The sequence below is a fragment of the Juglans microcarpa x Juglans regia genome, chromosome 4S, assembly GCF_004785595.1.
Source record: "Juglans microcarpa x Juglans regia isolate MS1-56 chromosome 4S, Jm3101_v1.0, whole genome shotgun sequence".
Classification (NCBI taxonomy): domain Eukaryota; kingdom Viridiplantae; phylum Streptophyta; class Magnoliopsida; order Fagales; family Juglandaceae; genus Juglans; species Juglans microcarpa x Juglans regia.
The window spans coordinates 8,006,261-8,067,282 of NC_054601.1; the positions used below are offsets into that span (position 1 = coordinate 8,006,261).

The 61,022-nt window shown below is 36.3% G+C and overlaps 4 protein-coding genes across 6 annotated transcripts; all 4 read left to right on the forward strand.

Moving 5' to 3' along the window:
- Positions 1 to 251: 251 nt before the first annotated feature.
- On the forward strand, positions 252 to 6,301 carry LOC121261981 (MLO-like protein 9). Its single transcript, XM_041164433.1, is given in 16 exon segments — positions 252 to 553; positions 1,412 to 1,469; positions 1,613 to 1,822; positions 1,825 to 1,850; positions 2,889 to 3,005; positions 3,301 to 3,358; positions 3,510 to 3,598; positions 3,989 to 4,063; positions 4,150 to 4,238; positions 4,380 to 4,429; positions 4,530 to 4,570; positions 4,643 to 4,816; positions 5,021 to 5,056; positions 5,137 to 5,204; positions 5,376 to 5,436; positions 5,734 to 6,301. Coding segments are annotated over 16 exon segments (1,608 nt in total). The 5' UTR covers positions 252 to 412; the 3' UTR covers positions 6,049 to 6,301.
- Positions 6,302 to 12,213: 5,912 nt separating this feature from the next.
- Positions 12,214 to 14,648, forward strand: LOC121261835 (peptidyl-prolyl cis-trans isomerase FKBP18, chloroplastic-like). 2 transcript variants are annotated; one of them, XM_041164227.1, is made up of 6 exons: positions 12,214 to 12,521; positions 13,007 to 13,077; positions 13,166 to 13,252; positions 13,373 to 13,522; positions 13,660 to 13,688; positions 14,458 to 14,648. In XM_041164227.1, exons 1-6 carry the CDS (start codon positions 12,278 to 12,280, stop codon positions 14,477 to 14,479), a joined length of 603 nt encoding a protein of 200 aa, XP_041020161.1. In that variant the 5' UTR covers positions 12,214 to 12,277; the 3' UTR covers positions 14,480 to 14,648. The 2 variants fall into 2 exon arrangements, with proteins under 2 accessions (XP_041020161.1, XP_041020160.1); XM_041164226.1 differs by having other exon boundaries at positions 12,215 to 12,521; positions 13,660 to 13,719.
- An 8,322-nt stretch (positions 14,649 to 22,970) lies between these two features.
- Positions 22,971 to 36,471, forward strand: LOC121263450 (dolichyl-diphosphooligosaccharide--protein glycosyltransferase subunit 1A-like). 2 transcript variants are annotated; one of them, XM_041166347.1, is made up of 10 exons: positions 22,971 to 23,156; positions 24,206 to 24,250; positions 24,507 to 25,141; positions 25,231 to 25,378; positions 25,459 to 25,635; positions 33,322 to 33,390; positions 33,523 to 33,612; positions 35,210 to 35,368; positions 35,506 to 35,730; positions 36,069 to 36,471. In XM_041166347.1, exons 1-10 carry the CDS (start codon positions 23,064 to 23,066, stop codon positions 36,258 to 36,260), a joined length of 1,833 nt encoding a protein of 610 aa, XP_041022281.1. In that variant the 5' UTR covers positions 22,971 to 23,063; the 3' UTR covers positions 36,261 to 36,471. The 2 variants fall into 2 exon arrangements, with proteins under 2 accessions (XP_041022281.1, XP_041022282.1); XM_041166348.1 differs by lacking the exon at positions 22,971 to 23,156 and adding an exon at positions 23,490 to 23,554.
- Positions 36,472 to 39,372: 2,901 nt separating this feature from the next.
- LOC121263794 (RING-H2 finger protein ATL80-like) lies at positions 39,373 to 40,401 on the forward strand. Its single transcript, XM_041166867.1, has one exon. It carries the CDS (start codon positions 39,522 to 39,524, stop codon positions 40,170 to 40,172), a length of 651 nt encoding a protein of 216 aa, XP_041022801.1. The 5' UTR covers positions 39,373 to 39,521; the 3' UTR covers positions 40,173 to 40,401.
- The last annotated feature ends 20,621 nt before the right edge of the window (positions 40,402 to 61,022 follow it).

Consider the following 61,022-nt stretch of genomic DNA (forward strand, 5'->3'; position numbering starts at 1 on the left):
TGAATTTCAAACAGACTTGATTGTTTGTGACCGTGAATTGGCCTCAATTTTAGGTGAAAATCCCTTACTCTTCGTTCTCGCTAGTCAGGTTTAACCAATGGCAAACACGAAATTAACTCCCACAGGAATGGGCAATCTCCAATCAATCCCAACCGTCACTCTCTCCTCTCCGTACATTCCCGGTTGGATACCGTTAAGTAATAGAAATGAAGAGACAAACCGCCCTCAGACAGTGCTAAGCAAATATAGATTTCCCTCAACGGCGTTGCCGGCACACTGATCCTTTTGCCCTCGGTCTTGAACAGATTGACAATGAATGTGCCATTGGTTGTATAGGAGAAGATGCCTTATTTTCAGGAATATCGTTGTTCTTGAAGCTCATAATTTCTAAGGGATAGCTTGGGAGTTGGGAATGGCAGGAGGTGGAGGCGGTGAAGGTATCAATCATGCAAGGGAGCTCGATCAGACTCCCACATGGGCTGTCGCTGTAGTTTGTGCTGTTATCATTTTGATTTCTATAATTTTGGAGAAAGTTCTTCATATGATTGGAGAGGTAACAATTAAGAAAGTTGATGCATGCATAAAAATATTTTCTATCTGTTTAGTCCTCCGAATTTAGGTTTTGTTTAGTAATATTGATCTGTATTTAAAGAATCTTGCCTGACATTTAATCTCTTTGGGGGTTGAAAAGACGTGCCAAGGAATTCGATCTTTCGGGATTTGTGAGAGAATGCCTTTGTGTAATTTCTCGTTTTCATTTTCTGAAGAGTCAAATATACATCAAGTTTTCTCAGTTCTTAAGATAGTTGTAAATTAATTTGTACAACAACAACAACAAAAAGAAACATATTTTTTTAGTAGCGGTTTAAAAGATTGTCGTTAGACCTAGTAATGGATGCATTGAAACAGTCAAAACTGCTATTATGAATCGTAGTTTTAGACTAATTGTAGTTTTGGCAACTGCTGGTGTAATTAAACTTATATCAAAGTTCATATTGCAGTTTAGAAATTAGAAATGTTTAAGTTGGGTTGTGTAATTAAGTTTTTTGCAATGTCAGATTCTGTGATTTGATCTTTCAGTTTCTGTCATTGGATGACCTTATATTATCTTTCTCCCTTGGAATATATTTTTTGAATTGTTCTGGTTAGTGCATAGGTGTGCTTAGACGCAGAAGACCCAATTGAGACCATGAGGTGGTGTTAAATTCGTTAGGTTTGAACATTGAATTCTTAAAGAAGATACACATAATTGCATGCTTGTCGATCAGTATCTAATTTGCTTCCCTATAACTTTTTAGTATTAAAATTCCACAAGCTACCATGCTTAATTATTTTGTTTTCTGCTTTTATTTATATTTTTGTCTGTAAGTAGCTTTTCTGAAAACATAATCTGTCCTTTTCCTTATCTCAGTGGTTTCAAGAGAGAAAAAAGAAAGCTTTGTTTGAAGCTCTCGAGAAAATTAAAGGCGGTAAAGCATCAAACCTGTTCGTTAATGTTGCTTTGTTATTTATATCTATTTCTATTGGCTTTGGTTTATGCAAATTGACCAAGGAAATTTATGTGGTTTAATTCCTAGTGACGAAGATTTATTTTCCTGTTTAATTTTTGCAGAGCTTATGGTTTTAGGATTTATTTCCTTACTCTTGACATTCGGGCAAAGCTTCATCACTAGAATGTGTATTCCCATGAAGTTTGCAGATACAATGTTACCTTGCCCCATAAGAAGAGGGAGTGACCATCAAGAACCTCACGAGGAGCCTAAGATGGGCAAGGGAGAACATCATCGCAAGCTCCTATGGTACGAGCGTAGATTTCTAGCTGCTGGGGTGCTGGACCAGCTTGCAAGCTGGTAAGTATATTATATTGAATTATGGTTAGGCAGGTTTCATTTGACATTCAATTACAAAGTATTATGCTAGTAAATACAATTATATGTTATTTTCCAGAAAAAGTTGCATTCTTTATCTTGTATTATGGTCTTCACAAGCTTAGAAAAAAAAATATATATGTATATGTATTAGGGTCTTCATTTTCCTCGTGTGCAGGGTTAGTAATTCATTAATCCATACGTTTAATGCATTGTTACAGTGTAGTCAAGACTTTGAATCGGCATTCTGTACAATTATCCATTTAGTACTGTTGAGACAAAATTGAAGAGTATCAGGGGTTTTTCTATTACCGTCAAAGGAAATGGGACCCATCTTTTTCTGTACATCTAATGATGGATGGATGAAGTGTATATGTGCATTGATTAGATATGATCACAAGTTGAAAGAGGAATTTCACCTATCAACACAATAAGGCTAAAGTAAACATGTTCTACAGAGCAGAAAGTTGGCAGTTATAAATGTACAAAACAACATAGGAGGTTTATTTACGACAGAGAAGTGATAGGGAAATATAATGTCATCTCAATGCAGTTGGGGAAAACTATGTTTGTTCCTAAAGGGTAAAATAAGAGGAGAGTTTGATGTGATTGCATTGTTTCAGTCATTTTTATTGAAAGAGCATAATCAACTAGGAATGTGGGAAGCACGCAAGCTGGAGGTGAAAGAAGTTGAATTTAAAAGATCTATGATCTTGTGCTCTGCTGGTTTTCTACATGCCAATATGTGGAGCAGAACTTCTGTTGGCCCAAATAGTTGGCAAATGATGACTCTAGGCATATAAGTATGTCATGAACATATACATTGATTTTCATTTGGGTCTGCAGGAATGCAGAGAGATAAGTATTTATATAGAATGAAACCAGAACTACAGCTGACTTTGACAGTTTTTACATGTAAAATCTTTGTTTCACAACGTAAGTTGTTGAAAGAGATGTACTCACAGCATGACTGCATTTTGTTATAATGACTAATGCAATTCATAATCTTTCATGATGTAGGGGCACGTGCCACTTATATCTGTGAATGGTTTACATCAGTTACACATCTTCATATTCTTTTTAGCAGTCTTCCATGTGATCTACAGTTGCATAACAATGATGCTTGGAAGACTAAAGGTGGGGTACACATTTTGGTTTGCCTATAATCATTAATTGTAATTCTTTCATATAACGAGTACCTGGAAACAAGTGTCATAAGGGCATTCAGTTCAGGGAGGAAAGTATTGTCTGAAAAAAAAACTAATAATATTATCTCCCCCAATTTGTGGCTGGGATGGCATCATGCTTTTCAAGAGATCGAGATCTCTGGATTCATTAGAACCTTCTGTTTCAGAGCGAGACCCTCCAGGAGAATTTTATTTAGATGATGTCAACATTAACCTAATTGATTAACTACTGTTGATTTTTGTAGATTCGTGGCTGGAAGGAATGGGAACGGGATAGTATTCATGACCAGGAATTTCTAAATGGTATACTAGTGAGAATTATGACAACTGCTTGACTGTTTGTTCCATCGGAATTTCATAGATTATGTACTGCCAGTGTTAAGAGTCTAATATATTAAATTGTTGGGTGCACTTATTTATTTAGTGATGAATTGGTTGCATGATTGTTGTTCAGATCCTAAAAGATTCAGGCTTACTCATGAGACATCATTCGTAAAGGATCACACCAGTTTCTGGACTAGATCACCGTTCTCCTTCTATTTTGTAAGAAATATGTCATTGACTCTTGGTTTTCAATTACGTTCAAGATGGAATTGGAGTTGATGATATACTAGTGCAATTTTCTATCAAGTATGTTTGCACGTTCCCTTCAAATTTCTTCTTCCTTTTTTTTTTTTTGAGAAGAGGGGTAGGACCTCCAATTTTATTGATAACCCTCACTTATGGCGAAGGGACATGCAGTTCAAAATTTCTAAGCATGAGATTTGTGTATTTCATGTTGTACTTTTGAGTAAAAACTCAAAGTTAAACCTGAAAGAAAAAAGAAAGAATTGAGTCAAGGTCTTCTAAATTTGCGAAACTGATAAAGTTTTTGTGAGATAGTTTTGAAACCTGTAAATGTTGATGCAATGCTTGGATGTTCCAATCTTTCAGGTCTGCTTCTTTCGACAATTTTTCAGGTCTGTTCGCAAGGCTGACTACTTGACAATGCGACATGGATTTGTTAGTGTGAGTTTCTTCATTGTAATTAAAGAATCCCATCATGATCATCTTCATATATAACTGTTGGTAAAACAATTGTTTCCTTCTTACAGGTTCATTTAGCACCTGGAAGTAAGTTTGACTTTCAAAAATATATAAAGAGATCATTAGAAGATGACTTCAAGGTAGTTGTAGGAATCAGGTAAAGTTCCAACACTTCCTAAGATTTAGTTATTAGCTAGAAATTTACCTTCCTGGAATTGAGATTGCATGAGGATAATCCTTGCCACATGTCCCCATTTCCTTCAGTATTTTTTTGACTGTTATCTTTTGCTTCTGGCAGTCCACTATTATGGGCATCTGTGGTCTTCTTTCTGCTTATTAATGTTAGTGGTTAGTCTTTCTTCTTACTTTTTTTTTTTCAATTTTGTCAATAGAGCTGATTTATAATGTTCGTAACAAAGATATTATAATTGATCTTTTCTCTTTTCAGGATGGGATGCTATGGCTTGGGTTTCAATACTTCCTCTAGTTGTAAGAAACTTGTCATAAAACCATCTGAATATGTGCTTAAAATTCAAGGACTAATGAGTGGGTGGTTTAAAGGTGATATTAGCTGTTGGGGCAAAGCTTCAAGCAATAATAACACAAATGGCCCTCGAAATCACAGAGAGACATGCCGTAATCCAAGGAATACCTCTTGTACAAGTCTCGGACAATAATTTTTGGTTTGGTTGGCCTAAGCTAGTTCTTCATCTCATCCATTTCGTCTTGTTCCAGGTACTGATTAGTTTCCTTCTGTTCTTTTTGCATGTATTCTAGGTAACTGTATGAGGTAGAATTGCAAAAATTCCAGCTGAGTAGAATCAGAGCAAAAGCCAACAGTTTCTGAACGCAAATGAAGTTTTTTTTTTAGGAACTGCACTAGTTTTTCATAGTAAGATTTATGAAGATTTTCTAACATGCTGATTCTTACTTATCCAGAATGCCTTTGAGATAACATATTTCCTTTGGATATGGGTAATAAATGCTCTACTTTATCTTCCTCAAATTCTTTCTATATTCACTGCTGGAATTCTAAATGTTCGTTCTTGGTACAGTATGAGTTTGGACTGAGATCTTGTTTTCATGAGAGTTTCACTCTTATAATTTTAAGAGTTGTTCTCGGGTAAGTCCTACTTTAGTACAATTATTACGTCTGATATAAAAGTTTGAAAGTCTTACATTGTAATATATCTTAGATACCATTCTTCCTTCTCTAAGATTATTTCATGGATATCCGCATTCCTATGATTAACATTAGAACTTCTAACTAGTTATGGAACTTTTAATTTGACAGTGTAGAAGTCCAATTTATGTGCAGCTACATCACACTTCCTCTGTATGCCCTTGTTACTCAGGTAAGCTCTTCTACTAATTGCTCCTACGATATATTAATCCATGCTGAGATTTAAGAGTAGCAACTTACAGGCTGAAGGGATCTTTGAGGAGTTATGAATGTGGTCCAGTTTTGGAAAACCATAACTGAGCTAATCTTCCTTTATACTTCTTTCACCTAATATGCATGCTTGCAACTAGTAATCAATGCCCTAGAAAAACTAGTAATCAAAACTTTAAACACACTTTTCAAACTGTCTCCATTTATAATTATGAATTGGTGATGAACACGGTCTTACTTTTTCTTTGGGGACTTTTAGATGGGATCAACCATGAAGAGGTCAATCTTCGATGAACATACTTCCAAGGCACTAAAGCAGTGGCATAAAAAAGCTGTAAAGAAAAAGAATGATGAGAGGGGATCATCTCCACCTCGGACTTTGGGTGGAAGCCCCTCCAACTCAGTTGTGCAATCCCCACCACATCCACATCAACATCCTCACAACCAGTTTTATGGTGTGGAAGCAGACAAATCTTCTCCTAAGCAAACAGAAAACATTATGGCGAGCATGGACCTTCCAAGGGAACAAAAACCGACTAAGAATGATGACTTCGGCGACCTACTAAGTGGATGAAACTGGGAGTTGAGTTCTGGAACTCTTAGGCTAGGAACCATCTTCGGTTGATTGGCTTGACGTTGCCCAACCGTATGCAGCCAAAAGTCCATTTTTTCCTACTGCATAACGTTGTTCTTCATCAACTTTGTGTACAAGTAGACTTGTAGCCTTTTGTTGTCCATCTTCTCGATTAGTGTCAGCCTTGAAGTGTCAATTTTACCATGTTTGATGGGAAATAATACTCGCAAGTAAATGCTCACAGTTGCCTACATTATTTTTCCTTCTCTTTTATGCTATGTTGGAATATTTGGCCGTGGAGGTTTGTGCCAACATCATCAAGCTGCACATGACTCTTTCATTAGACGCAATAGGAACCTGTGGCACATTACATGCATAAGCTGTTATAAAAAGGCAGATAGCTCTGAAGACTGTAAAACAATGTAAGGTGAAGGCTTATTATTACTATTATTATTATTATTATTATTATTATTTATAGAAAAACTTCCATTAATCAGAGACAAAGCACAGCCAAGACATCAGTTCTGGCACACTCAGGTACCTCTTCAATGTCAATAATAAGCTAAATAAGGTGAAGTTGGTGGTTCTACATTTTACCAATAGTAAGATAGTATTTTGTGTCATGAAGCATATATAAGAAATGAATAATATTAGATACAGTCATGGGTTGTGCAAGCGCTACGCACTCTTTTTGAAAAAGATAGGAGTCTACTATTAAAAATTTAATTTTTTCATGTAAATCTCCTATTTACTTAGTTGAAAAATTCTACTCATTATTTTCACACCACACACTACGCATAATTTTTTATTTTTTTCTCTTATCAAATATGTGGTAAATGGATTAACTCAATTAGTTTAGAAAAAATAAACAAAAAAAAAAATGTGATATATGATGTGTGAGAATGATGAGTAGCAAAACTCTTACTTTCTTCAAAAGGAGTACATAGTGTTTATGCACTCTATGACTATATTTAACATTACTTGTATCAATCTGATTATAAAAAAACTACGAAGTATCTTAATCATCCCATTTAAACAGATACAATAACGGTATTAAGTATAGAGAGCTGCTACAGGGAAGCCTATTTTGCTACACGAAACGCACGAACTTGCTGACATGGATAAGTAAAGAAAAAATAAAATAAAAAATATAACAAAATAACAAAAAGTCAAATCAGAAACTTCTTTTTACTTTGGCCTTTTCTCCTTCCTTCGTATAGCCTTTCATTCTCCCGGCCAGTTCATGAAACGTCGAAAACAAGAAAATAGTTTTCTCCTGCACTGACGAATCATTCATCCTCCGCAACATTTCAAGCGTCCAAGAGAAGGTAATCACCTCTCTCTCTCTCTGGTCTGTGTAATATGTGTGTAAGGGAAGGAATTTGTAAATATATTTTTCTGGGTAAAATACGTGTAATGATCTGTAAATTTTTGGACAATCTGAGATTACTCTCTTTACATTTTATCTTTATTAGTACGTGTACTTAGTGATTTTTAACTAAATTGATAGGATTCATTTTATCTTTATTTGTATGTGTATACTTTAGGCCTTCTACAGCTTAAAAAATCTGAAAAAAAAAAAATGAAGGCAGCTATGACCAACATTTACAGTTTTTTTTTTTTTTTTAAGAAATCATTTTTATGTACATCCTCAAATTTTAAAGTTGACTTGATGGTTTCTAGTTGTGTGGATTTGATGTGAAATTGGAAGGAAAGGTAAAAACCAGATCTTAGACCAATAGATTAGATAAAAACATATATGATTTTAGTTTGATTTTTGATAGCGAAAATGTGTTTTATGGATTGGCTCTGACTTGTAGCATTGTTGGTTATCGAATTGTATGAAATAAATTACTAGAGTAGTGAAGAGGAGTATTTTTGGTTGAACAGCTTGATGGGCGAAGAGGATGACCTGTCAAATATACCCTTGACGGCTTGTTCAAGCTCTATGAAGGTGATGGTTTAGTTTAGATTTATTTAATGAACCTTATTTTTGCTATTGTTAGAAAACTGAAACTAATTCTTTTTCTTGTACTTTTTATTTAGGCTTATTATGATGTTATGTCAACACAATTTGTTCCACCATTTGTTAGGACACAATCTCCATATGCTCCACCAACCCCTAATGCCCATCCAAATCCCTATCCTTCCCCTCCATGTGCTACTCCTACAAAGCATAATGGTCCTTCCATAAGCACACTTTACCCCTATATATGGGGTTGTCAGGTGAATATAATACCTTCTTTTATATCATACATTATGTATATAGTTAATTAACTTATTATAATACCTTCTTTTATATCCGCCCATTTTGTAGCCTCCAACTATCCAACCATTTGGGTCATATAGCACGGGTACATCAAGAGAAGTTGATGAAATTACTAAAAGTGAGCATGATGAGACTTCAAAAACAATTAATGAAAGTGTGACTGTGGAGCTCCCTGCAAATAAAGAATGTACAAGTTTGCACTCAAACGAGTATGATATTGAGCAAGTGGATTGTACTATTCAAATTGGTGAGTTAAATGTAAGAATTTAGATTTTAAAAACTGTGGATTGAATGTTTGGTTGTTTAACTATATATGACTGTTATGTAATGACAGAAGAAGATTGTGAGATGAAGGCTAAGAGGGGTATTGATGATGATGGTAGTGCGATAAATCATGAATCTGCGCCTGTTGATGAACCCAAGTATGGGATGACTTTCAAGGATGAAGCCGCACTAAATGCATATTACAAGTAATATGCAAAACAAGAGGGATTTGGAGTGAGGACACAAAGGACTAAACGAGAGTCAAACTGGACAGTGAAGTATATTACACTTGGTTGCTCAAAGGGTGGAAAGCATACAAGTAGTAGTAGTAATGTATCGAAGCCACGTCCAACAAAGACAGAATGTATGGCTAAAATCAATACTCGGTTCGATAATGGTGAGTGGTGTCTAACTAGTGTAGAACTTACCCATAATCATGGATTGAACCCACTGGTGTCTAGATATTTTAGATGCCATTGGAACATAGACTCGCTAAATGGAAGCTAGAATTGAATGACAGAGCTGGGATAAGGATGAATAAGAACTATTATTCATTTGTTGTTGAAGCGGGAGGCTTTGACAACCTACAGTTCACAGAAAAAGATTGCAGAAATTTCATTGACAAGGCAAGACACCTTCGCCTTGGAAAAGGAGGTGACGTGGCACTCTTAAAATATTTTGAGAGGATGTGTGATATGAATCATGACTTTTTCTCCACTATGGACTTGGATGAGGAGGAATCTAGATTAAGAAATGTATTTTGGGCTGATGCACGTAGTAGAGCATCGTACCTATATTTTGGGGATATCATTACATTTGATACGACTTATTTGACTAATAGGTACGGGATGCCATTTGCACCTTTTGTCGGTGTAAATCATTATGGTCAATCCATACTTCTAGGTATAGGGTTGATATCTAGTGAAGACACACATACGTTTGTATGTTTGTTTCGAGCGTGGTTAAAGTGTATGGATGGCCGAGCACCAGTTGCAATCATAACAGATCAGGACCGTGCAATGAAGAGTGCGATTGCAATTGTCTTCCCAGAAACAAGACATAGATATTGTCTATGGCACATACTAAAAAATCTTCCAGAAAAGCTTGGCTCACATTCGATGTACAATTGTGGTCTAAAATCCTCCATTCTGGGGTGTGTGTATGATTCTCAAATATGTATTCAATTTGAGGAAAGTTGGGGGAGGCTATTGGATGCATACCAACTTCATGATAATGCATGGCTGAGTGGATTATATGAGGAGCGTACATTTTGGGTGCCAGTTTATTTGAAAGATGTATTTTGAGTTGGGATGAGCACTACCCAACGGAGCGAAAGCATGAACGCTTTCTTTGATGGGTTCGTACATTCGGATACCACACTTAAAGAGTTTGTTGATCAATTCGACAATGCCCTTAGGAAAAAAGTTGAGAATGAGCAATCTGCCGACTTTAACTCCTTTAATGCCACAATACCATGTGTTTCAATTTGCAAAATAAAGAAGCAGTTCCAAAGTGTGTACACTAATGAGAAATTCAAGGAGGTGCAAAGGGAGATAATGGGAATGATTTGTTGTAACTGCTCACTTATAAAAAAAATGAGGGTGCAATCTCAACCTATGAGGTATCTGACACTGTGCAAATTGAAAACTTCACCAAAGACGTAAAGGTTTGTGTTTATTTCAATATTGAGGAGTTTGAGCTGAAATGTACTTGTGCTTTGTTCAAGACTCGAGGCATTTTATGTAGGCATGCATTTTCTGTGTTTAGAGCCCAATGCGGTGACACATCATTACCGTCTAAGTATATCTTAGACCGTTGAAGGAAGGACTTGGCATGCAATTACACACTTATTAAGAGTAGTTATGACAATTTACGTGCCAATCCTGATACACAGAGGCATGATCATCTTATGAGTTTGTTTTCTGAGGTAGCAAAACTTATATCAAGAAATGAGGAGCGTTACTCGAACATGGTGGACCATTTACTCGATGTCAAAGACCAATGTAGTGACTTAATGTGTGAACCAAGGCCATCAGAGCAAATAGTTCCCACTAATAGAAGTGCAAAAAAGGGTAAAATAGTCCTTAGTCCGAATGTTGTGAGAGGTAAAGGAAGGCCGCCGACACGACGGAAAGTTTCCACGGTTGAAAAGTCTATAAAACATAAGGAAAAGAACAGTAAAAAACAAAAGGTCTGAAGCTCTCTTTATAGTTTTTAATTCACTTTGCTACTAGTGTATATATTTTGTTAGATTGACACTTTTAATTTCTACCAGCCCATCCAATTAAGTGGATCAAATGAAATAGAACCAACCCTTCCAACTCAAGTTAGCACAGTTTATACGGTATGATTTTCTATTATGTTTTTCTATGTTTCTGTAATCCTTACTAATAAATTTTTTCCTTCAACTGTGCAGGAAGAATGTTCAACACCCACTGGTGCCTAGTGGAGTAGGTTCTATATTTTTTTTTTGTTCTATATTTTTTCCTTCAATTAGTAGAAAATGCTTATTTTTCACAAGTTGTGCTGGATTTTGAGTTCATAAACTGAGCACAGAATTACATGGATTCTTCTACATTGTTGACTTGAAAGAAATTTTTTTTTTTTTTAGGTTGTGCCTACCTCTAAGGGTCAAGTTCTTGCTAATGAGTATGGCATCAAGTTTTTGAAATTGTATGTGGGCAACAGGCTATCAAGACATGCAGAAGGTTTTCTTCTCAATAGCAAGGGATATTTTTTCCATCACTTGGATGGTTTTTGGTTGTCCCATTGGAATTTCTATTGAACAATAAAAAACTTGTTATTTGATGTGTTTTAAGAACTGAAATTTATATTGAACAATTATTTTAAGCTTGACACTAATTGTTATTTGATGCCCCCAAATAGCGCACGTTGTGACCCCAGCAGACGCTGTGACAAAGACCCCAGATGGGGAGTGACATTTTTTCAACTGCTTGATAATATGCTTAACCAATTCTATTTTTCCGGTCCTTGCCGAGCCCGTGATGAACACAGAACTACCAGCAGAAATTGCAGATATGGGTTTGTTTTTACTCCTGTACCAACTTTGAGCAGATTTTGTGTTTTTCCCAAAACTTTTGGTGCTAAAGTTTCTGTAAGCAGCTATTGAAGTGGCGATAAACGTCTTCACACCCATAGTTCTTATTCGTTTCTCACAATTCCCGTTCTGGATCTACTAAATTTTGCCAAACTAAGATTCTTTCTCAAGATTAGTGACAGTAACAATCATGAAATGCAGCCCATTGAGCATCGAAAATGAAGTTTCAAAACTTGGCACTAAATTGGGATTATTCCGTATAGGAGCAGAGCGAGGCACAACAAGAGCAATGAATGTAAAGTAACTAAAGAAGCAGGAGGTCCTCTTCCAAATGAAAAACGAGCTGACCAAAGGTTTTGTTTTAAAGAATGATAAATTGGACATTTTCTATTTCGTGCCTTTCGTGTTTTACAATTGTCGTGCGATATAGCATTTTTGTTAAGTATAACAGCCAAATCTAGGAACAAAAACTACCAACGACATGTCGATCGCTCGTCACCATATCAACGACATGTATCCAACGAATTGGTGTATAAGGATGGATATAAACGTAAGATTCGTCGAGGCGAACGAGATAGGGATATAGAAGCATTGGGCGGTTTATAACCTTCGGCTTCGGCCATTGTATTTCAACGGCCATGGCCTCTGTTAGGAGCTTGGACGAACGGACCGTTAATCATCTTCTTCAAATCTGTGCAAAACCCACCCGAAACCAGGCACAGCTTTCAAAGCAATTCGTTCTTCCAATACCGATTTCGAGAAGGTCCGCGATTCTGATTTCTTCGCTGCCTTTCAGCCTTCTCATTTCACACTCTCCACCGTCAGAGGCCAGAGAGCGACGGAACAAGAAGAACATCCCTCCTGAAGACTACCTCACTAGCCGTTATTTACTTATCTTTGTCTCTGTTTAATGTTTTGCGTTTGTTATGTGCACGTGGTTCTTCTTGGGTTGCTTAACTGTGAGTACATTTTGGTGTTTTACAGAGCTTTTTGTGTCATGGTGGGATTTATTGCTTAAAAATTAGAAATTGAAATAGGGTTTTAGTAATAACGTTGCAATCCTATACTAGTAATCACTTGTGAAATAACAATTTCTGGGAACAAAGCATATACTGATCGACGCACGTCAGTCTGCTTAATTAATGTCCTGATAGCAGGCAAACAAAAAAGAAAAAAAAAAAATGGGGAACGAGCAGTTGGTAGGATTCTTCAGTAGCATTTGAAAGCATATGTTGATTTGAACACATTAATGTGCATGCTTGATGTGATAATGGCTGCAATGAATTACGGGAAGCAGCAGTTGTGCGAGCATTTTTAATTAGCATTGAACTTTTTGTCTTTTTGCTTTTCTGTTACCTTCGAAGCAGCTGAGGGATTAAAGTACTATGATCTGTTTGAGGGAAAGGGCCCAATAGCTGAAAAAGGATCAACAGTTCAGGTTTGGTTTTTATGTAAGCTGAAGAAATTCTTTTTTTCATATGTATATGGACAGAGATATTACTTCGTATTGGCTTGTACTTTCACAGGTGCACTTTGACTGCATATACCGTAATATTACAGCTGTGTCGAGTCGAGAATCCAAACTCTTAGCTGGAAATCGTAGTATTGCCCAGGTTCTCGACTATGCCTTTGTGTTTGTGTGTGGTCAATGAGAGAGAGAGAGAGCTCAGCTTCTTCTAGTAAAAAACCAATAGCTGAAATTACTAATGCAAGTTTCCTTGTCTTTAATTTAGCCATACGAGTTCAAAGTTGGAGCTCCTCCAGGGAAAGAAAGGAAGCGTGAATTTGTTGACAACCCAAATGGTCTGTTTTCTGCGCAGGCTGCACCAAAACCCCCATCGGCTATGTACTCCATAATTGAAGGGATGAAAGTAGGGGGAAAGGTGATACCATCCTCCCTTTTTCACCAATATATGATCTCTTTGGAAAGCAGCAATTTTTCTTTTAGTTTCTTATCATCTTTGTAACTGCTAAGCTTATTACCTCTGTTTGCCTTCTTCAAAATTATCTCTTATTGCAGCGAACTGTGATTGTTCCTCCAGAGGCTGGGTATGGCCAAAAGGGAATGAACGAGATCCCTGTGAGCTCTTCAATTGATTTCTTTAGTCTCGATATCTTTTACCCATATACTCTATCTGGCATCAATGCATGCTTTTCTCATATACTGTCACTGCTTTTGTACCTCTGTGACAGCTTTTATTCATCTTCTACTACCATGTTCGATCTCATCATTTAATGGTAGAAAGTAAAATTGAGGAAATTAGCAGACGTCATGACCCTCGTTTCAACCATTGTGAATAGCATAGTTCTTGAACATTTCTAATATTTGGACAAAACAGGCTACTTACTGGAACTTGGGCATGGTTTCTGTCATTGCACAATTTGTTCTTCACTGTGTTAAGAGATGGTGAGTTTGGCAGTGAAGTAAAAAATAATTTTCCTATTCAGAGGAGAAACAAAATGTGATTGCCTTTAGCATTGCCGCATAAATTGGAGGTTTTGCATGGCTTTATAAGGTTAATTAAATCTCAATGCCAGTTCACCTGCCAACTTAAATTAGCATCATGGACCACCACCACCACTTAAATTAAGAAATCAAAGGCATACACCCAAGCAAAATGGAACCAATGTTCTCAAGGGATCAAAACCTCTCTGTCCACTTCAGAACCACCTGACCATGATATTGCAAAGTTTTGAGTATTTCTAATGTTATATCCATGATTACTCTTATAGTATATGTGTTCTTCTTTTACAGTGTATACCTGAGAAAATATTGGGGTTATGACTTGCTCCCTAAACTTATTGTGGACTTTTGCAGCCCGGAGCTACATTTGAACTAAATGTTGAGCTTTTGCAAGTATTACTGCCTGAATGAAGTGAGCTTAATTTGTGTTGTGAGAAGCTCGTGGTAATTAGATTCCTCATCATGACCTTTTTCTGTCCAATTTTGATTGGGAAAAAGCCTTTCTGTTGGCAATGGTAATTGTTTCAGCTAATGATTATATTGGATGAAGAACCTACCAAGGGCCCATCTTATCTATATGAAACCCGGGTTCCGGTCCGGGTATACCCAGGTTCCCGGGTTGTACCCGGTTTTTTTTTTTTTTTAACGTACAAAAGTTTAGAAACATATATATATATATTTTTTTTGAAAAAAGCCTATAATTAAAATGTTGAAAAGCTTAATTCTTCTTTATTTATTAAAAAAAATTTGAAAGTGTTAAAAATCATAATTTTTTATAAAAGCATATATTTATGAAAAGCTTTTCTGAGTCATCATTTGTAAAAGGCATAATACTAACATTTTTCAGAATAATAAAAATATATAAAACTGAAAACTAAAATGCAATCCACTACATATTACATTATTTTGTTATTTACACATTACATTACATTGCAAAATACAAAATTACAAGATATGAATTGCAAAATAATTCCGGCAAGTAGCAGCTTCAAGTGATCTAACTGAGGGAGATCCTACACATTCAGTAAGCAAAAAAGGTCAGTATAAAATTATTAGACAAGGGGCTAATACAGAAAAAAGAAAAATACTAAAATGTGCAATGCAATTACAAAATCACAAAATTAGTACAAAATTAAACAACTGTGTATAACTTTAATTATCACCATATTGAACAGAAATTAGCATCTATAGATTTCTGGGAATACCTTTATAAGTTGGATTCTGTAAAACATCTATGCTTTAAACATCTATAAAATTGGCTATTCTCAGTACACATAGCGCGCTGCTGGTTCCCAAGTCCCACATAAAATGCATTTGGATTTAAAGTGCTAGTTACTAGTGTGTGCATATATATATATAGATATATTCAGGAACAAAGGTGCTTTGGGATGGCTAATATTAAATGCTTATCAAATGCTTATCATACATATATATATATTATATATGCTATATGCAATAATCTGAGTCTTGATCACCCTTATATTATGTTCAATATGGTGATAATTATGAAGATAGAAACAACAACAACATCAACTACTACTACTACTACTAGGAGTACTCCTGTTGCAATATATAAGAGAAGAAAATAATACATATTGATTCAATAAGAATGATGTATTATTCAAAACTAATGGAATCCATGACTCAATTAATGCAATAGCTAGCGAGTACAAAACCTCCTATTTTCTCAGCCATAATTTTATTTCTTGTTTTAATTGAGATTGTGTCCAATATATTGCAAGACAGCAAACAAAAGCTTTATGAAAGATTAACCTAGCTCAAAATGATGTCCAATATATATCTAAACCATCAGCAGAGCAACAAAGTACATGTGAAGATTCGCAGCAAAACAAAAATTAGCATATGTAAAATCCACAGAAACAATACATACAACATAAATATGGAAAATGCTAGGTTATAACGTTCTGCTTCCAATGCTCTGGCAGATGCGAAAAAAAGGCATGAGCCAATAAAATTTCATTTGAAAAAAAAAACCCAACCACAACAATAACAATAACGTTATACACCAAAAGTCTCAGAACACAAATTGCAATGCGATGCTGCAAACACCTCGAAGAAAAAACTCAAAAAACGAAACAAAGCCCATCAAAATCTTTCAAATACCGAGACTTTTGGTGTAACTTTCTCAAACACCCAGCAAACCTACCCACCACTCAAAGATAGTGTAACTTTCTCGAACACCCAGCAAAATCTCAAAGAACCTAGAGATAGACTTGCCGAGAAAAGTCTCTCTCTGTCTCTCACTGAGACTCCACATGCCCACAGATCACAATGTTAAAAGTCACTCATTACCATAAATGAAGTCAACCAAAATAGAAAGAAAGACCAGATCTACTTACATGAGAGACGACGACCAAAGCTTGAAATAGAGAGACACAACGGCTAGAAATGGACTCCTTTCTTCTGTCGAGTCCTCGCGTGAGAGAAAAAATAGCAAATCTAACAAAATAGAGAGAGAGAGAGAGAGAGAGACAGAGAAAATAATAGATCTAGCAAAATATAGCATATACTTTATACCCACAAGAGATTTGTTCAAAGGCATGGATCACAGATCAAGATTGATCGAGAGAGAGAGAGAGAGGGTTACCGAAGTACCGAAGAGAGTGAGAGAGAGAGATGGCAGCAAAACTTGAAGGAGACCTCAGAAGGCTAGGGTTTCATGGCTCGAGGGGGAGACGGAGGAGAGCAAAGTGTGCAGAGAGATGAGATTCAAACACGAGTGGGGCTTAAAGTGAGGCGTAGTGTTTTTTTTTTTTTTTTTTTTTAGTATTAAAATCGAGTACCGGGGTTAAAATCCGGTACCCAGGTGTAATACCGTAACCGGCCCGGATTGGGCCGATTAGGGGTGATGCGGGTTCCGACCCGGATATTGTCGGGGCCGAAACCCGTAACCGGAACCCGGATAACCGTTATCCGGGTTTCGGACTGGCCCGATTTTTTCCGGCCCAGATGAATAGTCTTAGTTGGGATAACTATTTTTGTTTACCATCTGTAACCGTATAAGTTATTATTGAGGTTAATATTGTTAACATTAATCTGATGATTATTTGCTTATCTAAGGGTCACATATAACTCTACTAAGGTAGAGTTGCTAGGATTGTTGGATATAGATTTGGTTAAACTTTTAACCTTTAAGATCATAAGTCGTGTTATTTCAACCCAGTTTATAGATCACCCGTTCTGCAATTCAAACTCATGACATTGTTTTGTTTTGATATCAATTGTTAGCCAAAAGCCTACAACTGTTGGATACGGATTAGTTAAGCTTTTAACCATTAGGATTATAAGAGTTCAATCCTTTGATTTTCTCCATATTTGCTTAAGTTTTTAGTAGTGCTGCCATGCCCACAAGTCTGCAACAGCCTTCATTCTCCATAGGTGGATTGGGAATCTCTTTCATTTCTTTCACAAGATATAAGGAACCTCCAATAGCATAAAATCATGTATCAGTGCAAGTTTGAACCCCCACCCCATAATCCTCACTTATCTAAGAAGTATCAATTACTTAATAAGGCAGACCGTTGTCAGTTGATACTTGGACAAGGAAATAAATACATAATTCTTTACACATTACAAGATCTTCTTTGGATTGGGAAACGAGGATAAATTGTAGTTCAGAAAGAGTTGCGTGAGAGTGCATGATACTCCATGCCTCCATGTCAAATGTCAAATGTCAAATCACTTCTTTCACTCCATTTTTAAATTTCTTTAACAGAACCCTTAAATTTTCCAATACAAAAAAATATGTTGCCTTTTTCAATCTAAAGGTGAATTCTTCTAACAACCCAAACTTTTCTTTAATCATGGCTGAAATAACTGAACAAGGTAGGCAATCTCTTGATTGAAAGTAGTTTAAACCTGTTTGTGTTTATCTAAAAATTAATTTAAAGCCTTGTTTGGCAATAGAGATGAGATGATTTCAAAACTTCTCACAAGTTCTTTTTCAAACATCATTCAAACACAAAATACTTTTCAATTTCAAATCTTTAACTTTTTCATTTAATCATTACCTAATCATTATTCAAACACAAAACCTTATACAATTTTCCTAAACTTCCAAAATAAACACAAAAAAACAATACAATTTTTTTAAACTTCAAAATAAAAATAATATTAAAAAATAATATTCAAACAATTTTTTAACTTTGTAATATTTTTATTCAACTTTTTTTTTCTCCTTCCTCAAAACCCAATAAAATATCTCAACTCAAATTATTTAACTACTATTCATAAATCATTTCACTACTATTCAAAAATTCTCATAATTTCTCATCTCATCTCATTATCTTTTTTTTTTTTTTTTTACTAAATAAGAGGTAGATTTTATTGATACGAATGAAATAGGCATAGTTCGCATACACATGAGGTATACAAACAAAACACCTAAATACATTCTAGGATCGATAAATTAAAGACAATAAGTCATGAGTATTGTTTCCATTAAGCACAATAGCTTCAAACCAAAGAAATAATGTGTGTACAAAAAAGTTTTGAATCTCCGCCATTGTGCACTCCCTATCTTCAAAGTACCGCTTATTCTTTTCTAATCAAGTACATCATATAATGCACAACGAAATCATCTTCCACACTGCCGCCACTTGAGGACAATCTTGAATCTCCTTCCAACAAGCCAATAAATCAACCACCTTCAATGGCATTACCCAAGCGACATCAACTCTTCTAAAGATCTCATCCCACAACACCTTTGTCACCTCACAATGAAATAATAAGAGATCCACTGATTCTCCATACTTTTTACACAAATAGCACCAATCCATCACAATGAGCCCCCTCTTCCTCAAGTTGTCCATGGTCAAAATCTTCCCAAGAGCAGTAGTTCATATGAAAATAACTACTTTAGAAGGCACACGAGATCTCCAAATATTCTTCCATGGGAAATGAACATTACTTTGTGATGCCAATATTTTTTAATACGCCTTGATTGTACACTTCTTACTACCATTGGACCTCCATTGCATCTTATCCCTTCGTGCCGTAGTGTTTCCCATGGAGTATATCAATCTGAAAAACTTTGAAATGGTGTGCAATTCTCAATCATGAATATCCCTATTAAATAGAACATTTCATTGGTGAGAATAATGAGAAAATACACGCAGATCTGCCACAGAAGCATCTATGTTAACTGTAATACGATAGAGAGTTGGAAAGGCCCCATCAAGAGTGCAATCTCCACACCAAACATTATGCCAAAACCTGATTATGGTACCCTCTCCAGCCACAAAATGGATATGATTTTCGAAACTCTATCATCCTCTCCTAATAAGTTTTCATAAGCCCACGACATACCCCTTTCACTTCATTGGAGCACCCCCCCTCCCCCAAAAGCATTTCTGTGTCTAAAGTCAATAATTTTCTTCCACAGTGAATTACCCTTTAAGTGGTGCCTCCATAACCATTTTCCCAACAGAGCTTTATTGAAAGTTCTCAAATTGCATACTCTCATGCCACCATTTGAAATTGGGGAACAAACTTTATTTTGATTAACAAGATTTATTTCCTCTCCCACTCCCCCAACAAAAAAGCCAGAAATAACTTCTCAAATCTATTCGCCACCCTTGCAGGCAAAGGAAATAGAGATAAAAAATAGGTAGAAATGTTAGATAAAGTGCTCTTAATTCATGTGAGTCAACCCCCCTTCGATAAATACAACCGTTTCTAACCACCCAGCATTTTCTCTACTTTTTCCACAACCCCTTCCCAAATAGCTCTAATCTTAAAAGTCGCCCCCAACGGGAGGGCCAAATATTTCATAGGCAAAGAATACACTTTACAATCCAGAAGGCTCGCCAGGCTGTTGATATTGGGCACCATGCCCACCGCACACATCTCAGACTTACTAAGGTTCACCTTAATCCCCGACACAACATCAAAGCATAACAAAAGAGCTCGTAAAGTTTGAATGTAGCCATGATTTGCTTCACAAAAAAGGAGAGTATCATCTGCAAATAAGAGATGCGAGATTATGATAAAGCCATTAGTACCATTACCCACCGATTTTTTCGGATAGAAATCCTTCTCCAACAGCAGCCTTCACTATCCGATCAAGTACCTCCATAACAATAACAAAAGGAAGAGGAGACACTAGGTCCCCTTACTACAATCCACGAGAACTGTTAAAAAATCCAACAGGGGTGCTATTAACTAGCACCGAGAAGCAAGCGGTAGAAACACAATGTCGTATCCATGAAATCCACCTATCATCAAAGCCATACCTCCCAAGCAAGTATAAAAGAAATTCTCAATTCACATGATCATATGTCTTTTCCATGTCAAGCTTGCATAGAATACTTGAAACTCCCTCCCTCAACCTATGATCGAAGCACTCATTGGCAATGAAAACCGAATCAAGGATTTGTCTCCCCGAACAAATGCATTTCAAAGCTTATAAATAATTTGTTCCAATACCGGGTTTAGCCAATTAGCAAGAACCTTTGAAATGATCTTGTATACTCCACTCACAAGGCTTATGGGGCAGAAATCCTCAACTGCCGTAACCCGATGCTTTTTCGATATGAGAGTAATGAATGTCACATTGAGACATTTTTCAAACTTCTTAAAGGAGTGGAACTCAAGGAAAACCTGCATAACATCACAGTTCACAATATCACAACAATCTTGAAAGAATCTCATCGAAAAGCCATCCGGACCCAGCGCTTTGTCCTTGGTCATACCATGAATGACCTTATAAATCTCATCTTCGTCAAAAGGTCTTTCCAACCAACTTGTACACTATGAATCAATCGACTCAAATAACAAATTATCAAGCTTCAGCCTCCAACAGGCCGGTTCCTTGAGGAAGTTCTCATAATAATGCACAATATGGTATTCTAATTCATAAGGGGAAGAGAGCACTTGAGTACCTAAGTAAAGTGTCTCAATAGTATTGTTGCGCTTATGTGAATTAGCCACTTTATGGAAGAATTTCGTGCATTTGTCACCTTCTTTTAGCCAAAGGGCCCTCTAGATTTTTGCCGCCACGAAATCTCCTCCATCAACAATATCCTCTCCAGCTCAGTCACAACCGAACTCTTCCTCAATAATACCTCATTTAAGATGTCTCTCATCAATACCCTCCTTTCTAACTCCTTTAGCTCCTCCATAAGGGTAGTCTTCTAATTGTCAATGCTGCCAAAAACTTCCAAATTTAACTTCTTTAGATCTTGCTTCAAAGCATTAAGTTTACCTATAAGAATGAAACTGGGAGTGCCTGTGAACTAATAAGAAGACCACTAATGGTTTGGATTCAGAGATGAGTTGAGATGGGTTGAGATGGTTTGTGAATAGTAGAATAAAAGTTGAATTATTTATTATATTTTATGTAGAAATTTGATAAAGTTGTTTTAGGATTTGAAAAAGTTGAATTGTTTATTATATTTTGTGTGGGAATTTAAAAAAATTGTAATGATGTAATGAGATGGGTTAAAGTGGGTTTTGAATGCAAACAAGGCCTAAGAATGCACCTTCTCTACAAAATCGTCAACTACTAACCATATATTTCCAAACTTGAAATACTTGCATCCCCCATGAATATCTCTACAATTTGACAAAATAGAAAAGTGATTCGAGCAAACTCGGGGCAATCGCTTCTAACATAGTTCTAGAAAGTGGGCCTCCCATGAAGGAGAGACGAGTAACCTATCCAATCTTGACCAACCTCGGCTATTTGACTATGTGAAGTCACCCCAACAAGGGTGAGATCCATGAGGTCCAAATATATGAACTCAAAGAACTCCTCCATGGCCAAGGAGTTGCGATAATTTCTCGATCGCTTACTGGGAAAGCAAGTAATATTAAAATCCCCACCTATACACCACGCCACATCCCATAAATAAACTCGCCAACTCCTCTCATAGCCTTCTCCTATCTCTATCCATGTTTGGCCCATATATGCCTATATAAGCCCACTCTCATCCATCTACAACATTTTAAAATAAACTAGCAATCGAGAAATTTCCTACACACTCCCTTACCACCTCCACCACTCTTTTATCTCACATTAAAAGAATGCCGTCTGAAGCTCCCAAATAGGTCAAGTAGGACCAACCTACATACGAACACCCTCACAAACTACAAATGATTCTTCTATCGATGACCCGCAATTTTGTTTCTTAAAAACACACCACATCAACATTTCACATCCGCAATAAGGATTTTATGTGAAGGCGCTTGTTGCAATCATTAAGCCCCTACACATTCTAAGAAAAAAATCTTAGACTTCATGAGTACAAAGAGTACCCCTCCTTTTCAATTTATCCCTTTTGCCACTCCCTTCCTTCGCTTCATAATTAATAGTATATTTGAGCCGTTTGAGTTACCTATCTCGCTTTGTGGCTGACTTCGATTGACCATCTTAATCTGTTCTCCAAAGCCTACACAAGAAACCCCAATACAAGCTTGTATCTCTTCTTCCTACTCCATCACCCATTTGATCACCTACTCCATCACCCACTCCGAGAAACCTTCGTTATCTAAGCATGCTCTTAGGCTTAAAAAACAGTTTTAGGGAGAAAAAAGGAATTCGGCGCCCTTTTTTTTTTTTTTTCAGGAACTAATCAACTTAAAAAGTAATTTTGAAATTAAGTTAAGTAGAAAGTGAAATTTTTATTATATATTTTTGAATCATTAATTCCTTTTTTATTCCTTCTGACGTAATATCAAATAATTAACGAGATAAATGAAAACTAAAACATGTTCTTTTATTATATAATATCATGTCGAAAATATAATAATGAAACAAATGATTAATTATATAATTTCATAAAATCTTTTTTTCTCTGTACGTGTGGTTAAAAAAAGAAGGGAAAAAAATCCATGGTAATTGTGAATTGAAAGGAGAAAGTCCACAACTTCACTCACTCACTCACGGTAGTAGTAGCAGTAGCATTAGCCATACAACTGCGAGTCGTAGTTCCCAAACCATGGGATTTAGGTTCGATCTTCTACTGTTTATGATCGCTCTACTATCTGTTCCAGTTTTATCCGATCGGATCCTGTCCAAGGTCGACCGACGTGTAAGTCGCACGCTCCTCGATCTTTCCTCATTCTTTTTTTTTTTCTTTTGGTAGTTTTATATGGTTTAGGATTTTGAGAGATGTATTTCTTGGTTTAGCTCGATCACGGACCTGTTGGAAGTTTAAATTGCGAATTTAGAAATTAAAGATTGCAATGCAATGTACAGTCTAATGTATTAGACTTGTTCGGAAAGTGATGGCATTTCAAGATCGGCAATAGAATTTGATGGGAATCATTGAATTGTTTGAAAAAGTAGTTTCGTTTCTAATCTTTTGTCGTAATGATGACTCTCGTTATTGATTATTGTTTCAGATGAAATAGAAATTTGCTAATGAAGGCATTTTAGTTTTAAAGAAAACTAAACAGGCCCTCGATGAACGAGATTCACAATACTTCAGTGAAGTGACGCCTTCTCAAACTTGTTATTTAAGCGTTCCTTTTCAGTTTCGCTAATGAGATGGACTATCGTCCCAAATATCTTCTGCATTTAGGAGATAAATAGACACAATATGTGAGCAATATTTAATATTGGCGGTGGGCGGTATGGAAAAGTATTAAATACTGTAGAGTCCATAAGTTGTGTCTCTGTCTCCCTAATTATGAAAAAAAAAATTGGGCGGATAATTGTAAGGGACCTGAACCCAAATGAAATGCCAATGCTTTTGTTCTTTTTTCTTTTTTTTCCTGCGAATTATATCTAATATGATGTACTTGCATGGTTTTGTCCCAAGTCCTTTTGCGCAAAGAGTAGGTACTGTAGGTCCCGAACATAGTTTCTGTAGGCACAATTTGATGTATTATTTTGGCCAGCGGTCTGTTTTTTTTTTTTTTTTTTTTTTTTTTTTTTTTTTTTTTTTCTTTTTAAATTTTCCTTATATCCAGCTTGTCTTCCTCGGCAGATGCAAAACACGACCTGCATAATAACATAATACTCATTCCTTGCTGAGGACTGCTAGCTATATATTGTAGCTCATTTACTTTTATGGTTTTTTTTCCTATTGTCAACCTTTGATACCCTTTATTGACCATATTTGTTTCTTGCTTGCAGATTGATTTGACAACGCAAGCTGTGAGAATCACTTCAACATTGAAGGTGCCATATATGCCCCTTTTCTGTCTCCGTTGTATTGTTCTCTGATACAATTCACGTATGCAAAAGATTGAGTTTACTTCATTTTTTCTGTTATTCTTCTAGTATGGTAATTTGTTAAAGGTTTTCGTATATTTTTCCTTATATTGCTATTGGTAAGAATAGCTGTTTTTTTTTTTTTTTTTAAATAAAAAATAAAAAATAAAAATCTATGTTTGCCTATTCTGGTGATGTTGTAAATTTGATCCCTGCTTTCCAGGTGGAGAATGCAGGAAGTGATCTGGTTTCCGAGGTTTTATTGGCCTTTCCTGATGACCAGGCAAAACACTTAGCATATTTGACGGCAACAAATAATGAAGGGAAAGGAAAAGCTAAAAGTTCTTCTGTCAGCTTCCCTGTTGATGTTGTCCGCCCTAAAGGAATGCCTCCTTCCTTGACTTTCTATTCAGTATCTTTACCCAAGGGGTTGGGCAAGGGCGACAGCTTAACTTTGGAAGTCTTGGCTGTTTTTGCGCATGCATTGCAACCATTTCCCGAGAGAATTACACAGGCTGATATACAACTTGTTGTTTTTTATGAGACTGCACACTATCTCTCTCCTTATGCAGTCAAGGTCCAATCACTCAGTGTAAAACTGCCTGATGCAAGAATTGAGTCTTTTTCAAAAATAGAAAATACTAAGATTCATGGTTCCGAGATTAAGTATGGTCCCTATGAGAATCTTCCGCCCTTCTCTTACTCACCTATAGCTGTTCATTTTGAGGCGAATCAACCCTTTGCAATTGCTCAACAGTTGATAAGGGGGATAGAGATTTCCCACTGGGGCAATGTGCAGGTGACAGAGCATTACAATCTTGTCCATGGAGGTGCTCAGAGCAAGGGGGAGTTCTCTAGGTCTGTTTAATTTTTCTTTATAGGTTTGTATGCTTTCTGCTAATTGCTATGTTAGTGGAAGTTTGAATTTGTGCTATTTTCTCTCGCAGGCTTGATTATCAGGCCAGACCCCATGTAAGAGGTGCATCAGCCATTAGGCATCTTGTTGCAAAATTGCCTCCAAGAGCTCATTTTATTTATTACAGGGATGAAATTGGCAACATTTCAACATCTAAGTTATGGGGTGACCCTAAAAAGGTCCATATTTTAATCAATGTGGAATGATTTTTGGAATTTCTTTGTGAATTTTGACTATAGTTACCACCTCTTTATTGCAGACAGAATTAGTAATTGAACCTAGGTATCCAATGTTTGGTGGTTGGAGAACTGCTTTTACTATTGGATATGGCTTGCCACTTCAGGACTTCTTGTTTCACTCGGAGGGAAAGCGCTGCCTTAATATTTCTTTTGGTTCCCCCATTAATGAGGTGGTCATTGACACTCTCATTGTGAAGGTAAGTTATATGATAATACTTTGGCATTTGATTTTTGACCCTCCATCGTATATTTCTTATTGGTCTAGTAAAAGCAACAGGGAAAGTACGACTTCCTGCTTGGAAAATTTAGTATCTTATAAAGCTAGCATGGAATCAAATAATGCTGGTACAGGATGGGCAACTGAAAAAGGTGGAGGCTAGATTTAGTGAAGTTTCTTGGGAGGCTGCCTTGGGAATTGAATATATCTCTACTGTAAAATACCTTAGCCTCTAAGAATGGAGTAAAATGAGGTTTTGTAATGTACTAAATTGAACATTGCTTTTTCATGCATGGACCTTGTGGGGCAGGGTAGGGTTGGTTGAAGTTAACCTCGTTTGGTTACACATATGAGATGAGATAAAAGTTGAAAGTTAAATAAAATATTGTTATAATATAATTTTTATTTTGGAATTTGAAAAAGTTGAATTGTTTATTATATTTTGTATGGGAGTTTAGAAAAGTTGTAATGATTATATGAGATGAGATGAGATGTCTCAGTAACCAAACCAGGCCTTAGTTTTCCAAGAATGTTCACAACAGTGGAATGTCAGCTTCATTAAGGAGGCTCATGATTGGGAGTTTGATGTTTTCACTGAACTTTTTAATGTGCTATATACTCCTTTGGTACTGATAATGGAGAGGTGAATAAGATTATTTGGATTCCTTCTAGTAAGGGAGATTTTCTGTATGCTCATACTGTAAGGCCCTTGCTACTCAGGATAGCAATCACTTCCCGTGGAAGAGTATTTGTAGGAGTAAGGCACCCCCAAGGATGCCTTTTTTGTTTGGACAGCATCCTCAGGGAGGATTCTGACCATAGGCAACCTAAGGAAACTTGGGTTTATCCTTACTAATTGGTGCAGTATGTGTAAAAAGAGTGGCGAAACAATGGATCATTGACTTCGACATTGTGAGTTTGCCACGGCCCTATGGTATGGTTTTTTCAATAGAATGGGATTAGCATGGGTTTTGGTATCTCTCATATTGCAGATGTGTGGAAGATGGTTCCCATTTTATTACTATGGTGTATTTGGAGGGAAAGGAATTACCGGAACTTTGAGGATCGGGAGCTCTCTTCGGAAGTATTTAAGAGTTTTTTTTTTCTTGAAGACTTTATTTGTGTGGGCCATTGCTATATATTTTAATGGTCTTAGCTTTCACGATTTTCTTGTATATTTCCCTAGTTCCTAGCTAGGTGTACTCTCTTGTATACTTCCTGTGTACTTGGGTTATGCCTGTTTGGGAATTAATAAAAGATATTTTACTTATAAAAACATAAAATAACTTTTCCAAGAATGGAATGAAGAGAGAGAGAAACAGAGAAAGACAGACAGAGAGAATGCATGGATTATCCCCCCTTTTCTTGCTTTTTTTAAAATCATTCCCGTGTTCCATTTAATGTTACTGTTGCATGTAGTTATTTCAAGCTGCTCGTGGATGAGTTTCTATTAATGTGTCTAGGGGATGTTTGGAAAATGAAATGAGATGAGAATTTTATGAATAGTAGTAAAATGGTTTGAGCTAAGATGTTTTATTAGGTTTTGAGAAATGAGAGAGAAAAAGTTGAATAAAAATATTATAAAGTTAGAATTTAATTTTTTTAATATAATTTTTATTTTAGAATTTGAAAAATTTGTATTTTCTTTTGTTTTTTGTTTGAAAGTTTGAGAAAGTTGTAAAGGGATAACTAAGTTCATGTGCCTATATGGGATGACAGCTTTATGGGTTGGTAAGGGGATAGAGGATTGTTTAAAACTCTTCTGTCATGATGGATTCTTCAAGGAGTTAAGGATAGGTAATGGAGTTCTCATCATTCAACATCATATTAATGCAAAGGGCAGTTTTCTGCAACTTTCAGAATTCCGAAATAGGAGGAGGAAATGTTTGTTGGTGATCCCTGAAGGTGCAAATGGCATTGGATGGAAAGGTTTTCTGAATTCCATTTGAAGCGTCAATGGGTCCAAAGCTGTTGTTTTGAAGCCTGCAAACAGATGGGAGTTCGTTGATGGAAAGACAGTGGGAAGGCCTTCCTCGATCAAAGGTGCCTTATACGCCTCAGTGTTGAGGTCACCGGCGGGTAGTTCGGTCGAGAATAGCTTCGCGGCGGAAGGAAATAGTAAGACACTTGTAGGAGACAAAGGTTGTCGAGTGAAATTGGGAGAAGTGGAGGGTATGCACCATGTGGTGCATGGTGGAATGGCTGCCTCGGTCAAGTGTTTGAGTGTGGGAGAAGTGGAGGGGGTCCTGTGGACTGTTAAAGCTCAATCGTCAGGAGTTATGGAGTATGTGAGAGATCTTATGATTAGTGTGGATTAGGAGTTGGACTTGGTCATGGGTTTGGGAGGTGGGTTGAAAACGGACGAAGGGGGGCGGGGGGTAGTTCCTATGGGTTTGAAGGCCTCAAGTGCGCCGGCAAAGGGTACTTCGACACCATCATAGATAGGGTCGTCAGACGCCAGCATCTCGTTCACTAGGGGTGGGCTTTGACTTCGACGGAGTCGGAATGCCCACCTCCGACCTCTGACTCCGATTGGGAGCGGAGGTCAAAACCCCCTCCGACTTCGACTTCGATTGGAATCGGAGTTGGAGCTCTGATCGGAGTAGAAAATGGGCTCGAGCAAACAATCTGTGTGATGGTCGCTCTAGCCACACTTGGGCGAAGGCTCGAGCGAACAATCTGTGTGACATTGGCTCGAGCAAACAATCTATGTGACTTTCGCTCGGGCCACACTCGAACGAACAATCTGTGTGATGTTCGCTCGATCTACACTCGAGCACCACTCGAGCGAACATCACTTGGGGGGAAAAAAAAACCCTGATTTTTATGAAAAAAGTCAGATTTTGGAGCCCACATGGGCTTCGACTCCAACTCCGAACTCCGACTACTGGAGTCGGAGTAACTCCAACTCTGACTCTGAATTCCGCAAACTCCGACTCCATTGGAATCGGAGCCTTGTCGGAACTTGGACGGAGTTCGGAGCTTGAAAATTTTGCCCACCACTACTGTTCACACTGGTTTGCCGTTTGGTTGCCCTCAGTCACCAGTTGTAATTGGGGTTGGTACCTTTTTCCAGGGTTCACTTTCAGTTGAAGATGGGGTCCTTCCAAGGTTTTGAGTACTTTGGAAGAGGCAGACGAGCTTCTTCAGAAGATGAAAATGGGATAACAGAAGTTAGTGTTCCCCCTACCTCTTCTATGCCTCCTGAGGGAGTAGTAGGGTCTGACAAAGTGGCACAGAAAGGGTCGTCTGGGGGTGGAGCACCTACAAGCTATGTTCTCGTTGATGGAATGATGACACCTATGCCGGAGGTAAAGGAACCTCTAGGGGTGGGCTCTGACTTCAAAGGAGTCGGACCTTTGACTCCGATTGGGATCGAAGGTCAAAACCCCCTCCGACTCCGACTTCGATTGGAATCGGAGTCGGAGCTCCGATCAGAGTAGAAAATGGGCTCGAGCGAATAATCTGTGTGATGTTCGCTCTAGCCACACTCAAGCGAAGGCTCGAGCGAGCAATCTGTGTGATGTTCGCTCGAGCGAACAATCTATGTGACTTTCGCTCGGGCCACACTCGAGCGAAGGCTTGAGCGAACAATCTGGGTGATGTTCGCTCGAGTGGTTGAGTGAACATCACCCGGAAAAAGAAAAAAAAAAAAAAAAAAAAAAGGCCCTGATTTTTATGAAAAAAGTCAGATTTTAGAGCCCACGTGGGCTTCGACTCCAACTCCGACTCATAATTCTGCAAACTCCAACTCCATAGGAATCGGAGCCTTGTCAGAACTCGGACGGAGTTCGGAGCTTGAAAATTTTGCCCACCCCTACTATTCACTCCGGTTTGCCGTCTGGCTGCCCTCAGTCACCAGTTGTAATTGGAGTTTGTGACATACCAGTTTTGGTTTTAGGGTATATAAGTAATTTTTCTAGTAAACTTATATTTTTAGAATTTATATTTTTATGATTATAGTTTTATCAGAATTTATATGTACTTTATCTTTATATTTTCTATTATAGTTGCGATTTATGATTTGTTAGAGTTTTGTTTTAATAAGGATTTCTAAAGTGTATCAGATTATGTACTACGGTTTTGTTTTGAAATTTAAAGTTTAAATTTTTCTTCTAGTCACCGAACCTCATCACTTTGTTAGCCTCTGTTTGAACTTCAAACCACCCAACCCGTATGTTTCTCTCGGTGATTTTGTTTGTTTTGCTAGCGTCCTAGTGGAACACCAACTCTAGTGCCGTGTATTCCTCTACTCATGCACGTCTATGCTCTTCTAGGGTTTCTCTAATTCTCTATCACCTACCATTATATATATCGCTTACCTCGTACGAGAAGAGTATCTCGTGAGCCACTCCAAAGCATCTGCTTCTGAAACACCCAGAGTACCAAAACACTGCCGTTTAAGCCTTAGATTCTTCCAACCGCCGCCGACCACCATAGGACATCAAAGCACCACCCGTGGAACCAGAAACTGCCGACCAGCTCAGCCCCAGCTCACCCACTCCCTTCCGGTAAGGCCTCGGCCGCCACAGCTCTCTCTCTCTCTCTCTCTTGGTTTCGGTTTAGTAGTTCCTCTCTCTCTAAACTCTCTCTCTCTTTCTCTCACTCGGCGCCGACCACCATAGGAGCCCTCAGTCGCGCCGCCGGTCACTCCCAGCCACCAGCGCCGCCATCGCCTCAGCTCCTCTCCCTCGGTGAGTTCCTCCATCGCAGACCCTCTCTCTATCTCAAACTCTCTGTGTTTTTGGTTGCCATGCACTCGGGTTCTTGAAGAACCCGTGGGTTTCTTTTTGATGGGCCTTGGGCCTTAGGCCCGTATGGGGTTGGGATGGGCTTATTTCCTGTTTGGGCTCATGTTGTGTAGTATTATTATTATGGGCCAGAGTTTTTAACCCTTTTTACAGACTATAATAATGTTTAATTGAATATGATCTTATTTTATTTCAATAATTATTTTAGTGAAATTTATTGAGTTTAATATTACTAGTTGAGTTATTAAATAAATGTAGTTAATTAAAGGTTCATTTTTTTTTAATAAAAATGTTTAAAGAATTAGAAATATGTTTTTAAAGAATAATGTTAAGTCTAATATTTGAATTAAATTTCCTTTGTCAATTTAGTAAAATTTTAATAAAATTTCTATGTTAAGAATTTAGTGGAATTGGTTAAGTTTCTTATAAGATTTAATAATTATGTTGAGAAATGAAACTTAGTTTAAGAATTTAAGTTTTTGTGAATTATTTTAAAATAGCTCGAGTATTTCTACTAAATTATAAATTAGTATTTTAAGTAATTTAAATACTATGAATTATTGATTTTAGTGTTAAACAAATATTGGTTTGACTATATTTTAGAATTTCGAATTTAGTTAAGTAAGATATTAGTATTTATTTATTTCCAAACAATTTGGTGATAGTTATTTATTGAATATAGGTCTCAGGTTACGAAGTATTATTCAAGAAGAAACGCATCGAGGTAAGTAAATTTGATCATAAATTAGGATCATCACAATTAGCTTATATGTATGTATTATCCAAGCCAGTTCATTGATAGCCACTATTTATGAACCGCTCATGTCATATGCAAGCATGTCATCTAGCATAGCATACGACCATGTCATTCCGCATCATGTTTAAATTCAGAATTTTATGATTATGTATGTAGTATGTCATGCATCTCATGTGTATAAGACACGTAAGCCATCTTAAATTCAAGTGTAAGATAATATCAGATCAGTTAATAAAATGGCCATTCAGATGCATGGTACCAATGCAGTTCAGTTCAGGGTGGATGTGCAAGCCACGAACTCAGTCGTGGTCCACCATAGTATGTCAGAATACTATCAGCGGCTCCCCTTGCGGCCGCGGGATGTGGGGCCGGTGCACAACCTTGCACACAGGGTTAAGTGTGTTGGCCAGTCAGATAAATCAGTTAAATCAGTCAGATCAGTTTGTTAATTCAGTTAAGACAGTCATACATAGTATAAGCATCAGCATGAACAGTCATGAATTTTTTTTGCTCAGTATGAAAGTTGTTATGAAAATCTTATGTTCATTACGTTTACGTTGTGATAAATTTCTTACTGAGTCATCGACTCATTTTAGTTTATTTTCATTTTTTAACCACCCAGGTGAAGATGATGATTACGAGCAGGCAGGCCTGGAGTAGAAGGAGCATTTATTTTTTTTAGTTCAGACTTTCTAAAATAAACATGTTTTTATGACATGAATTTATTTCAGTTTATTTCATTTAATATTTTGGAAGACAGTTTTATTAGACATTTTTCCGCATAATAAAAGTTCAGTTTTTTTTTTAAATTATGAAATTATGGGATCTATTACCGGATTATTTTTATGGAAAATACGTTGCACTCCTAGCCTACGGGAAGGGGGTGTTACAGAGTTGGTACCTTTTTCCAGGGTTCACTTTCAGTTGAAGATGGGGGTCCTTCCAAGGTTTTGAGTACTTTGGAAGAGGCAAACGAGCTTTTTCAGAAGATGAAAATGGGATAACAGAAGGTAGTGCTCCCCCTACCTGTTCTATGCCTCTTGAGAGAGTAGTAGGGTCTGACAAAGTGGCACAGAAAGGGTCGTCTGGGGGTGGAGCACCTACAAGCTATGTTCTCGTTGATGGAATGATGACACAAGGTAAAGGAACCTCTAATGGTAATAGCAACAATGGACAACAACAATATAGTTGTTGAGGAGGTTTGAGATTTGAATGCAAGATACTGGGGGGAGGAATTTACGGGTTTATGGTTGGTGCCTTGTGAGGAAGAATGTCTAGGGTCGGGAGAGCAGTTGGGAACTATGTCTGTGGATAATGTTGTTCCCTTGGTTTCTCTTCCTCTGACAAACAACATTGCAGGTTTACCATCAGATTGGGTTCTACATAAGGTTAACGAGATTCAGCATATTGTGGGGCTTTCATACGGAGTATGTGAAGACCAATTTAGAGCACTACTCACAGCAATAGAGGCAGGCCACTCACTTGAAACCAAATTAAGTTTTAAGAAAAGCAGGGAGTTAAAGCGTATTTCTTGGGCAATCAACTATGACGCTAAGGGAGATAGCTCATGTTGAGAGAAGACGAAAGGGAGGACATTATGAAGATGTCCTCGTAGAGGGAGTTTCGGGTGGAGTATTAGTCTTATGGGGGGTGGGGGTTAAAGAGGTGTGTTCTATTCCAATTCGGGCTTTATGTATTTTGGATAGATTTCTAATTTTCATGGGCTTTTTGGGTCATTTGGGGCTAGCTAGTATGGGCTAGATGTTTTCTTGTATACGTCCAGTGTACTTGGTTACGCCTATTCATATATATAATATTTTACTTATAAAAAATAAAAATATGTAGGTATTTTAGACGGCGTATGTAGGTATTTTCTCTTGTATACTTCCTATGTACTTTGGTTATGCCTATTTATGGTAATAAATCTCTTATTAATTATAAAAAAAAATGATAATGATGGATGAAAAAGTTGAATATTTGAAATTGAAAAGTGTTGTGTTTTGAGTGATGTTTGGGAAGGAAATTAAGAGATGAGATGAGATAGTTTGTGTTCCCAAACAAGCCCTAAGTGTGGCCAAGAAGTCTTACAAGCTAGAATTGTAGTCAGTTTGTTAAAAAAAAATCTATTTAACATTGACTTGGTGCTTGTGAACTATAGGTTGTTTTGCCCGAGGGTTCTACAGATATCTCAGTCTCTGCTCCATTTCCTGTGAAACAAGGCCAAGAGGTATTAAATCATTAAGTTAGAATGCCAGCATTTTTTCCATTCATTGTTCAAAGTGTTCAATATTTTTTTAATTCTAATTATCTGGGTTCTTCTTTTTCTTTATCTTCAATTTGTGCACATGATTCATCGCAGACAAAATTTTCACACTTGGATGTTGTTGGTAGATCAGTGATTGTGCTGGAGAAGACCAATGTTGTGCCAGAGCATAATCAGCATTTCCAGGTATTACTTTCACCTATTTCAAGTAACATTTGAAACAACGCCAATATGCCAGAAGTGTATGCACAAATCTGTGATGATTAAATTGTTTTAGAATAATATGAAAAGGTTATAGATATCATTGAAACTGTTATCATTTTATCCTTTTTAAAATATTGTATCTGTGCCATTCGAAATCTAGTAGTGTATAATGTACTTTAAGTTTTCATTATTGACATATAAGGCTTCAAAAATCTGAGTTCATAGCTTTTTATTATTTATAAAAGTAAGAAAATAAAAACCTAAGATAGTGTGAAAAGAAAGTTTTACACTGGGCGTTCATTCCTTTTATGAGTCAAAAGACTTGATGTTTATTAGTCATCTTTGAATTATTTGCATAAAATTGTGATACATATAAAATACATTTTAGAAGCTTTCCTGATAGGATGAGAGCTTCTACTTTGACTAATAAGCTCCTAATTATATTTGACCGAAGCCCATGCATAAAAACCTATAAACTAAAAAGATTCCTTTTAATAAAATTGAAACCCAGCCAAAAATTATGGCCCACAACCAACTATTACTGAGAATTATCCTTGATTCCAGAAAAACTAAACACACGAAAGATAGAATGTATTCACCTAATCAACACCACGGACACTTCTTCACGGACCAAAAAGGTTCCTGATTGGTTTTGCCTTCGTGTTAGGCTTCAAACAGGACTTCTTCTGTAGCCATAAAGGGGCTGTATTATCACTGTTTCCACCCTTTATTTTATGAACTTCGTTTGTCTTACTTGATCTTGGAGTGGTCCTGGGCTAGAGGGGTGCTCCTTTGTGCAGTATTTGTTGGTTTTACTTCACCTGAACACTTGATGCCTTGGAGGACTTCATTCTGGATGAAAATTTTTCTTCTCCCTGACTCTTAAAACATTTTTTTTCTAATTTCTGTTGCTTTGTTTTATCTTCTTTTCCTTGTTTTCTATTATCTTTAGGACTTATGTCTTAGGTATAGGCTTTTAGACCATATAAAGGTTATTTTTAAACATTAATATTTAGTTTATTATAGAGTTATTTTGATAAAAGGAGATTTTTTTTATTTGTTCCTCTTCTTTGTGGTGCTCAAGAATTTATAGAGAAATGTGTTTTATCGCTTACGCTGCTTCACAGTTGTTCTCATACTGTCATGTTTAACATTGAAAATGAATGGGACAAATGATGCAAAGTAAAATATATGTGCTTATAATTTTTTTATAGTTTGTTATTCTTATTTTAGTTTTTCTAGGGATTAAGGAGAGGGGAAGGCCTATATGCATAGAAAATCTATATATACAGTGTTTTTTTTCTTCTTTCCTTTTGTTTAGCTCTCAAAATATAATTTTCATTAATACCTACCCTCCCCCCCCCCCCCCCCCCCCCCCCCCCCCCCCCCCCCCCCCAACCCAAAAAAAAAAAAAAAAAAAAGAGGAAGGAAAAACATGCGTGACATTTGCAAAAGCAAAAACAGAACCAAAGAAGGAAATGAAGAAGCAAGAAAATTCATGTGTGACATTTTTCTTCTGCTTAATTCCCAGATTGTTCTGAATGTTCACTTCCCTGGATTATTTTGGGTTATTTTGCAGGTCTATTATAAGTTCAGCAGTCTCTCAATGTTCAGGGAGCCATTGATGTTGATCTCTGGATTTTTCTTTCTTTTTGTGGCCTGCATTATATACATGCATGCAGATTTGTCAATCTCCAAATCTTCTCCCTCTTATTTGGCAAAGTTGCAGTGGTATGAGGTTAGTAGGTGGTATAGTCCAGTGTAAAATGTTAGTTGTCAATCAGAAAGTATGTGTATGTGGCACCTTTTGCACTTTTTTAAGAAAGAATTCTTACTTATTAAATATTATAATATAAAATGTGTGCTGTGTTTCAGGTGCAAGCAGGAGTTCCGCAGGTTCGAAATATCTTCGACCGATGTTTAACAGCACATGATAAGCTGGAGGCATCATTACGTGACCTTTCCCGGACAGGAGATGTCCAAGCTTGTAAAGCATCTCGGAAAGCAGTTGATAATTTGTTAAAAGATCTCTCAAAAGATTTGAAGCCCTTGCTGGTATCTCTGCAATCCTCTCCTCAGGCTGCTCAGATCTTACCCAAGGTTTGCTGTTTATTTGCTGCCCTTCTTGTAAATTACCAATTCTATGCAATTCAAAGTTGAGACTTAGTGCAACAATTTTCCGGCCCTAAAATATTGGTCCAGTGTTCAATTTGTAAGACATTGAATGCTACAAGTTAAAGGCACTTCCAAGTTTTAGTGCCCTAGCACAGAGAGAGCTGGAAAACTGTCCTATATACGTTTGGACTTCTTGAAACAAACCCTGTTTTATATACCAGGCTGCGTTACTTTTTTTTTTTTTTTTTTTTTTTTTTTTTTTTTTTTTTTTTTTATTTGGCTGCTTTACATCAAGTCTGCTTTACTGTTGGCTGTTTGTGTAGGTGGAGGAACTGATTGCCAAGGAGAGAGAATTACAAGAGAAGCTGATGGTGAAACATTCAACTGTGGTCGACAGCTATGAGAAGAAGTTGAGTGGACGGGAAATTGAGAATCGGGTTGCTTTGCAGCAGCAAAAGATTACAGCCTTGAGGCAGGAGGTCGATGATCTTCTTGATTTTATTGATGAGATATGACAAATGGGGTCTAGTATCTGGCCCCCAACCTAACTGGGTAGTTTTGTTTTGGGTAGACAAAGATACTGCCAACAGATATACCTGATTGGGAAATGTTTCTGGTCGGAATTTTGATGTGCTCACTTGGTTTTTTATTTTATTTATTTTGGCTCAACTAGACAATTTTATGTATTTTTATAGAGAAATGATAGTTGTAGTCGTGAGTACGTAAGCGCTGCGCAATCATTTATAAAAAATTAAATAAATACGGGATTCACATGAAAAAAATTAATTTTTTAATAGTGAACTTCACTCTTTTTTAAAACGACTATATGGCAACTGTATACTTCACAACTGTATGTAGCATTACTCATTTTTATGTTATACTATTTATGTAACAACCATGGATTTCAGCTTTGCACTTATGCCAAGTGCCTGATTGGATGCCAAACTTTAACAAGGCTCGTGAGTGTCTGCGCGGCATCCATGTAGCTACAGGCTTGTGCTTGTGTTGGTTCGCATTTTCTTACCCACGCCAGTTTTAGTGCTGCAGTATTAGTTATGAAGAAGACCTCAACTCTCTGATGACGCAGTCATATTCATATTTGTACTTGTGCAAGTACTACTAAGGCTCCGTTTGATATTGAAAGTGTTTTATCTTATTTTATCTCATTATTATAAATTTTTTAAATTTTCACATAAAATAACAATTAACGTTTTTAAATTTCAAAACAATAATAATATTATAAAATAATATTTTATTTAACTTTTAATTTTCATATAAAATTATCTCATTTCATATCGTCTCACTATTCAAACCATATCTAAACCAACCACCAAGGGTGGTCGGTTCTTGGTGGTCGGTTACTCCATGTGATTTGACATGTATTATGTCTGGGTTCAAATTCAAATATGAATTCACAGTAAGCTACTAGTATTAAACGCTTAAGAATTAATTAAATTTACCTTACAAAAAGGTCGACTTTCTAACTTTATTCATACAATCTCATTTGAAAGAGAACTCACACATATAAAAGAAAGAGTAAGAATACTAAGAAATATACATATTATCCTTACTTATGAGATCTTGTTAATATGGATTCAAATCATCTAAAATTTCTTTTTGAACTCGGAAGTTTAGAGTAAGAAAAAGACAAACACGTCATTGTCTTGTTTAGTTATGCAGTTCAGATGAGAAATGAAATGATATATTTTATTGAAATATAAATAAAATATTTTTTATAATATAAATTTTTAATATTATTATTGTATTGAGATTTGAAAAAATTAAATTATTTATTATATTTTATATGAGAATTTAAAAATAATTATAATAATAAAATGAGATCACGATCTTATAATCGTATAACTATAAATCCTTAATTAAATGCTTGTAATAGGGAAGTTGAGAAAAGTCGTGGTCTTATCTCCAACAACATCAAGATGCTTACGACTTTGCTCCCCCATGTGTTGCACGACTCACTTACTTATAACTTGATCTTATCCTCACACGCCAAATGCTTCCGAGACTCTGTTTTACTTTTTTTTGAGTCTTGCTTTCAATGTGTTTCAACTTCCATGACTCTTTTAGTAATTAACATAGCCATGTCCATTTTTCTCACGTGTCCTTTATCCCTAGTAATAGCATTACCATTGGAACAAATCAAATTTTAGGCTAAAATTTTTAACCACAAAATTTAAATAAGAGTCGTAAAATACATAAACATCGCATAATCATTTTGAAAAAGAATAAGATTTATTATTAAAAAATTAATTTTTTTTACATAAATCTCATATTTTATTCATTTTTTTCAAAATAATTACGCGATAGTTGTACAATTTACAATTGTAAATATCTTTTCTCTTTAAATAATAATCTTAGCTGTCATTTTTTAGAACAACTTATTTCTTATTTTTGAAATCTTTTTATGTTTACTCTTTTGAACTAATCTCGTTCTCTCTCTTTATCTCTTTGATCTCTCTCATGAATCAACATCAATCCACTACCTACATCCATGGTCGGCAACATGCTCGACCTCCAATTCAATCGCGTGTACTCAAATCTTCAAGAAAAACTCATGTTCACTAACACATTGCAAATAAGGTTCCGATTGGATGTTAAAACGAGATATCTCAACATTCAAATATTATTTAAAGACAAATACATTTTAGTTTTAAATTTTTAATTTTTTTTATCTAATTATTATTTAATCAGTATAAATTTTTCAAACTTCTAAACAAAATATAAAAAATAATTTAATTTTTTTAAATCTCAAAGTAAAAATTATATTATAATAATATTTTAACTTTATAATATTTTTATTTAATTTTTTCTTTTTCATTTTCTAAATCTCATGAAACAATCACGGAGAAGAAAGCAAAAGAATATAAAGAATAAATATTTTTTCAAGATGCTAAAGTTGATTGCTACATTGACATGGGGTACCCCAGTAAAAACACTGAAATTTATGGATTTTGGCTGATAATAACGTTTGACTAGTTTAGTATTAAATGTAAAGAAGTGATACACTCATCAAAAATTTATTAAAAATAAATTTATAAATTGATGTGATTTAATATGATATGTTAGATCTATTTTATAATAAAAGTAATTTTACAATCTAATGTATATATTAAATCATGTAATTTGTGAGTTTATTAATGAGATCCCTTTGTGGTCAGATAATTTCTCTTAAGTTGTATTTAAATAGTGAGGTAATTTCAGATATTTTATGAATAGTAATAAAAAAATAATAAAAAAATATTAAAAAATAATAAAAAATATAAAAATAATAATAAAATAATAAATAATAACGAAGTATTATATATACCAAGATTATAATATTTTTTTAATAATTAATTAAAAGAATTGAATGGCTTAATTTGAATTGAGAAATATTTTCGATTCATCTCATCTCATCTTATTATTATAACTGTCACAAATTTTAACATAAAATACAATAAACAATTCAAATTTTTTAAATTTTAAAATAATAATAATATTAAAAAATAATATTCTAATAGTATTTTATTTAACTTTTAATTTTTATTTCAAGCCATATCATCTCAACTCAATTCACTAACCAAAACTATCAAACTATTTTATTAAATATAGTTTTTAAAACCTTGGATCCAAATTATGGACATAAAAAGAGAGAATTTTCCGTAGTTCTTCCTTCTCAGTTCTCGGCAACAGATTCCTTCGCCATGAAAGGCATTCATACCACTGAAATCATTGTGTAATTTGCGAGGGCGAAAACGTTACCCACACACGGCGCACGGATGCATATAGTACGAGCATACAAACTTCAACTGAACCACCGAAAAAACACACACTCTCTCTCTCTCTCTCTCCACATGACTCGTTCGTTGAGAATTCTGGGCGAGGCGAGCTCGCCGACCACCACTGCGACCGATTCGGGCGAACCGGTGACCGTCGATTCGGACTTCGTGGTGATCCTCGCGGCCCTCCTCTGCGCCCTCATCTGCGTGCTCGGCCTCGTCGCCGTCGCTCGCTGCGCCTGGCTCCGCCGCCTCTCCACCTCCCGAACCATCACCGCCGCCACCACGTCATCCTCGACGGCACCGCAGCCTCCACCTGCGACTGCTTCTTCTGCCAACAAAGGACTGAAAAAGAAGATCCTCAAGTCCCTCCCGAAGCTCACCTTCACTACCGAGTCTGCCGCCAAATTCTCCTCCTCCGAGTGCGCCATATGCCTGTCCGAATTCACCCATGGCGACGAGATCCTCGTGCTGCCTCAGTGCAGCCACGCCTTCCACGTGGCCTGCATCGAGACGTGGCTCGGATCCCACTCCTCCTGCCCCTCCTGCCGTCGTATCCTGGTGGTCGCCAGATGTCAGAAGTGCGGTGGACCTCAAGCCGAGGCCAGATACAAGGAGCAAGTAGACGATGGCAATAGGTTCTTGCCCTAAACCTAGCCCTGGCCCCAATTCGAATTTCTTATCAATCTCACATTAGTGTCAAGTACACTTACGAATATCATTATACTTACCTCTTTTAGGTTCAGAATCGATCTAGCAAACAAAAATCATCAAGAAAGTTTGAATGATTTCATGATTTCCCTGTATTCGATTCGTGTGTGTGTAATTAATGTAATAATATATTATAATATGGGATATGAAGGTTTCTAAATTCAATGAATTATGGCTGAAATTACTGTTACTTCCGAATGATGAATCATTGCCAGCTGTAAGATACTAGCAATGGAAATGCGATCCATATCCCCCAAGAAAGAATTTTCAATCCTCTACGAAACAAATATGAACTATGTTGGTTTAGCTTTAGTGCGCGCAACTGCATTCAAGAACAAAGTCGTAAAGAAGGTCTACACGTCGAAGACTCGTGACCAAATCCATGAATCTCTGACCGTGAATCATGAAGATGTAATCGAGGAGATTCACTAGTCGTCTTCGAAATCTCTTGTGGATGCCCACAAATAAAAAAGAGATTCCAATAGAAGAGTAACGCTATGGAAATCGTAAAGTGCACAGATATTTTACAGATATTTTAAAAAAGAGTGAGATTTATTATTAAAAAATTAATTTTTTTTTTATATAAATTTTATATATATTCATTTTTTTAAAGTGATTACACGGCACTTGCACACTCACGATTACAACTATTATTTATCTTCAATAAAATTGGGGCTTCATGAGATTTAATTGAGATTTTTAAGAAATCTCAATTAAGAATTTGACTATTTGAGTTAAGAATTTTATAGGATTTGAGTTAACTATAAGATTTCTTTCTCCATCTTCATGAAAATCTCTAGTTGATGAATGTCATAGTCACAAATTAACGTGATTTTAAATAATATATTAGATCTATTTTATAATAAAAATAACTTTACATATGATGTATCACATTAAATCACATCAATTTATAAGTTTTCTTTGTAGCTAAAACATTTCTCAATATCATATTGTTTTTACTTTTTCACATAAATTTAAGTCTTATAAATAGATTATTATTCTTTATTTTTATATAGCTTTGGCAGTTATTACCACTATTGCCTCTGTTATTTTTTCACAACTTTGGTTTACAAGACTATATTGCATGGAATAGTTCTTCATATCAGTTTTTAATTTATTAAAGTTGGATCAGATCTTGGGATTTCATGACACAAGGATTAACCCATAAACAATACGTCTTTCCGGTTAATGTGTCGGAACTTGTCGGAATATGCCAAAGTGCAATAACTAAAAGAAAAATACAAAATACAAAAAATCATCATGCATTAGGGAAAAAACAAAGGTTTTAATCTCCATAACATCTGAAAATTTGGAAGATGGCAAATGATAACGGTAGGTAGTGCCATTTATAGCAAGCAAATCGGTTGGTCGAGTACATAAAGAAGTAAACTTTTTTTCTATAAAATAAATATTTTTTTTAAACATTTTTCTATATTATTATATATTCTAAGTAAATGTGACAAGGGTTAGTACGTAGTAGCCCCACCGATTAACCACAATAAATTTAAAGACTAAGCACTAAAGATATCATTAAATAAAATACTTGGTTTCATAGTCTTTATAAGATTCTCCTTTCTATATATTATGTATATTATAATATCTTTTCTTTGTCTCGACCATTAAATAACTATTATTTTTTTATTAGCCTTTAATTCTTTTTCTTTGGACCGTAAAAAAAAAGTGAAAAAAATAACATGGATGGGCCACCCAAGTACGATAATAGACCAATTAAATGGTCATCGAGTGTATGTGCACAGTAGACTACTGGCGATTATAATATTATTAGCAGTGATCAACACACCCTCCGCATCTTTACGAAGATTTATTTAAGAAATCGGGTGCGTTACTCAAATCATTTTTTTATGGTTTAACAATCCCACATTACTCTTGATTACAAAAGCTCCAATCACTCTTACCTCCATCCGAGTTTCGATGTTGTTCCAACTCCGTCGAATCGATATCGGAGTTATCCGCTCCTTTGAGATTAATTCTAACCCTATTTAAAAAAAAAAAATAGTCTAACTAAAACGATTTCGTTTTATTAACAAAAGTCCAAAACGCAAGACTCCCTTTATTTTATTCTTATCTCTTCTCACACAGGAACTCTCTCTCCTATCTGGCTCTCCTTCTCCAACTCTTCTCTCTCCATCACTTGCATCGTCGCCAACCATTGTAGAAGGAACTCCATCTGCCATTATTTCTTATAAGACGTACAACTTATAATTTGGTTATAAGAGTTTTAATTGTTTGTTAATTGAATTATTTAGGGTTCAAAATTGTTAAAGGTATTTTTAAAATTTGTTGTTTTTGTGGTTTTTGACATTTTTGTTGTTGATTTATTGTTTGATATGGGGGATTTCTATTTTTAGGGTTTTAGTCATGAAATTTGTGGGATTTTTTTTGGAAAAAATTGAATGGTGTCCTTCAGGAAACGTCCGCTTGAACCTTCACTCAAGTGTGGCTCAAGCGAACATCATACAAATTGTTCGCTCTAGTGTGTGGCTTGAGCTAACATCGCACAGATTGTTTGCTCGAGTGTAACTCGAGTAGACGTTCAGGTTCTGTGTTTTGGTTTTGTGTTTTATTTATTTATAAAAGTATAAACATGACTAAACACATATGTTTTTTCTTTTCAATGTATTTCCAGTGTATAGATGATTTTCAAAACATGTTAAATAACGACTGTTTATTAATTTTTTCAGATTATTTCCATAGCAAATTATAGATGCCATACCATCTCGTTGCGATTCTCCATAAGAGGATGACGTACAACCATTGGTATCACCAATAGGTACTTCAGACCGTAGACTTCCATCTAAAGCAGCTACCTCTTGTGCAAGTAATCTAGTCCCAATAGATTTAGAAGATATTGATATGCTTAATGAAGAATAGGAGTTGATGAATGTTGAGGCTGATCGACCAACACGACCTAGTCAAAAAAGGTTGTGGATACGGAAACATTTCACCGAAGTTCCCGGTGATCGTGAGAACTCACAGGCTCAATGCCACTATTGTGGGTAATTATACGGTTTTTATTCAAAGAATCAAGGCACGTCAGTATTAATAGTACATCTTACGAACTACCAGCGATATAAGATACACAAAGGGTTAGTGGCAACTGATCAAATGAAGCTGTTATGAGACTTCTACGACCACTGATGGCACGCGGATTAAGAAGCTTTCAATCTCTCAATATAGTGAGAAGATATTGAGGGATGTTCTTGCGGAGATGATCATCACTAATGAGATGTCTTTTACCACGATTGACAAAGTAGGCTTCCACAAATTTGTGCACACTTTAAACCCACGATTTTCCATACTTTCATGGTATACGGTGATGCATGATTTTTTGAAAAGGCATGCCAAGGAGAAGGCAATGAGGAAATAAATGTTTGCTACCACTAGCCAAAGAGTGTCATTTACGACTGATACATGGACCTCCATAAAGAATGTAGGCTATATGTGTATCACAACCCACTTTATTGATAGTAAGTGGATGTTGCACAAACGAATTATCAGCTTCAAAGAAATTGTTGATCACAAGGATTTATCCATTGGCAAGGAGATGTATGACTGTATAAAAGGATTGGGGGATCAAAAAAATGCTTTTTATCACAGTTGACAATGCCAGTGCAAATGGCATTGCTATTGATTGGTTCAAGCGGAATACGAAAGTAAATGAGGATATCATTTGTGAGAACCAATTTCTTCATGTTCGATGTTGTACCCATATCATCAACCTTATAGTTTCTGAGGAGTTCAAAGAGGTTGATGATTCTATTACTAAAGTCTGGAATCTTGTGAGATATGTGAGGGCTTCCCCCCAACAGATCTGCCAATTTAAGGCAATAGCCAAACAACTTGATATTTCATCTTCTAGTATCTTGCAACTGAACATTCAGACTCGATGGAACTCTATATATATGATGTTGGATATAGTATGAAGTATCAAATAATGTTCGAGCGGATGGAAGTCGAGAATGGAGGCATGGGGTATCATTTGCTAGAGTCAGTTGGGAGGAGAAGGGGGCTCGGTGCACCGGACATAATTGATTGTGCCAATGTCAAGTATTTTGTTCAATTTTTTAATTTATTTTATGACATAACTATGCAAATATATTGGACAAAATATCCTACTACGAACATGTACTTCGAGGAGCTCTCGAGACTTTATGACTACTTGCAATAGAGTTGTGCTGGCAGTGTGGGTTTGTTGAATGCAATGACTATGAGGATGAAATACAAATATAATAAATATTGGGGGATGTAGAAAAGATAAATAGATTATTATTTTTTATTACGATCCTTGACCCCCGATATAAATTGGCGATTGTAAAAGATTGGATTAGGGACACCCTTAGTGATGATGACGCTGATTAGTTTATTAGATCGCTTAAATGTGATATTGATGATTTATATAGTCATTACACAACAATGGTCAGTCTTCAACCGAAGGTGGTAGCTCCTCATGCCTGACAGCCTCAACATTTTTCGGGAATGACACACATGCACAGAGTTCAAATTTATTGCAGCTATGACGGTATCATTAAAATCGTATATCGATGAATATTATACAATGTAAGTCTGAGTTTGAGCATTACTTTATGGAAGATCTCAAAGCACCTATTGAAACATTTCAGATATTAACTAGGTGGAAGATAAATTTTAGTAAGTTTCTAGTCCTTTCATGAATAGTCAGGGATGTACTAATCATTCATATCACTACAGTTGCCTTTGAGTTAGCGTTTAGCATTGGAGGTCATGTCTTGGATGCTTATCAGAGTTCATTGTCTCCAACCACCGTCGATACCCTCATTTGCACACAGAACTGGTTAAGTTCAACACCCATTAGAGTATATATCATTGATGTCGTGAGCTATAGGCTTGAATCAAGTAATTTTATGATTTTAAATTATTATTTAGATAATTTTAATTTTTTTATTATTTAATTTATAATTTATATGATTTTGTAGACCTAGCCGTTGGATGGAGAACCCCCTAACCCCTCCCCTTTATTGGTGAGAAACTCAATACCATCATGCAAAACTTGTCCGAGTTGGAGTTAGAGTTAGATGTGAGTTCATAATGTAAATGTGTTCTATTTATGTCATGTATCACTTAACTGATGATTTAGAAGTCTATAATTAAATGAGTAAAGAATCGATGTACCAAACAAAAATCATCAAGAAAGTTTGAATGATTTCATGATTTCCCTGTATTTGATTCGTGTGTGTGTAATTAATGTAATAATATATTATAATAGGGCTGTGCAGAAAATATTAGGACCCGGCCCGTCCGTGTGGCCCGACCCAACCAAAATCGCAGGTTGAAGTAACGTGCGGGTCGAACCCGCTAAAACCGTTATAAAGAAAAAAAAAAAGGGGCGGGTTGAAACTTGAAGTTCACTGTCTTCAAACAAAAGCTCAGAAACCTTAGCCTCCATCAAGAACGACTTTGCGATCTCCCGCCTTTGCGGCCTCTGCGGCTTCCATCAACTTAAAATCACAACCCAGCTTAGTTCAGACACTGGCAGCCTTTGAAAAAGTCACAAAACCTTCCAAATCCAAATATGGCTTCCATCACGCTCTATGTTTCTCTGCCATGGCTACCGTTGAAGCTTCTTCGCATGCCCCAACGTTATTGCTGAAAGATGAGCTTTGAGCCTTACCACCTCATCATCGTCCAAGATGGTGATCCTTCGAAGACCATCAACATCCCCGATGGTTTCGATTACGAGCTCTATAACTGCAACGACATCAACAGGATTCTGGGTCCCAAAGCCTCCTGCATTTCCTTCAAGGACTATGCTTGTCGCTGCTTTGCCTACATGGTGTCTAAGAAGAATTATATTTTCATAATTGATGACGACTGCTTTGTAAGTTCTTTGATTTATGGTGCTAATGGGTTTGGTTTTCTGGTATGAAGGTGCAGATCTTGCACGTTGCTTGTTTTGAGAATTTTAGCTTGCTTTCCCAGTTTCGATTTTCTTTTATTTTCTCTAGAAAATTTGAAATGATGGGGTGAGAATACTTTCAAGTTGTCGGTAATAGTGAGCTCTAGTTAAATTTGAAAATTCAAGAAATAGATTGTATAGGGATTTGTAAGGTTTTTTTATCTGTTTGTATACGATTCGGGCTCCCATTTCCTACTTCCAATGTCGGGTTGGGTCGGCCCATAGCGGTTTGACCAATTTTAAAGTCGGATCGGATCGGATTGGGCCCAAACATAGATCGGATTGGTCGGGTTGCAACCCTATATTATAATATGCTATATGATGGTTTCTAAATTCAATGAATTATGGCTGAAATTACTGTTACTTCCCAATGATGAATCATTGCCAGCTGTAAGATTCTAGCAACGGAAATGCGATCCATATCCCCCAAGAAAGAATTTTCAATCCTCTACGAAACAAATATGAACTATTTTGGTTTGTCTTTAGAGCGCGCAACTGCAGTCAAGAACAAAGTCGTAAAGAAGGTCTACAAGTCGAAGACTCGTGACCAAATCCATGAATCTTTGACCGTGAATCGTGAAGATGTAATCAAGGAGATTCACTAGTCGTCTTTGAAATCTCGTGGATGCCCACAGATAAAAAAGAGATCCCAATAGTAGAGTACTGCTGTGCAAGTGGTAAAATGCGTAAATATTTTATAGTCGTTTAAAAAAGAAATAAAATTTATTATTAAAAAATTATTATTTTTTATATACATTTCATATATATTTATTTTTTTATAGTGATTATGTAACGTTTATGCATTCATAACTGCAACTATCATTTCTCTTCAATAGAATTGGCGAATCATGGGATTTAATTGAGATTTTTATAAAATATCAATTAAGAATTTTATAGGATTTGAGTTAACTGTAAGACTTCTTTCTCTAGTCTTCTTGAAAATCTCTAGTTGACGAATGTCATAGTCACGAAAATAAATATAGACTCACAAATTGATGTAGTTTTAAATAATAATTAGATCTATTTTATAATAAAAATAACTTTATAATATGATGTATCATATTAAACCACATCAATTTATAAGTTTCTTTCGTAGCTAAAACATTTCTCAATATCATATTGTTTTTACTTTTTCACATAAATTTAAGTCTTATAAATAGATTATTATTCTTTATTTTCATATAGCTTTGGCAGTTATTACCACTATTGCCTCTGTTATTTTTCACGACTTTGGTTTACAAGACTATAGTGCATGGAATAGTTCTTCATATCAGTTTTTAATTTATTAAAGTTGGATCAGATCTTGGGATTTCATGACACAAGGATTAACCCATAAACAATACTTCTTTCAGGTTAATGAGTCGGAACTTGTCGGAATATGCCAAAGTGCAATAACTAAAAGGAAAATACAAAATTTGGAAGATGGCAAATGATAACGGTAGGTAGTGCCATTTATAGCAAGCAAATCGGTTGGTCGAGTACATAAAGAAGTAAACTTTTTTTTTATATAAAATAAATATTTTTTTTAAACATTTTTCTATATTATTATATATTCTATGTAAATGTGACAAGGTTTAGTACGTAGTAGCCCCACTGATTAACCACAATAAATTAAAAGACTAAGCACTAGAGATATCATTAAATAAAATACTTGCTTTCATCGTCTTTATAAGATTCTCCTTTCTATATATTATGTATATTATAATCTCTTTTCTTTGTCTCGACCTAATAATAACTATTATTTTTTTATTAGCCTTTAATTCTTTTTCTTTGGACCGTAAAAAAAAAGTGGAAAAAAATAACATGGATGGGCCACCCAAGTGCGATAATAGACCAATTAAATGGTCATCGCGGGTATGTGCACAATACACTGACGATTATAATATTATTAGGAGTGATCAACACACCCTCCGCATGTTTACGAAGATTTATTTAAGAAATCGCGTGCGTTACTAAAATCATTTTTTTATGGTTTAACAATCCCACCCTACCCTTGAGTACAAAAGCTCCAATCACTCTAACTCTGCCTGAGTTTCGATATTGTTCCAACTCCGTGGAATCAGTATCGGATTTACCCGGCTCCTTTGGGATTAACTCCGATCCTATTTAAAAAAAAAAAAAAAATAGTCTAACTAAAACGATGTCGTTTTATTCACAAGAGGTCCAAAACGCAGGACTCCCTCTGTTTCGTTCTTACCTCTTCTCACACAGGAACTCTCTCTCCTATCTAACTCTCCTTCTCCAGCTCTTCTCTCTCCATCGCTTGCATCGCCGCCAACCATGGTAGAAGGAACTCTAGTTGCCATTATTTCTTATAAGACTTAACAACTTATAATTTGGTTATAAAGGTTTTAATTGTTTGTTAATTGAATTATTTAGGGTTCAAAATTGTTAAAGTTATTTTTAAAATTTGTTGTTTTTGTGGTTGTTGACATTTTTGTTGTTCATTTATTGTTTGATATGGGGGATTTCTATTTTTAGGGTTTTAGTCATGAAATTTGTGGGATTTTTTTGGAAAAAATCGAATAGTGTCCTTCAGGAAACATCCGCTCGAACCTTCACTTGAGTGTGGCTCGAGCGAACATCATACAAATTGTTCGCTCAAACCTTTGCGCGAGTGCAGCTTGAGCGAACATCAACAGATTGTTCGCTCGAGTCTTTGCTCGAGTGTGGCTTGAGCTAACATCGCACAGATTGTTTGCTCGAGTGTGACTCGAGCGGACGTTCAGGTTTTGTGTTTTGGTTTTGTGTTTTATTTATTTATAAATCCACAAACATGACTAAACACATATGTTTTTCCTTTTCAATGTATTTCCAATATGTAGATGATTTTCAAAACATGTTAAATAACGACTGTTTTTTAATTTTTTCAGATTATTTTCATAGCAAATTATAGATGCCATACCATCTCGTCGCAATTCTCCATAAGTGGATGATGTACAACCATTGGCATCACCAACATGCACTTCAGGCCGTAGACCCCCATCTAAAGCAGCTACCTCCTGTGTGAGTAGTCAAGTCCCAATAGATCTAGAAGACATTGATATGCTTAATGAAGAAGAGGAGTTGATAAATGTTGAGGCTAATCGACCAACACTACCTAGTAGAAAAAGGTCGTGGATATGGAAACATTTCACCGAAGTTCCCGGTGATCGTGAGAACTCGCAAGCTCGATGCCACTATTGTGGGTAATTATGCGGTTTTCATTCAAAGAATCAAGGCACGTCAGTATTAATAGCACATCTTACGAACTGCCAGCGGTATAAGATACACAAAGGATTTGTGGCAACTGATCGAATGAAGTTGTTACGAGACTTATACGACCACTGATGGCACACATATTAAGAAGCTTTCAATCTCTCAATACAGTGAGAAGATATTGAGGGATGTTCTTGCTAAGATGATCATCACTGATGAGATGTCTTTTACCACAATTAACAAAGTAAGCTTCCGCAAATTTGTGCACACTTTAGAGCCACAATTTTTCATACCTTCTTGGTATACAGTGATGCATGATTTTTTGAAGAGGCATGCCAAGGAGAAGGCAATGAGGAAGGAAATGTTTGCTACCACTGGCTAAAGTGTCATTTACGACTGATACGTGGACCTCCATAAAAAATGTGGGCTACATGTGTATCACAACCCACTTTATAGACAGTGAGTGGACGTTGCACAAGCTAATTATCGACTTCCAAAAATTGTTGATCACAAGGGTTCATCTATTGGCAAGGAGATGGATAACTGTATAAAAGATTGGGGATTAAAAAAATGCTTTGTATCACGGTTGACAATGCCAGTGCAAATGACATTGTCATTGATTGATTCAAGCGGAATATGAAGGTAAATGAGGATATCATTCGTGAGAACCAGTTTCTTCATGTTTGATGTTGTGCCCATATCATCAATCTCATAGTTTCTGAGGAGTTCAAAGAGGTTGATGATTCTATTACTAAAGTTCGAAACCTTGTGAGATATGTGGGGGCCCAAAGGATCTGCCAATTTAAGGCAATAACCAAACAACTTGATATTTCCTCTTCTAGTATGTTGCAACTGAACGTTTCGACTCGATGGAACTCTACATACATGATGTTAGATATAGTGTAAAAGTATCAAACAATGTTCGAGCAGATGAAAGTCGAGGATGGAGGCATGAGGTATCCTTTGCTAGAGTTAGGTGGGAGAAGAAGGGGGCTCGATGCACTGGACACAATTGATTGTACCAATGTCAGGTGTGTTGTTCAATTTTTTAATTTATGTTATGACATAACTATGCAGATATCTTGGACAAAATATCCTACTATGAACATGTATTTCGAGGAGCTCTCGGGGCTTTATGACCACTTGCAACAGAGTTGTGCTGACAGTGTGAGTTTGTTGAATGCAATGACTATGATGATGAAATACAAAATATAATAAATATTAGGGGATGTGGAAAAAATAAATAGATTATTATTTGTGGATGCGATCCTTGACCCCCAATATAAGTTGGCGATTGTAAAAGATTGGATTAGGGACGTCCTCGGTGATGAGGACGCTGATTAGTTTATTAGATCGCTTAAATGTGATATTGATGATTTATATAACCATTACACAACAATGGTTAGTCTTCAACCGAATGTGGTAGCTCCTCATGCCCAACCGTCTCAACATCTTCCAGAGATGACACATATGCACAAAGTTCAAATTTATTATGACTACGACGATATCGTCAAAATCGTGCATCGATGAATATTATGCAATGTAAGTCTGAGTTTGAGTATTACTTTATGGAAGATCTCGAGGCACCTACTGAAATATCTCAGATATTAACTAGGTGGAAGGTAAATTCTGGTAAGTTTTTAGTCCTTTCCCGAATAGCCAGGGATGTACTAGTCATTCCTATCACTATGGTTGCCTCTGAGTCAGCGTTTAGCACTAGAGGTCATGTCTTGAATGCTTATCAAAGTTCATTGTCTCCAACCACCGTTGATGCCCTCGTTTGCACACAGAACTTGGTAAGTTCAACACCCATTAGAGTATATATCGTTGATGTCATGAGTTATAGGCTTGAATCAAGTAATTTTATGATTTTAAATGATTATTTACATAATTTTAATTTTTTTATTATTTAATTTATAATTTATATGATTTTGTAAACCTAGCTATGAACCCCAAACTAATTGTGTATGACAGAGATAGACACACCGTTGGATGGAGAACCCCTAACCCCTTCCCTTCATTGGTAAGAAACTCAATACCATCATGCAAAACTTGTCAGAGTTAGAGGTAGATGTGAATTTATAATGTAAATGTATTCTATTTATGTTATGTATCACTTGGTTGATGATTTAGAAGTCTATAGTTAAATAACTAAAGAAAAGATAGTATATCTGATTAGTAAAACTTTATACAGGAAATCAGTGATCACTATCGAGTCATCGACTCAAATGTATGAATTATCAGGATTGATGCAGGACTAGACTATTTAAATCAAATCCAGATTATTATTTATATTTTGGTACTGTAAATTTAATTTTATTGCAAAATTATAGTTAAAAATTTAAATTTATCATTTGCACTCGTACACATTAAATCACCTATTTTTGTATTGTACGGGATTTATTCATTGCACACAATATTTTAGTTCTTTTTTCTTTTTTTAAGATTTTTAAACGGGGATTAATTTCAGATTGAGCATTCGATATTGGGCTGTGGGCCCAAGCCCAATTTGAGTAGAGCAAAGCCCAGTCCAACTCCGATCATCGGAGCTCGAGGTAGGCATTCTGACTCTATCGGAGTCGGAGCCCACCCCTAACTACTACAACCACAAAAAGATTATATAAAAGTAATTTTATAAACTAACGTAATTTAATGTAATCTGTTAGATAAACTTTATAATAAAAATAATTTTATATTCTGACGAACCACTTCTCAATTTGTGAGATTATTTTTATATAATCTCTCTATGGCTAGAATATTTCTTTTACTGTTATGGTGGATCTAATCCTCAAGAGGCATAATACATAACAGGATTTGTAAGAACATATGAACAGCTTATGTGTCCACTCCTACAATAATCATGAGACATGCATGCCTAATCTAACCTAACCTTACCAAATCCACAATGCCATTGCCAATTGGCTCTATCTATATCCCACCCAATTCACATGTTCGATACCATTTAGGAGTAGCTCAATACAAATTGAGATTTAAGGTGAGATTTAAGTTAGTTATTCGTAATTATAATACAATAAAATATAAATTATTATATATAATATTTTCAAACTTTTCAATAAAATTAGATTTTATTTAAAATCTTTAAATACAATTTTTGTGAATTTATATTTACCACAACTTAAAAGGAGGCCTCAATGCTGATTTTGTGCCTCAATTTAGCAAGATCTTAAAAAAACTATTTAAAATATAAATAATTCAGTGTATTACTTATAAAAAACAAAATTCATTGTATTAAATATTAAATTTAGTATTATGGGGCCTTGCAAACATTGAAAACTTTAAAAATTATTTAAAATTTTATTTAATGAAATGGTTTTTATTTTTTATTTTTAAGTTAAAAAAACATCTCATTTTTATTTTTAGGAGCCTTACATAGGGTGGGGGCTTTAGGCAATGGCCTTACTATTGAGCCGACCCTGATTGCATTATCTCAGACCCAATCTAGATGGAGACTATGGAGGAGTTTAGGAGAAGGAAACCCAACAAATTACTTTACAATTTATAATTTGATCCAACAAATTACAGTAAAGAAAAATGCTGTAACTACAAAAAGATTCTATAAAAGTAAATCCACAAATTAATATGTGTAAGATGGAGGGGCGCCCAGGTGGGGCTGACCCCCTTCTTAAGGCAAAGTGTAACGCATGACTTTACTTGCTTATAACGCATGGCTTAAAGCCATGCGTTACGACAATTGAAGTCTGGCCTTTGAGGCCAGCCGTGTGGAGGAGGACTATAGGACTATAAATAGTCCTCCTCAATTATTTTTTGTGGAATTGAAAATACACAAAAATTCTCTCTTTTTGTTATCTCTTGATAAAATATTTAGCCTGTGGATTTGTTAAGTGTTACTCTAGTTTTTATACTACGTAGTACACTTCGCCACTAAGAAAAGCTTGTGATTTGTCAATCTGAAAAAACTTGTGGAGCAATTTTATAAGCTGAGCTTGAGGTATTTTTCCGCTGTGCATTCTAACATTGGTATCAGAGCATTTTTAAATTGCTTCCAATTTCTAGTTTTTTCTTGCATATGCTTGAGGTTTGTTCTTTTATCCTTTTTTTTTTTTTTTATCTGGATTAAAAAAAAAAAAAAAAGGCAGCGCTGCACTGCGTGCACCAGCGAGGTGCAGCGCGCACCACCATGGTGCAGCACGCACCAACAAGGTGCTGCGGCACCACCCTGCCGCTTGGAGGAGCTTGAGCTTCTCCGGCGGAGAAAGCAGCTGAGGCTAGCTGCGGCTGAGCGCTGCTGTTTAACGGCTACTATTCACGTGAACAATAGCCATCTGAAGGTTGAAGGAGACAGGTTTTACACGGGCTGGGCTTGGGCCCTTTGGGCTGGGTTGGGCCATTTGGCCCTTCTGTGTTTTTTTTTTTTTTTTTTAAAAAAAAAAGAAGGGTCTGTTTTGAAGCCCAATCTTGTGTGAGTCATTTTTTAAAACCACCAAATAAAAAGAAGGGGATATAAAAATAAAATAAAAATTGGCACCTCTGGGAGTCGAACCCAGGACCACCTGTCAAAGGCAGCGCGCACCACTGGGTTGCGACTTACCTTTGGTTTAGGTGGGGTATTTTTTTTAAATGTATTTGTTATACATTATTTCGTTTTTATTAAAAAAAAAAATTGCACGATTTAATATATGCTTAGATATATTGTTATATTACATGTGATCTTTTATTTAATGTTTTAGATTAAATATGATTACATGTGAATATATGGTTATATTCATGCTATTTTTTTTAATTCCATTATGTTAATATTACATGTGATCTTTTATTTAATTGTTTAGATTAAATGTGATTACATGTATATGTGAATTAAACATGTGGATATGTGATTATTTTATCATCTATGAATGTTAGGCTTGAATGTTTATACATTAGTCTTTAATGATAAAATAGAAAAGTTCCCACTAAATAGTCTTAGTTAGAATTGTCAGTGTAAATGATAGGCTGAAAAAATTGCAGTAACCCCAGTAAGAACTGTAAATGCACTGTATAGCCAAAAGACCACAGTGACCCCAGTAAGAACTGTAAATGCACTGATGGAACAAGAAAAATGGACTGTAATGGTCTTATATGAACCATCTTTGTAGACTGGCATAACAGGTTGCTGTGGTTGGAGTAGCTGTCTTTGTAGACTGGCCCAAAAGGTTACTGCGATTTTAGTAGGTTATGTCTTTACATGTGACTAGGACTAGATGACTACTTAAGATAGTGGGAGTATGGTTGAGATTTATGATGATTAATTCTCCCATATTTTTTTAAATTTGCGCGAGAATTAGGTTAGAAATTTAATAATTGGATATTGTGGCACAAGAGATGATTCTGAAGTCTAGCAATTTTTCGATCTTGCAACATGTCTAAATTATTCATTTTCTAGCTTGGATGGATGCGGCAGATTTCTTAGTTGTGTGTGTAATATTATTTCTTTGCGTATTGTAGTGAAATGACATCCAAGAGTATAGTTGCCGATTTAAACAAAGGGGAGAAATTGGATGGGGAGAACTACGACATTTGGTATCGCAAAATCCAATATGTCTTAGATGAGCAAGAGGTCTTGGAGGCCTTATCTCACTCCCTTACTGTGCCTGGGGAAGGGACCTCAGAACAACACAAGATAGATCAACTAACTTATACTCAATGGGCTAAGAAAAGTCGGTGCACACGCATAATAATGTTAAGCAGCATGCACAATGATCTAATGTGTGAGTTCGAGATCTATGACACTGCCCAAAGTATGTGGGAGGCTTTGAAGTTGAAGTTTAGTGGAACTTCAGCCACTAGGTTGCGTGGGTTAACCATGAGGTTTGACTCCTATAAGATGCGCTCTGACCACACGATGAAGCAGCATCATAGGGCTATGTCGACCATGATCCGCGAATTTAAGTTGGCAGGAAACAACCTGACTGATGAACAGCAAGTCCAGGCAGTGATAAGATCACTGCCGAATTCTTGAGAGAATATGAGCCAGAACCTGACGCATGACGAGAATATCAAAGACTTTGATGATGTTTCGCGTCACTTGGAATTGGAGGTTGAGCGCCTAAAGGCTGCTAAGCCCAATCATACGGCCTATGTGGCTGATTCTGGTTCGCGTAAGGCATCAAGGCCTAAGCGCAAGAAGTCCAAGAATGGGGTAGCTTCTGGACAAATTAAAAAGGTGTCAGGAACTTCTCAGCGCAGCAAGAGGGGCAAGCGCGGGAAGAACAAGTCAAAATTAGAGTGCTTCAACTGTGGAAAGAATGGCCACTTCGCTCGTGACTGCACTGAGCCGAAGAAGGTACACTCTAACTTTTCTCGCATTGTTTTTGTAACTAGCCATGTGATGGTTGCTCACTCCTATCCTATGTGGACTGTTGATTCAGGAGCGACCGAACACATAGCGCGAGATAGAGTCGGATTTGTGGAGTATCGTCGGATTCCAGCTGGGAGCCGTGATATCAAGGTGGGGAATGGAGCTAGCGTGGAGGTACTGGGTCTTGGTACCTACAAGCTGGACTTGCGGGGTGGCCGCACTCTTTTCCTTCACAATGTGCTATACGCTCTCGAGATCCGACGAAACTTACTTTCTGTAGTCACTCTATTAAGACTTGGTTTTCAAATTGTATTTGAAAACAATTATGTTTCTTTTTATTTGGGCCATGTGTTTTATGGCAATACTTTTCTACAAGACGGTTTTATGATATTGAATTTGGATTATTCAAATATAAATGAGTCTATTGCTTTTCTTTCTACATCTGATAATTTGGATTCATATAAATGGCATGCTAGGCTTGGCCATATAGGGCAAAATAGAATGGCTAGGTTAGCTAGAGAAGGCCTTATAGGCAATCTTGCTAAGATCATCTTGCCCACATGTGAACATTGTTTAATGGGAAAAGCTAAGAGAAAACCGTTTGGAAAAGCCACTAGGGCATCTTTTCCACTGCAATTAGTCCACTCAGACATCTGTGGTCCAATGAGTGTAAGGGCAAAATACAGAGGTGTCTACTTCATCACATTTATAGATGATTTTTCACGTTACGGTCATGTCTACTTAATCTCCCACAAGTCTGAAGCATTGGAATGCTTTAGGCGATATCTAAGAATGGTTGAGAATCAGTTAGACAAGAGTTTAAAAACTCTAAGAACTGACCGAGGACGAGAATATATCTCTGAGCACTTTAAAAGGCTCTGTGATGAAAAAAGAATGAAAAGACAGTTGACAGTGCCAAGTATGCCGCAACAAAATGGCGTGGCGGAAAGGAGAAATCGAACACTGCTTGAGATGGTTAGGTCAATGATGGCGCAAGCAAACCTACCAATTTCTTTTTGGGGGGATGCACTTTTGACTGCTGCCTACATTCTTAACCGAGTGCCTTCCAAATCAGTAACTTCCACCCCATATGAACTATGGACCGACGAGAAACTCAATTTGAATAATTTGCAGCCATGGGGTTCAATGGGTTTTGTTCACGATCTTTCTTATAAGTATGGAAAGTTAGGCCCTAGAGGGAAGAGGTGTATCTTTATAAGGTACTCAGAACACTCTAAAGGGTATGTGTTAATAGGTGAACAATCTGATGGAAGTGTGATTGAGATTGAATAACAAGATGTGGATTTCATTGAAGATGAGTTTCTAAGTAGAGGTGAGGTTGATAGGAGTTTAGAACTTCATGAGATTGTAGAACAAGAGAAAAGTGTTCCAAGGAATTTAGTTGAGAATGAGGAAGAAATTCTTCAAGCTCCTACAAATTATGAAAAGGATTTGAATCTGAGTGGGAGTACACCACTTGTCAATCGATCACAACAACCTCAGCCGCGTAGAAGCACACGTGAAAGTATTCCCCGTCGTCGTTTTGAGATTGAAAGGGAAGCTTTTATGGTAGCTCCACATGATGATGATGAGCCTAGGATGATTCATGAGGCTCTCTCATCTTCTACTAAAGATGAGTGGATGAAAGTTCTTAATGATGAGATTGAGTCTATGAAGACAAATCAGGTCTGGGATTTGGTTGATCTACCGACAGGGCGTAAGACTATTGGGAACAAATGAGTTCTTAAGGTCAAACGCAAGTCGGATGAATCAATAGATAAGTACAAAGCTTGCTTAATGGCGAAAGGATATACCCAACATGAGGGTATAGACTATGAGGAAACTTTTTCACCAGTGGTGAGGTTTGCTTCAATTCGCCTGATTCTAGCTATAGTAGCAAATATGGATTTGGAACTCTACCAAATGGACGTTAAGACAACATTTCTCAATGTAGAACTAGATGAGGAGATCTATATGGATCAACCAACGGGTTTTGTGGTCAAAGGTCAAGAGCGCAAAGTGTGCAAGCTCAAACGATCTATATATGGCCTAAAGCAATCATCCAGACAATGGTACCTCAGATTCCATCAAGTCATTCTCTCGAATGGGTTTACAATGATCACAGAGGACCATTGTGTCTATGTCAAAAGGTCTAAGAAGAGTTTCATTATGTTGTTATTATATGTTGACGACATACTACTAGCTGGAAATGATAAAGGGATGATAGTCGCCACAAAAGAATGGTTATCTTTCAATTTTGAGATGAATGATATGGTTGAGGCAGAATACATTCTGGGAGTTAAAATCTATAGAGATCGCTCAAAGAGACTTTTGTGTTTGTCCCAACAGACTTACATAAAGAAGGTCCTCGAGCGCTTCCTAATGAATGAATGTAAACCCATTGACACTCATGTTGCAAGAAGCGAGAACTTGTCTAAAGTGTTGTATCCTAAGACTCAAAAAGAAAAGGAAAAGATGGCCCGTGTCCCTTATGCTAATGCTATGGGTAGTCTAATGTACGCAATGATGTGTACTCGGCCTGACATATGCTATGCAGTTGGCTTAGTGAGTAGATTCCAATCTAACCCCGAACTGGCTCACTGGAAAGCGGTCAAAAGGATTATGCGATATCTCAAGGGAACTGCAGACTATGTGTTGTGCTATCAGGGTTCAGATTTGCAGCTAAGAGGTTACAGTGATGCCGATTGAGGCAATGACCTAGATGAGCACAAATCAACCACTGGGTATGTCTTTCTGCTCAATAAAGGCATCATTACATGGAGCAGCAAGAAACAACTCCGTATAACTTTATCCACTATGGAGGCAGAATATATAGCTTGTTCTGCAGCAGTTCAAGAAGCTGTTTGGTTACGAAGGTTCCTCAAGCATTTAGACATTGGCATGGATACTTCAGATCCAGTGATGATATTCTACAATAGCATGGCAGCTCTCGCATATGCTAAGAACTCAAAGTATCATAGAAGAACCAAACACATAGATATCAGATATCACTACATCAGAGACATGGTAGCGCAAAAGGAAATGGTTTTGAAACACCTTTCTACGAGTCGCATGGTTGATGATCCCTTAACGAAACCTATTGCAAGAGATGTCTTTAAGGCTCATGTTAGGAATCTAGGACTGCGTAGACTGTAAATATAATTTTTGTTTCAAATAACATTGAGATGTAACCTTTCCTTTAGGATATTAATACAATATGATTCAGTTCTTGTCTTTATCGTATTGTTTTATAATACACACACAAGATATGTCAACAGACTTAGATCGACTCACTCACACGAGCGATCGCCTCTAGCGCTTAAGTAGCGAGTAGAGATGAGACATTGTGTCCCTAAGTACTTGTCCAAAGGGATAAGTTGGTCGACACAAAGTTATGTCACCTTAGTGGGAGCTAAGATGAGGTCCATTGATAGGACTATGCATGGGTTACCCCACCATCCATGTAGCCTGTAGTAAGCCAGATGCGAATTCTTTTTTAACGTTTTGGAGGCGTGCAAATAGAGGAATTCGGGTTAGACACTTAAGGAGCGGCTAGACTAAGATTTGTACGGTGTTGATATAGACATATGCTCTTTAAGAAAGAGAAATCCACCGTAGTATGTGTTTCATACTATATGTGCTTATTCGACCATATGAGAAAGTGAGTAAAATGTTTCTCTCTTTCTCACTATGTGAGTCTCATTTTTTTTAAATGTCCTTTACTTTTGACTATGTCACGAGATGGAGGTTGTGATGTCTGCTACTTTGGCATGTTGTCTATGGCCATGATTGATACGGTCTAAAGAGGCATTGTTGGGAAAGCGGTTCGACCAAAATTGAGTGATATGAGTGCAAAGGGAAGACTCTTCGATATCTTATCTTCGATAGTGTTTGCTAACATCATAAAATGACACTACATCATGGTAGCGACTAAATGTTGTGAACATATTGAAATGATTTGGAGGTAGTCAAGCATTGTTCTGAGTTTTTTTAACTCAAGAAGGTTCGAAAATGCTTGATCTTGATGCGATCAAATGAGTCCAGGACATGACCAGACACTTTAGAGATGTTACTATACTGATCTTCTCTGTGAGAAATTTGGTATATGTACTCCCATCTTTCTACAAATGTGCTTGGTGGTCGCACGACCTATTTATTTGTATGAACAAGATTGAGAACATTAGAGAGATGCAGACCTAGGGTCATGCCCACTGTGTGCGAGTGGGAGATGTAAGATGGAGGGGCGCCCATGTGGAGCTGACCCCCTCCTTAAGGCAAAGTGTAACGCATGGCTTTACTTGCTTACAACAATTGAAGGCTGGCCTTTAAGGCCAGCCGTGTGGATCAATTGTTTTTTGTGGAATTGAAAATACACAAAAATCATCTCTCTTTTTGTTCACTCTTGATAAAATATTTAGGCTGTAGATTTGTTAAGTGTTACTCTAGTTTTTATACTACGTAGTACACTTCGCCGCTAAGAGGAAAAGCTTGTGACTTGTCAATCTGGAAAAACTTTTGGAACAATTTTATAAGCTGAGCTTGAGGTATTTTTCCACTGTGCATTCTAACAATATGGTTTCACAATAAAAATAACTTTACAATTTAATGTATAACTTCAAACTATATCAATTTATGAGTTTACTTATAGAAGATATCTTATTTTCCATATTATTCATCAGAGTGCAATATATAAAAAGAAAGGGGGTAAAACGGAGTCACTCCAATGAAAAGACTACTACGTTTGGGTACCAAGAGTACCTCAAGTACTCTCACTATTATTCTTTACTTTATTATTACTTTTTACCTACTTTTTTACTATTCATTACTTTTTACCTACTATTCATTATTCTATTATTACTTTTTCACTACTATTCACAAACATTCTCAACACTTCTCAAGTATTCTCACTACTCAAACGTAGCCTTAGCTTGATTTGAGCTATTTGAATTTTGGAAAAATATTTATTGCAACCTGCTGTATGCTGCAGCCGCAGCACACCCTGTGCTGCGTTTAAAAAAAAAAAAATTTGTACGTGGAGTGTGCGGAGAGTGCGGCTGATGTATAGCCGCACTCTTGAATTTTATATTCTATAGGTTCGAATTATCAAATTTTACATATTATATTTGCTATTATAATTTTTCCTCCAATAATAGCATTTGTCAATAAAAAAAAATAAAAAATTAATGACATAATATAATTTTGATTATCAAATCTAAATTAATTGTATCATTTGTCCGTCGACAATAATTAGAGGATAGTAGTGTAAGGTGGTAAAAGCATTAAACGAAAAAAAAAGCGGTAAAAGCATGTCAATTTTGATAGT

Coding starts and splice junctions, on each gene's coding strand:
- LOC121263450 (XM_041166347.1), top strand. CDS start 23,064: ATGGGATTTAGGTTCGATCTTCTACTGTTTATGATCGCTCTACTATCT. Junction 33,613..35,209: donor AGCATAATCAGCATTTCCAG/GTATTACTTTCA, acceptor GTTATTTTGCAG/GTCTATTATAAGTTCAGCAG. Junction 35,731..36,068: donor CTGCTCAGATCTTACCCAAG/GTTTGCTGTTTA, acceptor CTGTTTGTGTAG/GTGGAGGAACTGATTGCCAA.
- LOC121263794 (XM_041166867.1), top strand. CDS start 39,522: ATGCATATAGTACGAGCATACAAACTTCAACTGAACCACCGAAAAAAC.
- LOC121261835 (XM_041164226.1), top strand. CDS start 12,278: ATGGCCTCTGTTAGGAGCTTGGACGAACGGACCGTTAATCATCTTCTT. Junction 12,522..13,006: donor TGAAGACTACCTCACTAGCC/GTTATTTACTTA, acceptor CCTTCGAAGCAG/CTGAGGGATTAAAGTACTAT. Junction 13,720..14,457: donor AGGGAATGAACGAGATCCCT/GTGAGCTCTTCA, acceptor GGACTTTTGCAG/CCCGGAGCTACATTTGAACT.